The sequence below is a fragment of the Ammospiza nelsoni genome, chromosome 24, assembly GCF_027579445.1.
Source record: "Ammospiza nelsoni isolate bAmmNel1 chromosome 24, bAmmNel1.pri, whole genome shotgun sequence".
Classification (NCBI taxonomy): domain Eukaryota; kingdom Metazoa; phylum Chordata; class Aves; order Passeriformes; family Passerellidae; genus Ammospiza; species Ammospiza nelsoni.
In genome coordinates this window covers 322678-394766 of record NC_080656.1, presented here as the reverse complement: position 1 = coordinate 394766, position 72089 = coordinate 322678, and the positions used below count along the sequence as shown (strand labels likewise).

The following is a 72089-nucleotide window of genomic DNA, read 5'->3' as shown; positions in this document are numbered from 1 at the left end:
ACAGTCCTTTATTCCTCAGTTCGTACTTGGTTCTTCAAATCCAGGGTTGATGTAAACGTTGTCGTGGATGCTGTTACGAACTGGAGAACCAGAAGATGGTGGGTGTGGATCTCGTGTTAGTGCCTTTATTATCCTCTGGTTCCAGGATGTTTTCTTCTGTATCTCTCCCTTTAAGATGCTGTAAACTAACCAAATTGCTAAGAATACAATTAGTAAGATTATCACACTCTCAATGATAGATTTAATCCATGAACTCACATTCCACCCTAATCCTTTAAAGATTTTTCCTAACCAGCTTGTAGCTAAATCCTTTTGCTCTTCTTGTGCTTTATGATCTATTTGTTTCAACTGATTGATGTCATATTCTACATCTGCAGTTACATTTGGGATATGAACGCAGTAATGATCAACTTGTCCCTTTAAAAATCCACATACTCCATGCTCTTTCAGGAGTAACATATCTAGGGCTAATTGATTTTGTAAAGTCATTTTTGTGGTAGCTTGTAATTGTATATTTAATTCTTTAAATCCTTCCCGGGTGACTCTTGCCAGTATACCTACCTGACCTGTAAGTTTGTACAGCATCTCTCTGCTCTTATAGTTTGCTATAGGACCAAGCAATGACTCTAGGGCCCATCCAAATTTCACTCCACTAGAGGGTTCTTGCCAAGTGTCATCTGGATTTTCATTGTCTAGAACTTCTCGTCTTGCTCTTATCTGCAGAAGTTCATGTTTTCCATTAAATGGGGACTTTTTCCAAATTGGACATAAGGTTGGCAGGCCTAAGGTAATCTCCTTCACTTTCCCGTCTACAGGCAGATGTGTTGTCCAGGTACCATCACTTGCTGCCCATACAAATTGTCCTGGACCTCTGATTGTAATCCTGGTACACCCTATAATTACTTTATAATTCACTGCCTTGTTTATGTTTGATCCCTCTGCAAGCACAACCAATTTGTAGGGCTATTGCCAGGGGTGGCATCTGTTTTATCTCTTCATCATCTGAAGTGCAGTCGTAAGTTTTATTACATGCCCACCAACTTACTTTGTCTGCCCTCGTTCTGCTACTAGTGTCAGTGTTCGTTATTGCTGGATCTGTTTCATTCTCGGGGCCTTCCCACTTAATACACCAAGGGGTGTTTGCCATATATTGGAATCTTTGAAGAATACTCACAGACCACGCACTGTCCCAAGGTTCTATCTGATCTTTCTTATCCTTGGCCTATTCCCATACCAGAGTTGTTTCTGTAACTTGCCTCGATTCGGGTACCAGTTTACATGTAATTGTTTTGTTCTTTTGTATTTCAGGTAGTTTTGATGTTATGATTCCCCAATTTACTGGGTCTCCTGCTGCCTTTGGTATTGGCAGACAGGCAGTTATTCGGCTGGTGTTTTGCATTTTGGCAAAATCTTTGACTAATCCAATTATTACATTCTCAGCCCGAACTGCATTAGAAACCTTTATCACCTGTGTTTCCGTTTGTACCTCTCTCTTCATTGTAGAATGAAGAGTGGTTAGTTGATCATTTTGCATTCCACATCCCAAAGATATTAATAACCATAATGTTAGCACAATTACTGATAGCATTCTGAAAGCAATTAAACACATCTTATCTGCAGCCTTTGTTCATTCCAGAGTTTATACAGTCTCTGATCCAGGATGGACTTTCTTCACTCGGGTATAGTGAATCCAGGGGTCCACGCTGGCTACTTTGACTGCTGTAAAGGTGGTCGGTAGTACCTGATGGGGTCCACTCCACTTTTCTTTCAGCGGTTCCTCGTTCCAGTTCTTGATGTACACCTCGTCTCCTGGATGTATGTTATGGACTGAGTTCTCGAGAGTCAGTGGTCTATTCCACATGAGGATACTCCGGAGCCGAGCTAAAGTTTTCCCAAGAGACAGAACATAATTATACACTTCCTGCTTTCCTGTGACATGTACATTAGGGTTAGGCTCAGGAGATTCATATGGTTTCCCATACAATATCTCATAAGGACTGACTGACATCCCACTCCTAGGCTTTATCCGAATCCTCAACAGTGCTATTAGCAAAGCCTGGGGCCACTGCAATTTGGCTTCTTGGCATATTTTACTGATTTGCCTTTTTAGTGTCTGATTCATCCTCTCTACCTGTCACTTGACTGGGGTCTCCACGGTGTGTGGAGGTCCCAATTTATCCCCAGCAATCTACTTACCTCTCTTACTACTGTAGCTATGAAATGGGGTCCCCTATCTGATGGGGACCCTAGGGGTACCCCGAATCTGGGAATAATCTCCTGTAGTAACCACTTAACTGTTTCCTTTGCTTGGTTCATGCGACAGGGAAGGGCTTCTGGCCACCCAGAGAATGTGTCAACCCCCACTAACAGGTATTTGTATCCTTGAGTCCTTGGTAGCTTTACAAAATCTACCTGCCAGTAGTCTCCTGGTTCTATTCCTATCCAAATTCTTCCTAGCTGTGCCTGTCACCTAGCCACTGGGTTGTTTTTCAAGTAGATATCACATTTTGACATTACTGATTTTGCCATTGTTAACATCCGTACTGAAATTAAACTCTGCTTTAGCAATTTTACCAAAGCCTCTGCTCCCCAGTGACATTCGTTATATTTAATTTGTAGAACTTCTCTCATTATCAAGGGGGGTACCACTATTTGTCCTTGTGCAGTTACATACCATCCTTCTGAATTCTTTTGTGCATTTAGCAAAAGTGCCAGTCTCTCATCTTCTACTGAATATTTTGGTTTTGGAGGCAAATTGAATTGGGATGCATTAAGCTTCAAAGGTATCAATGCCATTGTTGTTCGTACCTCTCGAGCAACCTGTCTGGCTGCCCAGTCTGTCTTTCAATTTCCCTCACAGATTTTGGAGTTTCCTGATTGGTGTGCTTTGCAGTGTATGATTGCTACTTGTTCAGGTTTTTGTACTGCCTTTATCAATTGCAGGACTGCATCCTGATGTTTAATGTGCGTACCCCGAGAAGATAACAGTCCTCTTTCTTTCCACAGTGCTCCGTGTACATGCACCACTCCAAAAGCATATTTTGAGTCAGTCCAGATATTTACCTTTTTCCCTTCACTTAATTCTAGTGTCCTGGTTAAAGCAACCAGTTCTGCCTTCTGGGCAGATGTATTTGGTGGTAATGCCTTTGCCTCCACTACTGTATTGACTGTTGTTACCGCATATCCAGCGTATCTGGTTCCGTTTTCCACGAAGCTGCCCCCATTGGTAAACAGATCCCACTCCGGCTGCTCTAGTGGGACGTCTTTCAGGTCTTCTCTTGCTGAATAGGTGTACTCTATTACTTCTACACAGTTGTGTTCTAATGGGCCTTCTTCAGTTGTGGTACCTAGGAACAAAGCTGGATTCAAAAGGTTAGTAGTTGTTTTTAATGTGACATCATCCTGCCCAGTCAGGACTACCTGGAATTTCATCATCCTGCTGGGAGATAGCCAATGGCCCCCCTTTTGTTCTAAGACAGTGGTTACCATGTGTGGTACATAGACATCTATGTGCCTTCCCATAGTAAGTTTCCTGGCTTCTTGTATCAGGATCACAGTAGCTGCGACTGCCCGCAGACATGGGGGCCACCCGGCACTTATGTTGTCAAGTTGTTTGGAAAAGTAGCCCACCGGCCTTTTCCAGCTTCCCAGACGTTGGGTCAGGACTCCTAGTGCTAGGCGCAGCCTTTCATGTACAAACAGCTGAAAATCTTTAGACAGATCAGGTAACCCTAGTGCTGGAGCAGTTGTCAGTGCTTCCTTTAATTTTAGGAAGGCTTCTTTCTGTGGTTTGCCCCAGGTGAATGGTTGCATCTTCTGAGCTTCATACAGGGGTTTCGCAGTCAGTCCATAGTCCATGATCCACAAGCGACACCATCCTGCCATCCCAAGGAAGACTTGCAGCTCATGTAAATTCTCGGACTCTGGAATAGCACAAATAGCTTGGATATGGTTAGTACCTAGTTTTCGTTGCCCTTGTGAAATTTCACATCCCAGGTAAATCACAGTCTGTAGCTATTACTACATCATCAACATACTGCAAGAATAAGTATTGGTCTCTTGGTACTTGCCCATTTTTGGTCCAAATCTCCAGTTCCTTTGCCAGTTAGTTTCCAAATAGGGTCAGCGATTTCTTTTCGTGTCAAGGTGAGCTGGGTCTTTCTTCCATTCCCTGGGTTTTTCCCACTCAAAGGCAAACAGTTTCCTACTTTCTTTGTAAAGGGGGATGCAGAAAAAGGCATCTTTTAAATCAATTACGGTAAACCATTTATATATCTCCTTTACGGATGTTAGCAATGTATAAGGATTTGTTACCACTGGATAAATGTCCTTTGTTATTTTATTTATTGCTCTCAAATCCTGCACTAATCTATATTCACCATTTGGCTTCTTTACTGGAAATATTGGTGTATTAAATTCTGATTCACATTCTTCTAAAATTCGGTATTTCAAGAATTTCTCAATAATCTTTACTATTCCTTGCCGTGCTTCTGGTTTTATGGGATATTGTTTGACTTGTACAGCCCTTGCCCCTTCTTTTAACTCTACATGCACTGGTTGTACCAATTTAGATTTCCCTGGTATATCTGTCTCCCATACAGAGGGAATCACTGCATCTTCTACCTCTCTAGGGATAGAGGGAACAGGTTTTTCTTTGATCATTAATATCTGTCCCGTCTTTGATTCAGGTATTTTCATTATAAGCTCTCCATTTTCAAAGGTTATTACCGCATCAAGTTTTGCTAGCAAATCTCTCCCTAAAAGCGGAATTGGACACTCAGGTACATATAAAAATTCGTGTGCTATAACCTTGTTTCCAAAACACAAATCTAGGGGTTGCAGGAAAGGCCGTTTTTCCTCTTTCCCTGTAGCGCCAACTATTGTCGTTTCCTTGTCCCCAATTTGTCCTTGCAAATAATTCAATACAGAAAAAGTAACTCCCGTATCTATTAGAAATCTGACCTCTTTATGCTCTAACTGTATATTTACAACAGGTTCCTTAACTTGTTCTACCGGTTCTACATCTAGTCAGCTGGTATACTCCCCCAGGACCGTCTCCTTGGTAGCCTGCTGGAACTGATTGCCCTGGTCAAACTGGTTATTCAAGCTTGGACAATTTCGCTTCCAGTGCCCCTCCTGCTTACAATATGCACATTGATTCAGGCTTAACCCTTGGGTAACTGGTCTCCTACCCCAACCATTCCTGTTACGCCCCGTGAAATTTGGGTTCCCTCTCCCCTGTATTACTGCCAAAAGATTCTGCTGCTGCCTTTTACTAGCTTCTTTTTCCCGATTGTTATATACCTTCCAAGCAACCTCGAGTAACTTATCCAAATCCCTTAATTCTTCCCCTTCTAATTTTTGCAATTTTCTACGAATGTCATCCTGTGATTGACCCAAGAATATGAGAGCGAGCTGAACCTTTGCTTGCTCTGTATCCATTTGAAGATCTGTATATTTCCTTGCTACCTCCTTAAGCCTGTCCAAAAACGCAGTGGGAGATTCCTTCTTTTCCTGTCGAACCTCATATAGTTTGGACCAATTTATAGTTTTGGGCACAGCATTCTGAACTCCTATTTGGATCCACTCTTGGTACTTCCGTAATCTCCTCATATCGCACAATAAATTAGGGTCCCAATTTGGATCCTCAATTGGGAAATTCACATCTAAATTCCCTGTTACCAGCCCATTTCTAATATCTTCTCTTGCCCTCTCTTTGGCTGCCTTAAGTACCATTTCTTTTTCAGTAGAATCCATCAGAGTATCTAATATTACTTATATGTCATCCCAGTCAGGATTTTGAGTTTTCATAACCATTTTTACTACACGTGCCACTTTATCAGGATTTTCTCTATAAGTTTCGGCTGACTGTTTCCAAATGACTAAGTCTGCCAGGGAAAAAGGCACTTTTGCAAATACTGGCCCTTGCACTCCGACACCTTGTCGCAAGGGGGCAATCACAGTCCGTTTTTGTTTCCTTATGCCATCTCTATGCACAACTGGAGCAAGCTTTGCCTGACACTGGGTTCTATGGGCTATTGGGGTCAGTGATTCATTACCATTGCTATCTTTTTCACTGGCATACCTCTTTCCCCTTTCTATCACAGTTAGGTTTTGCTCATCTTCCGAGGAAGAGGGATCGGGTGATGATGGGAGAGGAGGATAAAGAGGGAAAGGTGTACTAGATGAGACAGGTTCAGGGGTAGGTGGGTGAGGAGCAGGTAGTGGGATAGGGACAGATGAAACAGGTGGGATAGGGTTAGGTTCTCTTGTTCCTATTGGAGCTACTGGTAAATCAATATCTGTATAATTTTCCCTACTCCAGCTTTCTCTTAACGCCAAGTGTTCTAAACAACGTTCTTCACAAACCCCACACTTTGCAGATGTTTTAACCACTATTAATCTACATTGATCCTGCCATTCTGACTTTCCCCGTAAGTAGAAAAACAGATCAACATATGGGACTTCATCCCATTTTCCTTCTTGTTTACAAAACGACATTAACTGCGAAATAGTGTTATATTGCAGAGTACTGTATTATGGCCATTTTTCACCATTTTCCAAGGCATATTCTGGCCACCATGAATTACAATAATCAATCAACTTAGTTTTTTGTAATCCTTTCCCAAAGTTACCTTGTTTCCAATGTGCTAATAAGCACCCCAAAGGAGAATTTTGCGGGATAGGGGTGTTACTGCCCAAAATCCTTTTAAGTTTCTCCATTTCAAAAATACCACAAATATCGAACCCACAACGCTTTCGCGATTGTCTTACGGAACGGCACCTAGGCTTACACCAGCAGGAATTCCTTTAGCCCAACCAAGCATAGCTTTCCCTGCGTCTTATTGGCAGGCATCCAAACCAAAGTAAAAAGCACCTTACCTTTCTCCCGGGGACGTTTGTGAGTGGCGAAAGCGGTCGCGGCCGATGGGCTCCCCGAGAATCCCTCGGTGCTGGCTGGAGCGTGATCGAGTCGCGAACTCGCTCAGCAGCACTCACAAGGGTCCCATCTGTGGGTCGCCAAAATGTTAGCGTTCAAAAACACATAATCACGGGGGATTATATGCGGTGCTTTTTATTAAGAGCTCTGGGAATCGGGGTATATTCAACCCAAATCTGACTCCGACCATACATCCCAAATGATCATGTTTTATACTCTATCGTTACATAACTTTCATGTTAATTATTAAACTTATATTGTTCTAATGTATACATAAATTTAGCCCCTCTCTGAATTTCCAACATAGTTTCTCACTATTCTTCTTATGGTTATATAATAATTACATTTAATTACTAAACCATCATCACATCTAACAATTATATAATTTATCATACTGCTTACGCAGGTGCAGTTGATCTGGGAAAGCACAAAGCCTAACATTTTAGATTCTATCTTTAACTTTTTCCAGGGTTCCACTATCACAAATACCAATATCTCTTGCTTGCAGAGTTTAATTGGATTTTCTTTTTCCAGTAAACCTTTTCAATCTTCTAAGTCTGATTTAATCTTCTTGCAACCTAGGTCTAATTTTCAAAGTTCTTTTTGATTTAGCCAAGGCATCCTGTTATCAAATCTCTTATGTTAACCAGGTCCAAAGTCCATAGTCTCTCTTGTGTCCCCAACATTCCAACATGACTTTACAATACCTTCCTGGCCAGAATGTGTGCTGAGGGCCAGCCAGGCTGCTGCAGTGGCAGTGACCTCACAGCCATCACCGTTGCAGCCTTGTCCCCTGGGCCTGACTCTCCCCTTTCCTCTGTCTCTGGCTTGTCTCTGCTGGGATGAGCGGTTCTGTGATCAATATCTTGTCCCCAAGTTATGCAGCCAATTGCTTCCCAACCAGGCTCCTTTAGCAGAAGTGGTGTCACAATTAACATGTGAACACTGAGAGAAGAAGAGCAAATGGGAAGTTAGAGCAGGATGTGGTCGGAAAGGGGTTATGGGGACGTAGGGCAGCACTTTCCAGTGGCCGTTGTGGGACACAACAAGTTGAATAACAACAGATCTGCCCTGAGCAGGTTGGGAATAAATCTGATCTGAGCATTTGCTGTATTAGGGACAGAGCCAGTGGGCACAATGTTATTTGGTCTGCTCATGTGGGTGTGGGAGCTCACCATGTACATATTCCTGTCTGTGCTTCTCTCAGACATCTTTTTCAGAGCAAGGCGAGGGATCAGGATTGCTTTGTTGATGTACTGTGGAAAATCAGTTTATGATACGAGAACATCAAGGGCAGTGCGGGTCATTTGGGATGTGTATTTAATGCTGCTTTCCTGTCCTTGCCTTGGGTGCTACCTCTGGGACTCCATTAATAATGGAGTCTGTGGGGGGAAGGGGAGAGGGGTGATTTTCCCCTGCCTTTCACCCCCTTTTCCTCCTTCAGGCCCATTTCAATGGCTTTTGAGAAGTTTTAATTTCCTTTGGGTGTTAAGGAAAGCCTGTTCTTGTTCCTGAGTCTGCCAGCTCTCCCCAGTGTGCTCCACACCAAGTTTAGAGTCATAACAGAGGTTCCTAGGAGGGTCATTCAGATATCTGTCCCGAGAGTAGATAGTCATGAGTGGCATGGAATGTGGGAGAAAATGGCCCAGTATCTGGAGGACTCCTCTCCTTCAATGAAGTTCATTCCTGAACAGCTACAGGACCCTTTTAAAGTGATAAAATATGTGAAGGAAAAATGCTGAAGCAGTTCCAGAGAGGTACAAAGTGATGGAATCTGCAGGGCCCTGGCTACTGTTTCCAGGACACTGCTGGTCACTGGAAGCCTCAGGGGAGGAGGATGAAAGCACAGCAACAGGCATTGTGGGCATTCCTGAACCAGGGGAACAGCCCCTGCTGGGAGCAGTTGCTGCTGTACAGAAGAAATCCAAGACCAAATCAGCACCAATCTCTTAGTGAGGGAGGAAGAGGAAGCAGGGCCCTCACAGCAGGAGGAAAAGTCAGGGCCAGACACAATCACCTGATCCTTGTCCTCAGGTGAGCTGTGAGATGTGTGAAAAGATTTCAGCTGCCATTTGGGAGAGCTCCTGGTGACCCTGCTGCTGTCTGCTGGGATATCGCAGCTCCAGTGTGGAACTGATGGTAGTGGAGCCAAGCAACTGCAATCCCTGTCTCAGGATTTGGGCATTGACCAGGTGTTAAGGACCTGGTAATAAGAAAAATGCCTCAAAAATTGCTTTGTCACTGTGCCTGCTTATTGTAATGTCTTTGAACACCTGAAGACTATGTCTCCCATGTCTCTTTTGTCCCCAGTTCTATGCTTCCCATCCAACATCCTCTAAGTCCCCACTCCATGTCCCCCATCCCCCACAACCCCATGTCTCTCATCCCATTTCCCCATATATCCCCCATGTTTCCTATTCCGTGTCCCCATTCTGTGGCCCCATTCTATGTCCCATCTTCCATGTCCCTCTTGCCCCCCATCCCACATCCCCCCTTCCATGTCCCCCATCCCCCATCCCCCACATCCCTCTTGTCCCCATTCCATGCGTTCCATCTCACATCCCCCACATCCCTCATCTCATGTCCTCAATTCCATGTCCCATCACATTGGTTCCACACCCTCTATGTCCCCCATTCCATGCTCCCCATGCCATATTCCATCCCTCCTCCCTGCCCAAGCCCACCCCTCTCCCCACAGTGTCATCACAATGTCACAGAGGCCCCACCAAAGTCACAGTGCCACCAGCAGTATCACCAAGCATCCTGAGGGACACAGTGTGAGCTAGTCTGGTGGTGGAACATCCCAGACCCCACATCCAGATCCCACATCCTGATCCCAAATCCTGAGGGAGTGCAGAATGAGCTCCCACCCTCCAACTGCCAGGAGGACTAAGGTGGAGCTCTGGGGGAGGACAGAAGTGGCTTCAGCCACCACCTCTGAAGGTACCAGCAGCCCCTGGACCCCTGGGAATGTCAGGATCAGGATCCTGACTCAGTTCTACTCAATTCCCAGAATGGAAGAAAATCTGGGATGCAGTGGCCGACTTCGTCCTGGAACACCTCCTACTGCGGAACAAGGTCACTTCAGTTCCCCTGCCATGTCCCCTCCTGGGGGTCAAGGTCACCTCTGATTCATTCCAAAATCCCAATATTCCTCTTCCAGAGGGTTCAGATCCCAAAATTCTGAAAAACCTCTTGCAGGGGGGTGCAGACCCCAAAATCCCAAACTTCCACTTCAAAATCCAAAAATTCTACTTCTGGGAGGAAGCAGATCCCAAAATTCCCAAAATTCTGGTTGCAGGGGGTGCGGATCCCAACCCTTGGTGCCCTGCATGTAGTGCCCTGGCGGGTGCAGGTTGGTGACATGGAGGTGACAACACGGAGGCCGATCTTTTGCCTGGCCAGGAATTTGGTCCAGGGCCACAATTTGATAGATGACTGGGAATTCCGTCCTGGTAGGACTAAGGGGATTCTGAGGTGGACATGGATGGAGGGGGAGGGTTGAGGGAAGGGGTGGAAAATTGGGAGTTGAAAGATGTGAGAAGAAGCCAAAAAGATATAAGGAGACCATAAAGCCCCATGAGAAGAACCCAAAAATCACAAGGAGCCCCCAAAAAACTGGGATGAGACCCAAAAATAAATTACATGACCCCAAAAAAGCACATGACAAGAACCCAAAAATAAAAAAAAAAAGGAAAACACATAAAACTATGGGAAAACCCCAAAAAAGCACGAGAACACCCCATAAAACCATGAGAAGACCCTAAACGACCATGAGGAGACCCCCAAAACCAAAAGGATATTCCAGAAAACCATGAGGAGACCCAAAAATACTTTACAAGACCTCAAAAAAGCATGTGACAAAACCCCAAAAAACCATGAGACCTGAAAAAACATAGGAAGACCCCAAAATTACAAGGAGATCGCATAAAACAATGAGGTAACCTCCCCAAAAGACAGGGATACCCCATAAAACCATGAGAAGATCTCATAAAACATCTCATGAGAAGACACGTAAAAAACACAGGAAGAACACAAAACCCACAAGAAGACACCAAAAAATCATGAGAAGAACATCTAATACCCATGAGGAGACCCCAAAAATTTTGTGAAGACCCCAAAAACTACTATAAGACCCCAGAAATCACGAGGAGATCTCAAAATCATGAGGAGACATAAATGCATGATAAGACCAAAAAAAAAGAGAAAGCCCCCCCAAACCACGAGGAAATCCTAAGAAAACACATAAAGACCCAAAAATCACAAGTAGACCCCAAAATACCATCAGGTGACTCTTACACCCATGTGGACACCCCAAAAAACACAAGAAGACCCCAAAAATCATGAGGACACCCCCCAAAAAGCACATAAATCAAGGAGAACCCCATAAATCAATGAGGAGATAAAAATACAAAGACACCCCATAAAACCATGAGAAGACTGCAAAACACATGATAAGACCCTAAAAAATGAAGAGAAGACCCCAAAACACTGTAACAAATTTCAAGAAACCATGAGAGGACCCCAATAACCACAAGGAGACCCCATAAAACCTTGAGAAACGCCCCCCCCAAACCCCCTGAGAATACCCTAAATCCCTCTATCTTCCGTGCCCTCCCAGGGAACCTGGATCCCCTCCAGACTTTTGGAGTGGCCGCAGTGCTGGGACTGCCTCGGCGCAAAGTGGAGGGTTCCCTCCAGGCCACCATGTCCCTCCTGTCACAGTGCGTAGGGATGGGTGAGGACGTGGCCCTGGTCCTCAGGGATATTGGAGTCCTTCTGGTGGAGAGGCGCAAGGTCCGGATGAGGTTCTACCACAGCTTCCTGGAGGCAGTGGCTGGGAAGGAGAACCTGGAAAAGGGGATCTTCAAGGTGAGGGGGTTGAGGGGATGGGGGCAGAGGAGTGGGGTGATCCTTTAAAACTACTTCATTCATGGGGAGAAGGTCCCAGCATCTTTGGTCTCCTTCAGTGTTGAGTTCCTCATTCACATTGAGGAGGTTCTACCATCTTTGGGATCTCTGAGTCCCTTGGTCATGTTGAGGAGATCTCACCATCTTTGGGGTCCTCTCTGGGCTCTTACAATGCTGCATTCCTCATCTTTGAGGTCTTCCATCACTGACCTTCTCATCCATGATCAGAAGCTCTGGCCATCTTGGTACTCCTCTAACGCTGAGCTTCTTGTCCATGAGAAGGTCCCACTATCTTTGGAGTCTTCTATTGTTGAGTTCCTCATCCCCATGGAGAAAGTCCCATCCCTGTTCTCTTCCACTGCAGATCCAGGAGCTCCTGGACATGGTGGTGCCTCGGGGAGTCCCTGTGGCTGCTCTGACCTCATTTGGCTCTGTCATCGTCTTCCCTGAGTGCGTCCAGGGGCAATCCAGGGGCTCTGGGATGGGACTGGAACAGGGTACAACCCACTCCAGGATTCCTTGGATTAAGAGGGCCTGGAATTCTGCCTTGGGAGGGTATGGAGAATGGTGGATTTTGGGAAAATGTAGAGTATTGCAAGGAAATGGGGGATTTGGGGAAATATGGTGGATTTGGGGGAAGGTGAGGAGGACTTGGAGAAAACCATGATGGAATTTAGAAAATGGGGTTAATTTGGGAGAAAAGGTGGGATTTGGGGAAAAAAAAGATGGATTGGGGAAAGTCATGATGGGTTTGGGAAAATGTCGTGGATTTGGAGGAAAATGCGGTGGATTGTGGGAAAAAACCCAGGTGAATTAAGGAAAATGTGAATGTGGCAGAATTGGGAAAAACAGGGTGGATTTAGGGAAAACAGAGTGGATTTAGGGAAAACAAAGTATGTTAAAGAAAATGTGTTGGATTTGTAAGAAAAAAAAGGTGGATTTGGGAAAAATATGATGGATTTGGTTATAATGGAGTATTTAAGAAAATACATGGTGGATTTGGGGAAAACCAAAGTGAACTTTGGGAAGATGTAATGGATTTTGGGGAAAATGGTGGATTTGGGAAAATAGTGTGGATTTCGGGAAACCTATGGTGGATTTTTGAGAAATCGGGTGGATTTGGGAAAAAGTGGTCAATTTAGGGAAAACTTCGGTGGATTTGGGAAAAACAAGGCAGATTAAAGAATATGTGGTGAATTGAAGGGGAAATGTCATGGATTTGGGGAAAACGGTGGTGATTCCAGGGTGGTTCTGGGGTGATCATGGAATCTCCCATCCAGGTTTGAGAGAGAAATGGCCCAGGCACCAATTCCGAGGGCACTGCTGCTCCAGAGCCTCTGGCACCTCCCCAAGGAGATCCCATGTCCCAGGGGGGAAATGGAGCCATGGATCAGGAAAGAAGGGAAAGACAGGAAGTCTGGGAAAAACAGAAAAGGTAAACATTTTTTAAAATTGAGAAAAATGCAAAGAAATGGGGAAAAAAGAAAAAAAGGTGGAATGGGAAAAAAATTGAGAAAATGGGAATTAATTGGGAAAATAAAGGAATATGGGGAAAGGAAAGCAATATGGAAAAAATCAAGGAAAGGTGCAAAATAACAAAAAGTGGGGGAAATGGGAATTTTTGGGGATAATAAAGCAAAAAAATTGAGGAAAATCAAGGAAAGGGAGCAAATAGCAAAAAATAGGAAAATGAAAACTAATTGAGATAATAAAGAAAGTAAGTGGAAGGAAAGAAAAGAAACTGGAGAAAAAAACAAAGAAAAGAGGGAAAACAGCGAAAATTAGGGAAATGGGAATTTTTGGGGATAATAAAGCAAATAAATAGGAGAAAGGAAAGAAATTGGGGGAAAATCAAGGAACATGGGGAAAAATGGGGGAAAGGGCAAAGGGGGAATGAGAGTGAAAAGGCAAAGAAATGGGGGAAAAGCAAAGAAATAGATAAAAATTGGGAAAGAAAAGGGGGGAAAGCAAAGGAATGGAGAAAGAAGAGAGAAATGTGGAAGAAAAGGGAAGATATGTGGGGAAAAAAGGGGAAGAAATGTGGGGGAAAAGAGAAGAAATAGGACAAGTGATGTCATCTCTGACTTGACTTCTACTTCTCAGTTCCAGAGGCAGCTTCTGGAATGTCAGGAGCAGAGGAACAACCTGAGGAAGAGATTCCAGAAAACCAGAAAACCCAGGGGAGGAAGGCAAAGGAGAGGAAGTCAAAAACAGAGCTAGAGGAGGAGAAAAAGTCAGGAAAGTCAGAAACCAAACTGGGAAAAAAGAAGTCAGAAACTGAATTTGACAGGAAGAAAAAACTGGAAAAGTCAGAAACTGAACTGTGGAGGAAGGAAAAGTTGGAAATGACTGAAACTGAACTGGGGAAAAAGAAGCCAGAAACTGAATTGGGGAGGAAGGAGAAATCAGGAAGGTCAGAAACAGAAACAGGGAAAAAGGAGAAGTTGGAAAAGTCCGAATCCAAAGGGATGAAGGAAAAGCCGGAAAAGTCAGAAAAGTCAGAAAAGTCGGAAAAGTCAGAAAAGTTGGAAAAGTCAGAAAAGTCAGAAAAGTCAGAAAAGCTGGAAAAGCTGGAGAAGTCAGAAAAGTCGAAAAAGTCAGAAAAGTTGGAAAAGTCAAAAAAGTCAGAAAAGCCAGAAAAGTCAGAAAAGCCAGAAAAGCCAGAAAAGTCAGAAAAGTCAGACAAGTCAAAAAAATCAGAAAAGTCAGAGAAGTCAAAAAAGTCAGAAAAGCCAGAAAAGTCAAAAAAGTCAGAAAAGCCAGAAAAGTCAGAAAAGCCAGAAAAGTCAGAAAAGTCAGAGAAGTCAAAAAAATCAGAAAAGTCAGAGAAGTCAAAAACGTCAGAAAAGTCAGAAAAGTTAGAAAAGTCAGAGAAGTCAAAAAAGTCAGAGAACTCAGAAAACTCAGAAACCGAGGGGAGGAAGAAGAAGTTGGAAAAGTCCTCAAACAGGTGAGGCTGAAGGCTCAGAGACAACATGGTGTCTCCCAGCTCAGGATGACTTTTCTCATTGGATCCTTCCAGGGATCATCCTGAGATTCCAAAGGCCAGACAGCGCCAGGACCACTCTGGGCGTCGGCTCCAGATGCACACAGCCAAAATTTCATGCTCCAGAGGAGGAAGAGGAGATGGAGATGGGGAAGATGTGAAAAATAAGGAGAAATCCAAACAGATCCATCTTCAGGATCCCTGGAGCTTCCAAACGCCAGTGATTGCGGTGCTGTCGGCATCCAGCTCTGGCTCCAGCATTCCTGAGGATCCTGACCCCAAGGAGCCCCTGCCCAGCCCTGTGAGGCCGAAGACAATGAGGACAAGCAACGAGAACTTCTGGCCAGTGCTGGATGCATCTCTGGAGTAGCTGGGAATCTCTGGGAATCTCCAGGAACCTCCGGGAATTTCCAGGAATCATCAATAAATGCCTCTGGTTGGGAGGGTGGAGGCATAACTAGGAGGAGCTTTCTTCCCTCACTCAGATTTTGCCTTTTTTGCCCCAAATCCCATTGGTTTAACCCAAAATTCCAATAGATCCAAGTTCAAATCCCAACGGATCCAAGTTCAAATCCCAATGGATCCAATGCCAAATCTTATCTGTCCCAATCCTGCCTTCGGGTGTAGCTCATGGTGATGGGGTATCCAATGGTCATTTGAGCCACAAATGGTCAGTGTTCACCCTGGACCTCCCGCAGCTTGAGAGATATCACCAGAGGTGGGAGCATGGCCAGGACCCTGCTGGAGTGGAGCCAAGGCTGCCCCTTCCATTCAGGAATGAGGAGTGGCAGTGTGGGTGACAGAGTGAGTGTGGCTGCCCAGGGTATTGCTGCCCAGGGGTTTTTAGCACTGCCACCAAAGTCTCCCTGCTCCCTGATGCCTGGGAGCCTGGAACCAGCTTGTGCAGTGCCACCTGGGGCTGTCCCCACCAGGTCCCTCTCTGTGCCATCACTGCCCAGAAAGGTCCCACCCCAGTACTGGAGTGCCCCCTGCTGGTTGCAAGACAGCACCTGCCCTGCCCACCCTGTCCCGCCGGGGCCACCAGTGCCCCCTGCAGGGTGTGGCCAGAACTGCACTCAAGGGGGAAGGGAACTCCTGGGATTGTTCAGCTGTTGTTTATTCTGTTCTGTTGCCATCATCCTGAGCAGACATCTGTTTTTTAAACCATGATGTTCATCTACCCAGTGACCTCACACAGCACCCCTATGTGAGCACCCCTGTGCACCATTCTGTGATGTCACAATGCACCCTGTGATGTCACACCACCAATCTGTGATGTCACACCTTTCTCTGTGATGTCAAAGTCTGTTCTGTGATGTCACACAGGTGCCTTGTGATGTCACAGCCCCCTCCATGATGCCATGCAGACACCCTATTAGGTCACAGCTCACTCTCTGAGGATACACCTCACTTTATGATGTCATATACCTGTCCAGTGATATCACAGCCCACTCTGTGATGTCACACAGCTCCTTCATATTGTCACAGCCATTCTGTGATTTCACAGCCCTCTCTCTTGCACATTCCCTGGTGTCACCTTTTGAGTGGGAAGGAGGGGTGGCCTCCAGGTGCATTTCAGCGCCCTGTGCCTGCAGTCCCCAGTGCCCAGAGGTGCCCAGCAGCTCCCACAGGCTGCAGAACCTGAGTACCATCCCTTGACAGCCCTGGTGTACCTGGCACCACTTGGAATCCAAGTTGGAGGGTGGCTGTGGAGCAACAGCCGGGCTCATCAGGGCAGGGTCCCCCCAGAATGCCCCCAGTTCTCTGGCACCTGGCTGTCCATCTTGGGGAGGGTGATGAGCCAGTTCTCCAATGGGCTGCCCTCCCGACTCACTGCCTGCTCAGTGCTGATGTCAGCGATATCAGGGATGTTGCGCAAATGTTGGTGCTTTGGTGTGGACACTGCTGGGGTAGCACTGCTGCTACCCACGTCACCACGCCATGGGATCCCCACTGCAGCCCCACCAGCACCTTGGAGCTGCTGCAGCTCCAGGACATCTTGATCTCTCCAGCAGGGATGGCAATGTCCACGCTGGATTGCAGGCAGGGGATGCACGGACACTCCTCCTCACTGCAGAGGTGCTGCAGCCACTTCAGAGCCAGCAGGGACTGGAATTTCAGGTGTGGAGAGCTTTGTTCAAACATGGCTCATAGAAAGAGGCCATGAAAATATACAGCTGATGGAAAAGTAAAAAGGCAGCTGAAAGCAGCAATTCTCAAGCCTGTTTCTGTAAACAACAAAGTTCTCAGGCACATTTCTGTAAACAGCAGAGTTCTCAGGCTGTTTTTTTATAACAGGTGTCGCAGACATTTCTCCACAGAAATCCTTCCTTTTGGATTTCTGTGTCTTCGGGAGGCCAGAGGCCTCTGAAGACAAGGTAAACAATTATTATCAGCTGCTGTGGAATGCAATAGGATTCACCTTGATTGGCTCATTTTCTATGTTTATAATTAAGAGCCAATCATCAGTTCAAGCCAGGGGACTGAGTCCTTGGCCACAACTTTGTTGTGGGTTCTTTTCTATCTCTTCTTAGCTTAGCTAGCTGCTCTGCAAACCTCTCTCTATATTCTTTTTAGTATCACTATAATGTATTATATCTTATATTAATAAATCAAGCCTTCTGATTCAAGAAACAAGATTCCGTCTCTCTATCACCAACTGCGACCCACACAGGTCGCCGTAATATAACAGGTAAACATTCTGTCCTTGGCTGGTATGGGAAAGCAAAAGTTGACAAACATGGAGGCCTTGAGAACGTTCATAACAGGGTGAGAAAATAAATCTTGGTTTCAATAACAAACCACAGGTATTGAAAACAAAAGGAGGGGTTAAGGTGTAATCTGTAGCCTATGATGAGCTCGGGTTTTGCAATATGTATGAACTTAATTAACACTGTTATAAAATGTGCCTGGTGGATCAATAAATTGGAGTTCGATGCTCATCAATTGGATGGTCGTCTCCCTTCACTTCATCATCAGGTGGGGCCTGTGTGTCCAGAAGCTCCTGACCTCCCACAGGAATTTGTTGGAGCAGAGGTGCTGGCAGGCAAGGAAGCTGTGCCACTGGATCTGGCCCTGCAGATGTACCGGTATGCGGGACTTGGAGCTGCTGAGGACAGGAGGTATGGGTGGGTGGAGGTGTGTCCCCAGGAATGTCAGGCTGTCCCCAGGGATACCGGAATGCCCCCATGGCTGTCAGGCTTTCCCAAAGATGACAGGCTTTCCCCATGGATGCCAGGCTGTCCCCATAGGTGTCACAATGCCCCTGTGGCTGTCATGGCCTGATGAGCAGTGGCTGCCAGGCCATCCCAGAAATGTCAGGTTTTCCTTATGGGTCCCACACTCTTCTCATGGGTGCCAGGCTGTCTCCATGGGTGCCAGTCTATCCTAATGCATGTCAGGCTGTCCACAGTGATGCCAGGCTGTCCCTATGGGTTCTAGGCTGACCTAACTGACTCCTGCCCTAAAGGGTGTCCGGTTGCCCCCATGGGTATCAGTCTGTCCCCTTGGGTTTCAAGTTGTCCTAGTGGGTGCCTGTAGAAGTCCACTCTAGCCTGTTCGAAGACACTCTAGAGCTCTGCTGATGAAGATTCCTCAAGACAATCGTGAGTCACGGGGTCGTGTAGAAGTCCATCCGAAAATCCTTCATTTTTTGCCTCACAATTGTCATGAGAAAAAACTACCGAAGGGTTAAAACTGCTGAGCCGGTTGGGAAAGAAAGTCTCCTGCTTATCTAGTGTGTTCACAAGTGATGTTTATAGAACACGCCATGCTGTACTCGAAGGGGGCATGCTGCCCTTTTCTGGACAATTGAACTGGACTTTCTTCCAAACTCCTGACCTGGCTGGACTGAGCTCTGGGGTGGCTCCCCCCCGCTCCATGAGAAGACCCCTCTTGCCTGTCTTCAACCACTGTGCAACAGAGATGCAAATCCCCTCATCAAGGAACCCAGAACCCCTCTGGCACCCTATTGGCACCCCCATGGCACCCCCATGGCACCCCCTGGCAACCTCCTTCCAGAGACTGGGACTGTACCCCCTCCCAACTCAGGGAGTGGGAAAAACCTAACGTACCTGTGAGCATTCGGCCATGAAAACAATGGACTTCTCCCCTCCATGGAAACCTAATTTCAGCCACCCTTCCTCCAACCAAGAACAGTATATATACTGGGGTTCGGTCTGACTGTCCTTTGAGATCTCCCCAAGGCGTGTACCAGCGAGTTTTGGTGGTGGGACCCCGAAGACATCATGTTTTGGTAGCTATACCTCATTCCCTGACCTCCTTTCCTCCCTTTTTCCTTGTCTTACCCTTCTCTTCCCCAGATCCCTTAACCAAACACATATTTAGCTGTGGTTATAATCAATAAAATTGCACCTTGTTGATTTGTTACTGCAAAACCCCTGTGCCTTGTGTTGGTTATTTTTGCACCCAAAAATCATTCGTCACCCGTTCATTTCGGGCGGACCTTCACAGTGCCCGGCTGTCCCTATGGGTTTCATGCTGTCCCCATGGGTGCTAGACCGTCCTGATGGATGCTGTCACACTGTCTCCATGGGTTTCAGGCTGTCCCAGTTGGTGCCAGGCTGTCCCCATGGCTGGTGCCACACTGTCCCCATGGCTGCCAGGCTGTCCCCAGCAATGTCCTATAGATGCCACACTGTCCCCCAAGCCCCCAGCTCACCTAAAGTGGTTGCAGATCAGTCCAGGGCTCTGCCACTCCTCTTTGGTGATGTGTGGCACAGCCAGGCTCAGCCCCTTCTCCTGTGTGAGCAGATTCAACCTCATGGCAACGTGACCCCGAGGAAATCCCTGTGGGACTGGGCAGAACACAAGGGTTTGGGGGTGTCACGATCTGCTAGTACTAGCGGGGTCATGATGATTCGTTAACTGAACTCAGAGTGCAAAAACAACACAGAGGGGATTTCAATATTGCTCAAAACAAATACACGTTTTATTAAATGACCACAGCAAATGTGATTGAGGGATTAGGAAAGAGATAAAAGATAAAGAGAGAGAGAGAGAGAGAGAGAGAGAGAAGGGATATAGCTACCAAACGTAGAGACGAAATCCTTGTGGTCCAGGTCAATGGAAATTCGCCTAGTCATGTCAGGGAGAACCTCAAAGTCCTGGTTAACTCCGGGGTCTATTATAATCCTTTGCCAAGGGTGGGGGAACAGGTAAAAGACAATAAAGAATAAGTGTCTTGAAACTGCCGAGGGGGGAACAGATATTGAAGATGGATACAGACAGTCCATGTCCTCAGCAGTGAGCGAGACCCATTGTTTTCTTGGTCCAGGGAACACACCTGGACAAACATCTCACTTTGATCAGGCTAGTCCCCACCCCGTGTTAGGATTATAGGCATCTCACTCTCAGTCCTTGGGAGGGGGCTTCAATCTCCGTCTGTCACGGTGGTAGTGAAGCAGATGAAGGGTTTTCCATGGGGGACCACCGAAGTTACCCCTGAAAGTTCATTTGGACAAGAGATGGTGAAATTCATGGGCTATCGTCAAGAAGCAGGGTGCAAGCATATAGGGCAAGATGGTCCTTTGCCAGGCCCTGCCACAAGCAGTATACCATAGTGGCACTGTAGACACAGCTGCGAACAATCACTGGTGAGCATCCCACTTCAACCAGGCCAGAACTCCAGTCGGGGTCCTCAGCGTCCTGATCTCTGTCCTTGCGATGGTTGTGAGGCAAATGAGAGAAACTTCAGACTGTCTCTTACAGGGGGGTTCTCCCATCTCCTGCTGTGACAGGACACCTGAGGCACCCCAAGACCCCTGGTGCATGGTTTTATTTTCCTCATGACCCAGTGGCCACATCAGTCACATCCTGTCTGAGGCTCTGTGTTCCTGCTGCTTTCCTGGCTCTATCCCTGGGGTGTATTCCCCCCAGGGGACACAGTGATCCCCATCTGGACAACCTGGGGTGCCCTGCGCCCACTGTGGGATGGCCACAAGCAGCTCCAGGTGAGCCAGGTAAGAAGATCCATATACCCCAGGCACTGGGGGGTGGTGGAGGACCCTGTGCTAATGGCCAAGACCCTGAGCCAACTATGGACATTGAGAGCCCACAGCCAGGACCTACTGTTGAGAATGAGCAAAAAACCCCAATCCCAGAACAGAGACTCACAGGGTACACATGCTGCACAGTGTGCTGTATCAAGTTCCTGTGAGCCCAGAATAATGGAATTAGTGCAGATGTAGATCTGCACAAGAGAGCTTTTCATCCACTTTCTCTGTTTTCCTCCCTCAGGGCATGGAGGGAGCTTGTGACTTCAGCCTGTGACTTGTGTGTGCAAAGAGCAAATCTGGACACAATTGGTTCAGGGAGGGTTTGGGGAATATCAGGATGTGTTCTGGGCACAGAAGGTGTTTTCCATTAGTCTGAGACTGTCCACTTTCTCTGTTTTCCTCCCTCAGGGCATGGAGGGAGCTTGTGACTTCAGCCTGTGACTTGTGTGTGCAAAGAGCAAATCTGGACACAATTGGTTCAGGGAGGGTTTGGGGAATATCAGGATGTGTTCTGGGCACAGAAGGTGTTTTCCATTAGTCTGAGACTGTCTGCTGTGGAAAGTGGATTTAATGTATAGCGAGAGGAATGACTTTTGCATTTTATGGACTGTGCCTTCTCTTGGTTTTGTTTCCCTGACAATAAATGAACATCTCTGTGTGTGTCGGACAGCTGCTTCTCCAAGGAAAGCAGGTGGGAGTTGGAGACAAGTGTTGGAGAATTTTGTTCAGACATGGCTTATAGAAAGGCTATGATTGTCGCAGACATTTTTTCATAGAAATCCTTTCTTTGGGATTTGTTCATCTTCTGGGAAGCTGAGGCCCCAGAAGAAGAATGTAAACAATTGTTATCGGCTGGTGTGGAATGCAACAGGTGCAGCGGTGATTGGTCTTCTGTGAGTGTTTGGATTTGCTGACCATTCACAGAAAGAGTTTGTCCTTGCTTTCTGCTGGACACAGAACTTTGTTATTCATTCTTTTCTATGCTATTCTTAGCTTAGCAGCCTCTGCAACTTCTCTCCTTATTCTTTTTAGTATAGTTATAATGTATTATATATCATATATCAATAAATCCCGCCTTCTGATCATCAACCAAGATTCTTGTCCACTTCTCTCACCTTTGAAGACCTCATCAGGTTGCTGTAATACTATGATCACATACAGCTGGTTAAAAAGTAAAAGGCAGCTGTAAGCAGCAAGTTCTCAGGCTTTTTCCTTTAAACAGTAAACACCATGTCCTTGAGTAAAGTGGTGAGAAAAACATGGTGGAAAACATGGAGGCCTTGAGAATGGTAAATAACAAGTCAACAACAGGATGAGAAAAACAAGTATTAGCCTCAACAAGAAAACCACAGGTATTGGCAACAAAGGAGGGGTGGGTGTGTAATCTGTAACCAATGATGAGGTCGGGTTTTGTAATATGTATAAGCTTAATTAACACTACTATAACAGTGTGTAAGCTGGATCAATAAATTGGAGTTCGATGCTGATCAATCAGGATGTGGTCGTCTCCCTTCACTTCCTCAGACAAGGAGCTGAAAGCTGCAGGTCCAGCCTGGGGTGGAGGGAACTCAGACTTGCACTAGGCTGTTCTGAGTCCCAGGGGCTGGATGGGGAAAATGGTGGGGTGGGGGTAGGGACAAAATCTGATTGATTGTCAGACATAAAGAGTCTTGATTTTCAGACTGCATTAGGAGGTGCTTGGGTTTAATGTCAACTGGAGATTGCTGATACCAATCTATAAAAAGGAAAAGAAAGCTAAACAAGACAAAAAGGTCCCTGCATTTTTTAAAGATACAGTATATTCACTTGGAGTACATTTCTGAAATCTGTCTAATTCACCACAAAAGAGTTGAAGACTTTAAAACAAAATTATTCCCAGGGACTTGTCTTGTTGGAATGATTTGAAATATTAATGACCATTTGTCACTGAATTCCTGAACTGAAGAGTTGAAGACTTGAATAAGCCAGCTGAGAATTAAAATTCATCAAAGAACCTTCAAGTTGCTAAGGATCAATACTCACCAGAGTAGGAATGAATAGATTCCAGGGGTGTGGAAGCCCATGAGCCTACTGGGGAGAGGGCAAGGGTAATGACCTAGAGAAATGTACCTTAGGCTCCAGCCATTCCTCACAGCTCAGGATGAGGAAGGAAGTTTCCCCCATGGTGCTCTACAACACTATGTTAATTTGTCTCAGTTCCCCATTGGCCTGTTGGCCTTCCCCACCCTTTTACCCTTATATGTTCATATTCTAGTAAGTTCTCCCTTTCCAGTTACCCCATTCATTTATGTAACTCCACCTCTCCCCCTAGCATTCCTATTGGTTTCTGTCCTTTTGTACCACCCCTGTGTTCTCATCCCATTGGCCTTGATGCTCTTTTCCACCCCATCTTTCCTCTATTTATGCCCTAGACCCTCCTTTGTCTTTGGCCCCTGGACGCTTTCAGCATCACCTGAAATAAAGTACGTTGGAACTCCATCCCTGCACCCTCCCATTACTTCACTGCCAAACTGCTGTGTGCGTGCGTGTGTGTGTGTGTGCGCGTGCGACCGTGTGCACGGGTGCTCTCATGGCTCCTACCTGTTGGCACAAGACACTCTCGGAGAAGGTTGTGTCTACCACCATTGCGGATTGCAACACTGGGGTTTCTAGGATGTTAAAGAGCTATGCAGGCACAGGGTCTCCATGGTGACATCCCAGGAGTCCCCAGGCTGCCAAAGAACCCAGATGTCACATACACTCCCAGGGGTTCCTGTCATGGGCAGAGTAGGAGCTTCCGGCAAAGTTTATTGGAGAAGCTCCTGTTGGGTCCCAAGGTATAGAAAGGACCCTCAACACCCCAATTATACCCCTAAGCTCCCCCAAACCAGGACCACTAGGTTTTCTAAACTCCTTTTAGAAGAGCCTGGGAGTGCCTAGATCCAATATGAGCCCCAGACTCTGTCAAGGATTTATGTGTAAAGGATTATACAGGTGGAATTGAACCTTTTTACAACTTTGTCCTGTTATGAATGAGGTCCCATATGTGCAATTAAATAAATCACAAACTTAAAATTTAGCAGCAGTTTTAATTGAGGTTTGCGATTTTAATTGAGATTAATTAATACAATCAGGTATAATTCAGTAGTTACAGAAAAGAAATTTTGCAGTAGTTTGACTAAAGCATAAGCAAAAACTGGTTGATTTGGGTATGGAGAGGGCTTCCCACCCTACTTCATGTAGGTAATGTATGTTTAGAAATAATTCATGCTATAAAAAGAATGTGTTTTATAAAGATTGTGAAATCCAAACGAGTCTCTGACCACAAGTAGCGTGGGAGGTGGATGTCTATTCAAACTCCGAAATTCCTGAAGGCAACCAGATAACGATCGGCATTTAGCTTATGAATAGACACACCCAGCACAATGATCACCGTTATCCCGAGCCATCAAAAACCGCCTAAGAGCGATCATTGCTCTGTTGATAACATCAATCAAGATAGCCAGTCACCAGAAATATACATGTGAATAAGCGACTTCCCGGGATTCGATCAATGCTGGCTATCAACCAGGAAACGGTGATTGTCCAGCTCTGCACAGTGAAAGAACCAACCATGAATATGAAGAGTTACAGAAGAAACTTAGACTCCTTTGCCTCGAGCATAATAAACTGTATAAAACATCCCTGCTAGAAGCGGGTCATGTGAATGAGGGGGGATTCGATGCGGTAGAGGTCAGATCCAGGTTCACCCAGCGCTGATCCCAGGCTTGATGCTTTCACTTTGGCTGTGGTGGTTTTGAGGACCATATTTTGGTCGCAGAAAAAGATAAATAAATCTTTTCACAATTTTGATAATTTGGCTTTTGATTGATCATTTATACCAGTTCTGGTGACCCCGACATGATTTGAATTTGGGGTTCGGGGACCCCTCTCTGGTCAGGAGGTGCCCTGCTGATTTCAGCGGCCTGACGGGATTGGGAGTTCATGAAACCAATCAAACACCAAACCGAAGCCAGAACCACAGCCAAAGAGGGATAAAATGGGCCCAGAGTTCTTGGAAACTCGGAACGATCTGAAGAGGGATCTCCGAGGCTGCGGTGCTTTTTTTTTCACTCAGAAAATCAACACGCACGAAGAATCCACATGGGAAAGGAACTGTGAGTACCGTGTGGTTGAGCGTGTGTGTGAGACGTGATTCTATCACGAAGAAAATGTGAACCCCATGATTGCAGTTCCACTCTCCCGTGAGGGAAGTGGTTGGTCAAGGGGGAAGCAAGCACTTTTTTTGTCACACGTGGGACCTGGGACTCATAGGGAGTTCAGGGGATTGATCACAGTTGGGTCAGGAGGGTCTGTGCCAGGGACTCTTGAATTGGCAGAACATTGGTTTCTGCCAGGGAGTCCTGAACTGGCAAAGCATTGGTCTGTGCCAGGGAGTCTGTGGAGAGTTAGGGATCTACGTGCGGAAGAAATCGGGCTGTACAGTCAGTCAGGACATCCCCCCACCCCTGCAGTCAGACCTTTGCTCCGTACCTGGCCACACCCAGCCGGACGTGAGCAGAAGGAAATGACCCTGACTGCCCAAGCTATAAAAACCCTTGTGACCTGTCAATAAATGCCATTTACTGTCCACCACGTTGGTGTCGGGAGCATATGGACCGAGTGACCCTGGGGTTTGGGCCACCATGCCGGACTAAGAACCAGGTCGCCATGCCTTGAAAGGGCAACATCTGGTGCCGAAACCCGGGGCACGATCACCGCCCGGAGTTCGGGGATGGCCTGGACGAGGGACTGGCGGCTGCACAGCTGGCCTAGTGCAGCGGGGGGGACGCCCCCGGACCAGCGAGGAGCATGGATGCTATAGCGATCCACAGATCCACACGCAGTGGGGTATCGAGTGTAAGCTTAAGCTTTTATGTCTCGCAGTACCGAGACTGATTAAGCTTGGGGCTATAGAAAGCCTGGTAGAAATTCTCCATCCGGAGATATGGGATAATTGCACAAAGGCTCTGGCCGAGGAAACCATGTCCTCAGGCTCAGGGAAAGCCCTCAAATCACGGGGCAGAGTTATACAGGCTCTGCAAAAAGCTCGGCAAGAGCAAGAAACCTGGAAAGCCGCGTGAACTTGTTTATTAGCCACGCTGCAGTTGGGGGTAGGGGCAGTGACGCAAACTGCAGAGGACTTTGACCCGGGCGAGCGCGTGGAAGCGCGAACGCCGGAACCCCCTCAGCAAACGGACTCACCATCGGGGGGGGGGGGGAGCGCGCGCGGGCGTTTTGGCAGGAGCTAGCAGAGGAGGGGCGGAATGCTGCTATAGTATCGGACCCCAAAGCGGTTGATAAAAAGGCACCCCCGCCACATGCGTTTGAAAATGGTGCCGGAGCATGTGACCAGGGCTGGAATGATGACGCGGGGGGAGGAAATGCAGAAGGCTAGCTGAACAGCGCAAGCGTTGGCAAGTGGGGAGGAGGGGCGGCCCCCGAGAAGGAACTTAAGATCAATCAAAGTGCTCAATTTAAATTAGGTCCTTTTAGGGCAAGAACCTCCCCCAGCAGGAGGCGGGGGGAGCCCAGGGGGAGGGAACGGCCCGGCCCCCGCAAGAAGGGGCGGTGTTGGAGCCCGAGAAAATGGCTGAGCAGCCCAGAAATGTCCGGCCAGTCAACTTCCAGCTCGGACTCTGACTAGAGCTGGGACAGGCTCGGAAGGTGCTCAGAGGATTCTGACACCGACTTGGACTTTAACAAAAAATGAGCAGCGGCATACAAGATCACTAGCTGCAGCGCTCCTGTGTGGGTTAAGGGGATATCAGAGAAAGATCGAACCCTGCTTACAGACTGGCGGAAAATAAAAATGGCTTGCGCGGAGTGGGCTCCGTCTGCCACACTGGTTTTCCCGGTCCGTGTGGGGGGGGCAGGTGGAAATCAAAGAACCTAGTGCCCGGTAAACCCAAAAGACGTACAGGCAATTGTTAAAGCGGTTGCAGACAGGGGGATTAATTCTGCCATGGTTACCACACTCATTGACAGTGTTTTTGGAGGCGATGATATGCTTCCCTTTGATATCAAACAGACTTGCAGGCGGATTTTCGATGGGGCGGGAATGATGGTATTTAAACAGGAATGGGAGGACAACTGTGTAAAGCAGCTAGCCTTAGTAACAGGGGCAGACCATCCACTGCACGGCTCCAGCATACAGAGGCTAATGGGCACAGACCCCACTATGATCAGCCCCCAGGCACAGGCTGAGGGCCTGCGGGCCCATGAGGTTATGACAACGACCCGTGCTGCCCGAGAAGCCATCTGTGTTGCTTCCAAAGTAATAGCCAGACCATCGGCATGGTCCACTATAAAGCAGAGTGAGAGTGAGAGCTTCACTCAGTTTGTGGACTGCCTGAAGGCAGCATTAGAATCCTCTGCATTACCCTCAGAGGCAAAGGGTCCTGTGCTAGCAGACTGCCTACGCCAGCAATGCAACTCAGCCACCAAGGACATTTTAAGATCACTGCCACCTGGGTCCAATGTTGCTGCCATGATCAGACATGTTGCAAAGGAAGAACACCTAGCTCTCATCCAAGCAACAGTTCGCCCTGCAATAACCAGTGTGATGGCATGCTTTAAATGTGGCCAGGCAGGCCACGTGGCAGTAAACTGCCCCCAGTCAGGACGTCCCCGCAACCCATACGCCCCACTACCAGGAAAGAGAGAAAGACCACCGAGCAACCTGACATCACCTGAGAAGCTCACACCATCAAAATCAAAGCAGCAATGGTATCTCTGTGTGATCTTGTTTCTAGGGTTAGCAGGCAGAGGACAGGCAGACACAAAACATTACCCTCACCAGCCATTCAGGTGGGTTCTACACCATCTCTCAGTTGAGGGGGTCATCAAAGAAATTGTTACAGCCGACACCCCATCTTTTGAGTTCAGGCTAAAAGACATTTTTCCCTTGCATACAGGGCACCCCAAATTTGAGGAGACGACATTATTTCAGACCTACTGGTGTCCTGCTTCCAACCCAAGAAAAAGTTACTGTAATTACCCAGGGTGTGGATATTGTGGATATTGGGGGTGTGAAACTAATGTTACAAGCAATAGATGGAAATCACAACAGCCTGATAAGTTCCTGCAAATTAGGTATACTCCCCATGGCTGTCTCGAACCAAAATTTGGTATGGATTTTGCCCCAAGGCAGGAAACAGCACACCTGCACAGGCTACATAATGACAATCCTGCAGCTGACCCATCATGGCTGGGCCACGGGCAAAGTGTGGACAGCGTTTGTTTATCTCTCTCGCCGCATCTGGGCGAACATACAAATTATCAGATTCCCACCTCCAATATCCCAATCAGTCGGACCCAATCCGATTCTTGCAATGAATAGACCCAGGAAGGGGATCGCAGCTAACGGTAGTTCTAGCCACAAAACACAGATGCTAAAACTAACCTCCTCCCCATCCGATCTCTTAGCCAAACCAACCCTCTCCAATCCATTCTTAAGCATGTTAAATGCTACCTTCTTATCATTAAACCAATCCAACCCGAACCTCACAGAGGCATGCTGGTTATGCTATGATGCACAACCCCCTTTTTACGAAGGTGTTGCCCTCGATCTCCCATTCATCTTCTCAAAGTCAGACAATCCACACCAATGCAGATGGGACACCCCCCGGAGAGGCATTACCCTGAGTCAGGTTACAGGCCAAGGCAAATGCTTTGGCAATGCAACCTTGGCAAAGCAGATGGGCAACGTCTGCCAGGAATTCGTCAAACTTAAGGGAGGGAAGTTCCAGTGGGTGATCCCAGCTGCATTGGGAATGTGGGTCTGTCAACAATCCAGGGTAAGCCCATGCGTACTCCTTGACAAATTTGATCATTCTACTGACTTTTGTGTCCAAGTTTTAATTGTCCCCAGAGTCCTGTATTGCCAGGAAGAAGAGGTGTACCGCTTGTTCGAGGAACCTGACCAGCTCCACGAATGAGAAGTGATAACAGGCATCACCATCGCAATGCTCCTCGGTTTAGGAGCTACCGGCACTGCCACAGGCATCTCGGCCCTTGCAACACAACATCAGGGACTGGCACAACTGCAGATGACTGTCGACGAGGATTTACAGAGGATCGAGAAATCCATTTCTTCCCTAGAAAAATCCCTTTCCTCGCTCTCAGAGGTTGTCCTCCAAAACAGGCGAGGACTGGACCTTTTGTTCATGCAGCAAGGAGGCCTGTGTGCCGCCTTGAAAGAGGAATGCTGCTTTTATGCGGACCACACCGGAGTCATTAGAGACTCCATGGCCGAACTGAGAAACCAACTAAACCTAAGAAAAATGGACAGAGAAGCTCAACAGGGCTGGTTTGAGTCGTGGTTCAACTGGTCCCCATGGCTCACCACCCTGATTTCTACCCTAATAGGCCCACTCACTATAATCTTACTAACCCTAATCTTCTGGCCTTTCATATTAAACAAACTGGTGCTATTCGTTAAAAAGCGTTTAGAAACGGTTAACATTATGTTTGTTGAGCACCAACAATTACTTTAAGGCGTGCCAGTTACTAACACACTTACAATTTTATACTAATTTTGCTAACCCATGAAATTTTGTAACCTCTACATTTTATAATTTTATACAATTTTTACTAATCATGAGGGAGGGGGAAATGTGGAGAGTCAGGGATCTACGTGCGGAAGAAATTGGGCTGTATGGTCTGTCAGGACATCCCCCCACCCCTGCAGTCAGACCTTTGCTCCGTACCTGGCCACACCCAGCCGGACGTGAGCAGAAGGAAATGACACTGACTGTCCAAGCTATAAAAACCCTTGTGACCCCTCAATAAACGCCATTTGCTGTCCACCACGTTGGTGTCAGGAGCATATGGACCACGTGACCCTGGGGTTTGGGCCACCGTGCCGGACTAAGAACCAGGTCGCCATGCCTTGAAAAGGCAACAGGCACAGGACATGATATCCAGCATAAACAGAACACACAGATGGGGATACAAACATCCTAACATCACCTTAGGACGTTAACATGTGGTGACAGGTGCTGACACCCCCAATTTGGGCTCTGCAGCCCCAAATTGGGAACCGCCCCAATCTGGGATACCCCACCAAATTGGATGCTGGCACCTTAAAATTGAGTGTTGAGCCCCTAAATAGGTGATGACCGCCCTAAAATAGAGTGGTGACCCTCCTAAATTGTGAGTTAACCCCTTTAGTTGGGTGCTGACCCTGCCAAAGTGGGGTGCTCACTTTCCAAATTGGGTTCTGACCCTGCAGACTTGACTGTTAGTCCCCCAAAATTGGGTGCTGACCCTCAAACTTATGGTCTGATGGCCAAAAATGGATGTTGACCTCTAAGACCTGGGATCTTAAGGTCCTGATCTCCTATGTTTAGGTTCTGATCCATAAAATTGTGTGCTTAACCCCCCCAAAATTGGTACTGACACTTTAAATTGGGTGTAAAATCTCTAAATTTTTCACCAAACCCCTAAAATTGGTACCTGACCTCTCTAAATTGTCTCCTGCCCAAATCGTATCCTGCCTTTCCAAAATTAGATCCCCGCTCTGTAGACCAGGTCCTGCCCCCCACAAATCAGGGTTCCCCTGTGTCAGTGGTCACATCCTGGTGACACAGCCTTGGTGACACCCAGGGGAGTTGGCAGGGCCGTACACCACTGGGAAGGTGCTGGATGCCATCGGGAGTGGGGATGGAGTCACCGCTGGAGCTGTCGGGATGGTGGCGGCTACTGGAGCCACAAGGTGGGTTGCAGCATTCCCTGGGCCTGTCCCCATGTCCCCAGTGTCCCTGATGTCACTGTGTCCCTGTGTCCCCACAGTGTGCTGTTTTCTGGCTGCCAGCGGTCTCTCTTCATGATGTTGATGGCGCGTCTCTGTCAGAGCCTGAGCCTGCAGCTCTTTTCCCACCTGGTGCACCAAGATCTGGACTTCTTCCAAAGAACACCAGCACATAACGGGGCACGGCCCAGCCCCATCTCACCTGACCCATCCCACCTGTCCCATCCCATCCCATCCCATCCATCCCATCCCATCCCATCCCACTGATCATATCCCATCCCATCCCATTGATCCCATCCCATCCCTTTGATCCCATCCCATCCCTTTGATCCCATCCCATCGATCCTATCCCATCGATCCCATCCCATTGATCCCATCCCATTGATCCCATCCCATCCCATTCCCACCATCCCATCCGTCCCATCCCATCCCATCCCATCCCATCCCATCCCATCCCATCCCATCCCATCCTATGCCATCTTCCTGGCTTCATTCTACTGCAATGTTCCATCCTGTCCCCATCCCACTTTCCCATTCTAGCCGCTGTTCTGTCCCCATTATTCTCAATCCCATGCCTCCACCCTGTTGCATATCCCCAGCTTCCTCCCACCATCCGATCACCCCATCCCACCATTTCCATTCCCACCATCCCATCTCCCCTGTCCCACCCCATTCCACCCTGACCATCTCCACAGCCATTCCCATCATTCCATCCCACTGCTCCCACATCATTCCCATCCTGAATGGGATCATCCAGGATGGGATCATGGTCTCACCCATCACTATCCCAACCTGCAGCTGAGCTCCTGGCTCAGTTTTCCATGGAAGTGCCACGGGTGTGCAGGGCAGCACCGAGTGGAGCCAACCAGCTGCTGCGGAGCCTGGTGATGGCCCTGGTGGTGGGGGGGTTCACAGTGGGGCTGGCACCGGGGCTGGCACTACTGGCACTGCTGGAGGTCTCCTTGCCACTCGCCGCATCCAGAGCACCCGCAAACAGGTCAGCAGTAGGAGGGAAAGAGTGGGAGTGGACTGAAGAAAGGTGGGAATAGTGGAGCTGGGATGGGGGCTAGGGGAATGGGATAGTGGGGAAGGGATGTGATTGGATGGAGAATGGAAAGGAGGACAATGGAGGTGGAAATGGTGGGATGAAATGGGATAAAGACGAGGGGAATGGGTTGGTGGGGATGGGATGGGATGGAGAATGGAAAGGAGGACGATGGACGTGGAAATGGTGGGATAAAAGGGGATAAAGACCAGGGGAGTGGGATGGTGGGAGTGCTGACATGAGGTGAACAAAATGGTGGAGATGGGAATGGTGTGGATAGGAAGAGAAGGATGAGGTAAGGTGGGACGGTGGGGATAAGACAGTGGGGATGGTGATGGTGGGATTAGGACTGGGAGAATGGATGGGAATGGTGAGAGTGAGAGAGAAGGGTGTGGGATGGCGGGAACGCAATAGTGGGGATACAGTGGGTGTGGTGAGATGGGATGTGGATGGTGGGCCAGGAAGGTGACCTGGGAAAGTTGGAGATCCCCTGTTGCTGCCGCAGGCCCTTCAGCAATCCATGCTGGAAGCTTCCGCCTGCACAGCTGTGGGGGTACAGGAATCTGTTGCTGCCATCGAGACCATCCGAACCTTTTCGGCAGAGGAGGAGGAGGAGGAGCAGCACAGATGTAACCTGGCCAAGGAGCTGAGACTGAAGGAGCAGATAGAGCTGGAGCTGGCAATCCTTGTCCTTGTCTACAGGGTCAGAGAGGACTGGGAATGGGAACAGCAGGGAATGGGGATGCCAGGATCAGGGATGAGGACACTGGGAATGGGGGCACTGGGAATGAGGACACTGGGACCAGGAATGGGAAACCAGCGGCTGAGATGGGGGCACTCGGAGCAGAAGGGGGCACCAGGAATGGGTACAACAGGACAGGAACATTGGGTTCAGGAGCAGGCATGGCAGGAATGGGAATGGTGACATTAGAAGCAGGGGACACTGGGATAAAGGTTGGGAACATCAGTGTGGTGGTGTTAGTGGGTCCCCAGGATGAGAAAAGAGACAAAGTTCTTGACTTCATGTTTCAGAAAGCTGATTTATTATTTTATGATATATATTATATTAAAAGAAAATTATATACTAAAGAAAGAGAAAGGAGACATTAGAAAACTAGAAAGGAATGAATAATAAAATCTTGTGACTCACCAGAGAGTCTGACACAGCTGGACCTGTGATTGGTCATCAAGTAAAAACAACCACGTGAGACCAAGCAAAGATGCACCTGCTTCATTTCACAGCAGCAGATCATTATTGTTTGCATTTCGTTTCTGAGGCCTCTCAGCTTCTCAGGAGAAAAATCCTGGTGAAAAGATTTTTTAGAAAATATGTCTGTGACACATCAGGGTCAGAAATAGGGACATCAAGAGTGAGATGGGGACACCAGAACTGGAATGAGGACACCAGGAAGAGAGATGAGGCCACCAGGAACAGAGATTAAGACACAGAGATAAAGGAGGGGGATGGGGACAGGCAGAATGGGGACACCAAGAGTGGGTTGGGGGCAGATGAAATGGGGACACCAGGAGTGGGTTGGGGGCAGCAATATCCCTACAGGTGATCAAACTGGCCATCCGGGTCATGGTGCTCTTCAGAAGCCACCAGCAGCTCCGTGTCGGATCCATCACTCCTGGGGTCCTTGTCACCTTCCTGCTGTAACCAGGACAGAGTTGGTAGCCGTACCCAGGTGATCCCATGGAATGCTTGTGTCTGTCTGTTTGACCGTGCTTCTGTCCATCCCGGTGCCACCCCCTTCCTTCTCCCCAGGTGCTGCTCTACGGCTTCAATGAATTCCTGACCAATGCAGCTGCTGGACAGAGGATCTGGGAATACCTGGATTGGAAACCCACAGGGAATGTCGGGGGGACGCGGGAGCCCCCCCGAGCTTCAGGGCCATGTCACTTTCCAGAAGGTCTCCTTCACATATCCTGGAAATCCAGAGCGCCCTGTGCTGAAGGTGGGTCAGGGGGGAGGTGGGATTTCCTGGGGGTGGGAATTCTGGCATCACCTGCTGTCACAATCCATCCTTACGAACGGGTTTCTTGATAGTTCATGGATTGATCTCAGGGTGCAAAAAAACCGACACGGCACAGGGGGTGTTGCAGTAATAAAACAAATGCAGCTTTATTGAATGACCACAACAAAATGCGATAGAGGGATTAAAGGAGAGAAAAAGATAGAGAAAGAGAGAGAAAAGAGAGAGAGAGGGAGGGGGATATAGCTACCAAACATAGAGACGAAATCCTTTGGTCCAGTACAGTTGAGGATCCATCTGTTACGTGGGGCAGATCTCAGAGCTGCAGTCCATCTGGACCCCAATTATACTCTTTTTTGATGGGAGAAGGGGAATGGATTTTGCAACTGAATCAAAGGTAGTTTATTGTATCTTCGGGGAGGAAAGAATAGTATTTGGAAAAGGGGTACACACAGTCCATGTTCGGCAGTGGGGCAGTGGGTGTGAGCCATTGTTTTCGTGGTCCACTGCTCACATCTGCAACATCCATCTCGCTTTGGTCACCTTGCCTCCCCCACACACCTCCCCCAGGTTAGGGGTCTCAGTCCCAGTCCTTGGAAAGAGTGTGGGGGGGGCCTTTTCACCAAGGGGTTTTGTGTCTCGGTCTTTGATGGAGAGGCTTCTTACATCTCAGTCTGTCTGTCACAGCAGTTGTAGGACGAGTGAGGGGTCTTCTGTGGGGTACCACTGAAAACTCAGGAGAAGTCCAGCCAGGCAAAGAGGGGACAGGTTCCAAGGCTACTGTTGCAAAAAGGCAAGGTGCCCCCTTCTTCTCATTGGGCTCAGTGTAGCATATAGTAAATACATCTGTGGGCAATAGCTTAGCAATGCTCTCAGGTCTTGGGGCCTTGTTGGCATGTGACTTTATCCTTCAGAACCAGAGATTTTAGACAGTGGGGTCTTCTCTTCAGTGGTCCCCCAATGGCGATCGTGAGGCAGATGAGGAATATTTCAGACAGACTCTCACACCTGTCCCCATCCCACAGGATGTGAGCTTCAAGGTACACTCTGGGGAGGTGACAGTGCTGGCGGGGCCCAATGACAGCGGGAAGAGCACAGCCGTGGCGCTGCTGGAGCGGGTGCAGGATCCTGGCAGGGGGACGGTGCTACTGGATGGGATCCCGCTGCCAGAATATGAACACCAGTACCTGACCCGCAAGGTGGGACAGCAGAGACACTGGGAACGCTGGGCATGGAATGGGGAAAATAGGGACAGGGGTCAGGGGACAATTGTGACGGTGTTCACAGGGGTTTTTGGATGAGGGAAGAGACAAGGATTTGACTCCATGTTTCAGAAGGCTTGATTTATTATTTTATTATATATATTACATTAAAACTATATTAAAAGAACAGAAGAAAGGATTTCATCAGAAGGCTAGCTAAGAATAGGATAGGAAAGAATGATAACAAAGGCTTGTGGCTCGGCTCTCTGTCTGAGCCAGCTGGGTTGCTATTTGCCATTAATTACAAACACCCAACATGGGCCAATCAAAGATCCACCTGTTGCATTCCACAGCAGCAGATAATCAATGTTTACATTTTGTTCCTGAGGCGTCTCAGCTTCTCAGGAGGAAAAATCCTGAGGAAAGGATTTTCCATAAAAGATGTCTGCGACAGAAAACAAAATAGAACTGTGACCACAGGAGCATGGGAGCAGAAATGGGGACACTGGGAAGAGGGATGGGGACATCAGGAATAGGATGGGGACAACAAGAAATGGGATAGGAACATTGGGAAGTGGGATGGGGATGACAGGAATGGGAATGGGAAATGTGAGAAGTCAGGGGTGGGGACACTGGGGACACAGATGTGGAGAATGGGATCAGGGATGGACACTATGGGGACCCCACGGATGTGATGGGGTCATGGAACAGGACTGGGGACACCAAGAGCCAAGACAGCATCACAGGGGTTGGTGCTGGGGCAGGTGGTGCTGGTGGAGCAGGATCCCGTCCTGTTTTCTGGAACGATCCGTGAGAACATCCTTCTGGGGCTGGAGCGCTCTGAAGAGTCAGAGCTGTGGGAGGCTGCCACTGCTGCTGGAGCCATGGACCTCATCCAGGGGCTGGAGCAGGGCTGGGACACTGGTGATAGCCAGGGGGATGGGGCACCCCTAGGGCACATCCCCCTGATCCCAGGATCCTCTGTCAGCGATGGGAGAGTGGGGTGGGTGGCAGATGCTGGAATGTGTGGGGGATCCCTGAGGTCAGATCCCACTGATCCCATGGGATTGCTCACACAGTGGTGAAGGAGTGTGGGGGCTAGGGGAAAGTGGAGTAACCTCTCGTGCTGGGATCCTGCTGATCCCAGGATTCCCCCCCCCAGAGGTGGGGGAGCACAGAGGGTGGGAGAAGAGGGGAGAACTCCAGGGCTGGACCCCACTGATCCCATGCGGTTGCTCCAACAGAGGTGGGGGAGCACGGGGGGCGGCTGGCGGTGGGGAAGCGGCGCCGTGTGGTCCTGGCCCGGGCTCTGGTCTGGCGTCCGGCCGTGCTCATCCTCGATGAGGTGCTGGATGCTGGAGATGATGGAGCGGTGAGTGGGGTGGGATGGAGAGGGTTGGTCTGGATAGGGGTGCAGTTGGTGAAAATGGGGTGTGGTGGTATGGCTGGGATGACTGGAATGGAATGGTGGGATGAGGTGGTGGCAATAAGGGATAATGATTGGCATGGAGTGGGAATGATATGATGAAGACAGGGATTGGATGGGGTGGTGTGGGTCAACAAGGTGAAGAAATAGGACAGGATAGTAGAATGGGATAGAGACTAGGGGTGTAGGATGGCAGGAAAGTAGAATCAAAGGATGAAGACAAGTAGATATGAAGGGGTGGGATGGGGTGGGAATGAAAGGGATAGGAATGCTGGGATGAGGACAGAGACGGAATGCAATGGGAAGGGTTGGAGTGGTAGGAGTAGGATGGGATGGGACAGTGGGAATGGGGATGGTGTGGGCAGGATGGCATAGTGGGCATGGGGATGGGATGGAGAACAGGGAGGTGGGATGGTAAGAACAGGATGATGAGATTAGGGTGAGACTGAGAGTGGGGTGGGATTGGTTGGTCGGGACTGGGTGGGATCAGGTGGGACAGGGTAGGACTGAGTTGGATGGGTTGGGATGAGCGTTCTCTGAGTTGGATGGGTTGGCATGAGGGTTCTCTGAGCTGGATGGGTTGGGATGAGTGTTCTCTGAGTTGGATGGGTTGGGATGAATGTTCTCTGAGTTGGTTGGGTTGGGATGAATGTTCTCTGAGTTGGATGGGTTGGGATGAGCGTTCTCTGAGTTGGATGGGTTGGGATGAATGTTCTCTGAGTTGGTTGGGTTGCGATGAACACGCTCTGAACTGGATGGGTTGGGATGAGCGTTCTCTGAGTTGGATGGGTTGGCATGAGGGTTCTCTGAGCTGGATGGGTTGGGATGAGCGTTCTCTGAGCTGGATGGGTTGGGATGAGCATTCTCTGACCCCAGGCACAGCGCTGGGTGCGCACTGGGCTGGCCCAGACCGTCCTGGTCGTGTCCCACCGGCCGCGGGTGCTGGACGGGGCCGATCGCCTGGTGGTGCTGGAGCGCGGGGCCATGATGGAGACGGGAACACCAGCGGAGCTGCAGGAACGCAGCCGAGCCTACAGCCACCTGCTCCTTGGAGGAGGCAGCACTGGGCAGCCTGAGGCTCCCGGGATGGGCAGCGAGAAGGGGGCTGCATCTGGCAGGGAATAAAGGGGAATTAGCCCCAGTGTCCCCATTCCCGGTGTTTGTGTCACCAGCCAGCTCCTGGTGTCCCCAGTCACGGTGTCCTGTGAATCCTTCATCCCCACATCCTCAGGATCCCAACTCCCTGTGTCCCCCATGTCCCCACTGTGTCCCCCAGGCCTGCCCATTCCCTGGATGTGTCTGTGTCCCCTGTATCCACCAAGTGCCCATGATCCCTGGTCCCCATGTCTGCTCCTGGACATGGGACACCGGGTGGGAAATCAATCCCAAGGAATGGATCTGGGCATGGGTGTCACGTCCTCATCTCACTCCTGCTGTGCTCACTCCAAGCTCCTGGTGTCCCGAGTCCTTTCCCAGTGTCCCCATCCCCAGTGTCTTTATCCCAGTTCCCAATGTCCCCTTTTCTATTCCTCATTCCCTGAGAGGAAGTGCTGGGCACTGGAGGATGGGACTGAGATTTATTGCCCAAACCAGGGTATTTATACATGAGAAATAAACATTTTGAACAACTGTAATTCTTGTGTTTAAAACATGGGAAAACAGGAACTCAGTCTGTTGGGAAGGGCTGCTGTGTGATGAGTGGGAACAGAGGATGAGCTCTGCCAGCAATTTGTGGCTTTCTGCAGGGAGAGGGAAGGGGTTGGACCTGCACCATGGATCATTCAGCTGGTGATTCCTGCCAGGATGAGAGTAAGAGTTGCTGTCACCCTGTCTCTGTCCCCATCCCATGGGTTGGATCTGGCTAAAGAGCCCACAGAGAGCAAGGATCCCACCAGATCCTGCTGCATCCGTTGTACCCCAGTCCTGCTCCACCAACACCACCTGATCTGTTTTGCAATCCCCTCAATCCTGTTCTGGAATCTGACTCCAATCCTGCTCCATCCATCCCACATGATCCTGCTCTGGAATCCAGCCCAGATACACTTTAGAATTCTACCTGATCCCGATCTGGAATCATGCCCGGGTCTGGAATCCTGCCCTATATCCCTTCTGGAATCCCGCATAGATTCCCCTCTGTACCTGTGGTCAAGCAATTTGGTTTCTCTGCCTGTTTCTGCAGAATGAGAGGATCGATGAGATTCCATCATGGATCACACAACAGGATTCACCTGCATGGAGGTGATCCAGAGCTGGATCTGCCTCTGTGTTAGGTCACATGTGGAGGGTGAGGGGCACAGGAGACAAAGACCACTCACCCTGATGTTCGTGTGGCAAGAGAGGGTTTTGTTTTCCACTCCCTCCTTTATATAGAGCACTTGAGAGGCCTGGTCTGGATGCTGTCATTGCTTTGAACTCCACAGCTCTTTGGGTCCTGGGCCACTGAGATGCCTGCAGGCTTATGAGAGATCAAATTAGCCAAAGCCCTTGTCACTGAGCCCAGGGGCTGGCAAGGTGACACCAACATCTCACCCTTTCTTTTCTATAAATTTTGATTTGCATTATAGCTGCAGCATTTATGTCCAGGAACTGCTAGGGGAGAGCTCAGGTAAATACGCCCCAGGCATTAGGCTTATAGGTTACAGATTGCAACTTATTTGTAAAAACAGCAAACCATTTAAGCCTTGAAGAAAATAAAACAGTCTATAAGAACAAGAATAATTCAACCCTTATTAAAGGAAAAAAAAAAAAACAAATGCAAAAACTAGGAAACAATGTGTAGACAAGGAAAACAGTTTTTAAACAGGGGGATAATTTGTAAACAGATGAATCTTTATGTGAACTGCAGTCCCAGATTTCTGTGAGGTTGTCATCAATCACTGATCACACGGCTCTGTGTCTGCTGAGGGTTTATCAGGAGGGTGCTGTCAGGATGCAGAGCAGGCTGGATGCATCTGGCAGGTACATAATATGTCCCACTGTCTGTTGGAACACATGAATGTCCCCAAGCCCAGGTAATGAGATCTCAGGGACCCGCCCCTTGTATTGGTAAGGAGGTCTCGTGCCATTACCTTGGATTTGGGCAGCTGAACATCACAGGATTGCATTGATAAGGAGTGATTTAGCATAACTGGGTTCTGGGACTTTCCTAAAACTGTTAAGTGATTTAATGTGTATAGAGCTTTAGCTATTCTACTCTGTGGGGTCTCACCACATACCTCCTTTTTGTTTATTAACTATAGCTTTTCAGGCACCATGTGCTCTTTCTACTATTGCTTGTCCAGCTGGTAAATGAGGGATGCTGGTTTGGAGTGATACACCCCAGAGCTGTAGAAGTTGCCTGGTTTTCTGTGAAGTGTAGCAGGCCCTTTATCAGTTTTGATGGTTTGAGGAATGCCCAAGGCTGCAAAAGCTGATTGCCAGTGTGCCATGGCATCCAGTCCCCTTTGCCCTGTGTGTACTGTAGCCCATATTGCTGAGGAAAAGGTGCCAATTGAGACATGGGTGTATTTTAAACGGCCAAATTCAGGGATGTGTGTGACATCAATTTGACAGATTTGCAAAGCACACAGTCCATGAGGGTTCACTCTCATCTGCAATGGTGCAGCGTGACCTTGACAGCACAGATGTTAACAATATTACAAACCTCTGTGTTTGACAGCTGAAATTGCTGTTGTAAAGCTCAAGCATCTTGGTGGAAAAAACTGTGCAATGTCTTTGTTTGTGGAAGCACATCTGGCTGTGGTGCTGAAAAGGTACCAGAAAAAGGTACCCAGACCGTCTGTAACTCTTTGTTTTTATTGTCTCATATTGTCCTAAATCCTAATTGCCCAAATTTTTATTACTCTAGTAATATTGCTATTTTATAACAATTTTATTACTATTAAACTTTTAAAATTAAAAAAAACAAGTGATTGGTGTTTTTCACGCAGTGCCTGACACAACAGACAGGGGGGTCACAGGATGTGAAAAACGCCAATCCTGTCACTGCTGTGTCCCGGCGCTGCACTGAGGACATCCCCCTGCGTGATGGCCGTGTCATCCCCAAGGGTATGGCATGGCCAGGGTGTACCCAGTATCACCACCCACCCTCACTGCTGTGGCCTAAAGTGGCATTCCCATCCCACCAGGGGTCATCTGCCTGATGAGCATCTACAGGACCCACCACAGCCCAGATCTCTGGCCCAAGCCTGAGGTAGGGCCACCCTATGAGGTGTCCCTGTCACCACAGTGGTGACAGCTGTGTTCCCTTGGTGTGACTGTGTCGGTGTCACCCCAGGTGTTCAGTCCTCTGAGGTTCAGTCCAGAGAACAGCAAGGGACGGTCCCCGTCATCCTTCATCCCCTTTTCTGCTGGCCCCAGGTATGTGGTGGAGTGGGGACAGGAGTGTCCTCAAGTGCCACCCCTGTCCCTGGCTGGGTTCACAGTGGGGTGACAGTGACAGTGGGGATGTGGTGGCAGGAACTGCATCAGGCAGAGCTTTGCCATGGCTGAGATGAAGGTGGTAGCGGCATTGACACTGTCTCAGTCAGTGCTGCGGAGGGACAATGCGAGGCCACCCCTGCGCCGCAAGCCCGAGCTGATCCTGCATGCCAAAGACAGGCTCTGGCTGCTGCTGGAGCCACTGGTGGGAGTGGCCTGATGGACATGGGTCACCAGGACATGAGGACATCCCACAATGCGGGTGTCACAGCCAGGGGAGGAACAGGGAATAAATGGTAGCATGAAAGGGACGGTATCATGGTGGTGGTGGGGATGTGTTGTCCTTGGCCATGGGACACTCCATCGCATGGCCATGTCAACCCATGGACTTGTCCCCTAGGCCACTTTTGTCACCATCCATGGCCATGTCCCCCATGTCCTCATACATGGCCATACATCCCCATGTCACCATCTCTATCTGTGACACACCCGCTCCATGCCCTATATCGCCATCCACAGTCATGTCTGCACCCATGTCCTTGTCCCCATCCCCACCATGTCCCCACCCATGTCCCACAATGTCACCATCCGTGTGTTAGTTAAATGTCTTTATATTTACCCTAATGTTGGGTGAAGGACAAAGAAAAATGAAAGAAAATAAAGGCCAAAATAAAAGCATTTACATGTCCATGCTGGCTGAGTATCCATGTGCTTGGGTGGGTAGAAATGACCTTTTTTAAGAGGGATTTCCACTCCATTGTCTCCAAAATCCTGTTTTTTTTGCCCCAGTCCATCACCATTTGGCCGTGGAAGATGCTGGTGAGCCAAAGAGAATTAGAATCATGGAATGATTCAGGTTGGAAAAGACCTCCAACACCATTTGGAATTCCTGGATGCCACCCAAAAGCAATGATTGGATGCCAAAAGTCAGATTTTTTTGGTGTCAAAAATAAAAAAAATGTGCTATCCCCTATGAAATTCTGACATCAGTTTGCACCCCAATGGATTTTTCTCTGGCTGTGTCCAAGTGCCCAAGGGAAGCCAGGAAGATGTGGAGACCATCAGCCAGGTGTCTTCCCAACATGGATCACCAGGACCATGGATGACCAAGTCTCTGCCCAATGATGGTCACTGTGGACCATCCAGTGGGGGTCCTCTAATGGGGGATGGAGTTGAAGCAGTGCTCAACGCTCTTCCTGTCACTGTAGGACACAAAACAACACGAGCGCACACACTGCTGCTCTCAAGGGGAAGAAAAGGAAAGTTTATTTTCTGACTCCAACACCTATAATTTTCTAAAAGTGACAGTGGATTGGAGGGTGAAAGTGCCACCTCTCCAATGACACTGGACAAACCAACAGTCCATCAAATTTTTCTTCTTCTATGAATGCAAAACAATAAGTTATTTACAGAAAGTGTGTGAGAAAGTTTGCTACAAGAATGTAAACATCAGAAGGCTTAGAAAATCTTAAAAAATCAAGGCGACACTCTTCCTGCACACAGGGCACTTGTAGGGCATCCCTTACTGCTGCCTCCCTTGGTGTTGGGTCACGGCAGAGTTCTGGGAGAAGCTCTTCCCACACTTGGGACACTGTCAGGGCCTCTCCCCAGTGTGGATACGCTGGTGGGTGACAAAGGTGGAGTTTTTCTTAAAACCCTTCCTGCAGTCAGGGCAGCAGAAGGGCCTCTATTCTGTCTGAATCTGCTGATGCTTGAGGAGACGGTATTGGCTCTGTAATCTCTCCCCAGACTCAGAACACTCATAGGGCCTCTCCCCAGTGTGGATCTTCTGGTGAGCATTCAGGCTGGAGCTCTGGCCGAAGCTCTTCCCACATTCTCCACACTTGTAAGGCCTCTCCCAAGTGTGGATCCTCTGGTGCATAATCAGGCTGGAGTTCTCAATGAAGCTCTTCCCACACTCTGAGCACATGTAGGGGCACTCCCCAGTGTGCATTGTCTGGTGAATGATCAGGTGAGAGCTGTCACGGAAGCCCTTCCCACATTCCCCACACACATAGGGCTGTATCGCAGTGTGGATCATCTGGCGGAGTTTCAGGCTGGAGCTTCTCCTGAAGCCTTTCCCACATTCTCCACATCGATAGGGCCGTTCATTGGTGTGGATCCTCTGGCGGGCGACCAGGTTGGAGCTGATCCTGAAGCTCTTCCCACATTCCCCACACTCATGGGGCTGCTCCCCAGGGCGCATCCTCTGGTGGATGATCAGGTGGTAGCTCATGGGGAAATTCTTCCCACATTCCAAGCATTGGTGGGGCTTCTTGCCGTCATCAAGCTGCTCACAGACCACCACCTCAGAGCTCTGGCCAGAGCTCCGGCTGCCTTCCTGGCACAGGCTGGGTCTTTCATCCTCAGAGCATCCTGGACTGGGTTTGCAGCCCCTCCTCCTGCGGGATCTCCAGAGCTTTTCCTCCCCTTTGCACTCCTGTGCCCTGGAGCCACTCGAAGTGGCCTCTGCCATGAGGTTCTCCTTCTGGGGATTTTTCCTCCCTGGTCTCCATCCTCAGCTCCTGCTCTGGGGGAGGAAGGACAAGGAGAAGATGGGATTTGCCTCTGTGCCAGAGGGAAGGAGAAGGAGATCCCCCCAGTGCATCCCTGGCTGGACAGCAACAGCAGTGGAGATGTCCTGCAGCCGGGGGCCGTGCTGGGCTGGGAGATGGAGCAGGACAGAGGGGGAACGGGGCAGCGACTTCCTCCTCACCTGCCTGGGTGTCCTGGGGCATCTTCGGCTTCCTTGCAGCCTTCTCCTCTATCTAGATAAGCTTTGGGAATGGGAAATCCTGGTCTGGGGAAAAAACAAGATGTGAGTGCATTGCCTTCGAAGGTCCCACTGACCAAGTCCATCTCTAGAAGTCACTGGGTGTCTGGTGGCCAGAAATATCTCCAAAATCAAGGAGTCCAAAAACCTCTCCCAGGAGTTCCTTGTTTCTAGTGTCCTCACTTTGAGGTTATGGGGGTCCCTCTTCTCAGAGCTGCTGGGGGGCGCATAGGTCCTGGGAATTCCCCCTCTCCTGGGTCCTGTGGGGTTTTGATTATGACCCATGGAGCAAATTATCAACCTTGTATGAAGGTCAGCAAGCCACAACAGTTTAAGTAGAGTATTAGTGAAGTTATCATGGGTTGGAAAAGTAGATTTTAGGGTTTTTGGTATGGGGGTTCAGGAGGCAAAATGGAGGGGACTGGGTGCGTTCAGCCTCTCTCCTTCTTCTTGGCCTCCATCTTCTGCTGTGATGGTGGCACTTACAGATTGGTTTAGAGTAGAAGCTCACTGTCTAACATAGGTGATAGGTATTGGAAAGTAATTGCAAACATTGTATACGTAGTTTGTAGTATAAAGACATAACACTGCCCTGGGGGAGGCAGAGTGCCTGGAACTGTCCTGCTGGAAGGACCTTGGCAGGGCAGGAGAAAATTTTTTATAGATAAGATAAAATAAACAACCTTGAGACTGAGAAATGAAGAGCCCTGACTCCTTCTTCAAGTGTTGGGCTGGGAAAAGAGCCTTTGGAACTTTTCTCAGGGTCACTCTGAGCAGCTAGAGATCCCAACAAAGATTAATCAAGGATTAACACAGAAATAGATGTTCTAATCTATCCTTGCACTTCTGCTGGTCCCTAGGAAGGCTGGTGGGTGATTTCTGTCTGTGTTCAAATATTTAAAGCAACAACAAATAATCCCACACTTTATATTTCAGATAAATAATTTAATGGCATCTTAACATTGTTTTCATGATCTCATAATGTGCATATTTTACTCCTTGTGAAGCTGAAATCTTTTTAAACACAAGTAATTCTACTGAAATTTTAGAAGTTTCAAAACCATTTTAACATACTGAAAACAAAACAGTCTAAAAAGACAGGTCTAACAGCCATTAAGATGCAGGAAAAAGCAAGAGGACTTCAGGTAAAAGTACATACACTTACAGCTACATTTCTTCCACTAAGTATTTATGTGTTAAGAAAAACACAGGAAATTTAATATAACAGTAGTTCTTTAAAAGCAGAATTTCTAACGCCAGAAACAGCTTTGAAACAACTTTCCATGTAGTTCTATTTATTTCAAAATTTAAAATTGGCTCATTTTTGTCCCAAGATTTTGAAGCACAAGGGAGGAAAGGTGGAAAATGCTCTGCAGGGGTTGCAGTTATAGATCTATACAGTTCATATGTGTAAAGGAATGAACACAGTATTAAACACACTGAGTATGACAGAAAAATGCAAAGTCCTAGCTCTGAGAGAAAAACAACCCTGCAGGCAATGCCAGGGCACTGGGTATTTCTGCATTTTAAGCAAAGAACTTTACAGCATCTTTAATTTTCCTTTTCCTGTTCATTTTGGAGAGCGCAGTCCAGCCCGCCTCGCGCATTCTCCTCATGGTTTTGAGTTCCAGAGCAGAGCCTGGAGATTTCACACTGGATGGAGCTGGGGTCTAGGAAGGAAAATAAAGCCATCCTTTAGTTTCTGTAAACAATCTGATTAACTATTTGGCTTAATCTTAGGAAAGACTAACATAGCTTTTTTGGTGCTGTGGAATGTAATTGTGTAGCTTGTGGATAATCTTTGTACAAATTTTTAAACATGTTTTCTTCTGAGACAATGCTCTAATAAATTAAAAGTTACAAGTTAAATTAAAAGTTACTTAGTCACACTATATTAAAAATACTTTTTCTTTCCCCCTAAGAACATTAAACTATGGAAAAAAAAAGTTAAGATGTCATTATGAAGCATAATAGTTCAATAAAAAGAATGTTAATTATGTACATACAACTCTAGTTCCAGAAAGAACCAATAAATAAAAAAAAAATAAACATAAATATTGGTTTGGATGTGGAAGCCCAAACTCTTTATTTTCATTCTCAGCCCCAGCAGTGAGCACAAAGAGCTCCTCAGCCCATGATTTGTTCTCTGACTCTTATCAGGAGCTCAGTGTGCTCAGAGCTGTCTGAGTGTCCAGCTGCACAAGCACTTTCTGCTTTTTCCTGCTGCTCTGCTCTGCAGGCAGGTTTGTGCTTTTTCCACTTTGCACTTTATCTATTGGAGGAGTCTTTATAACATATGTCTGAGAAAGAAAATGTTTCTATTTTTAGATTCTATTTTATGGGGTAAGTATGGAATCTAAAGCCAAACTCAGGACCCAGTTTACAGTCTGAGTGTCCAAGAATTCACCTGAGAGAAATGGTGGAACTCTGATCTTTCCATCCAAACATGAAGCAAAGACCCAAACAAACTGGGGTGGAAATATAATTTTTTATATTATTTTTGTTGCCAAAGGAGGAGAATGAACGGGAAGTTATGGAAGAGCTGAGTTTCATGGCACATTGTATTTAAGTTCTCCATGTTTATCTGCAGAAATTCAGGTTATTCTGAACTGTAACCACTACATGTGGACTATATCAAACATCTAAGAAAATGGGAACAAACAAAACTGCAGGAAAAGGCTTTCAGAGAAAGATTGATAGCTATATCAAGATTGGTGTTACTTAAAATAGTCTTTTCACTAGAAGTTAAACTGAGAAACATTGAATAGTCCAGTGCAGTCCTTTAATAGACAGATAACATCAAAACGGTGCTGGATTCCATTGTTCCAATATGAAAACCACAAGTGAACTCCTGACAGGGAAGAAGGGTAAGTTCTGCAGTCAGGACTACTTTGATACTTTGACCATTTTTACAGCTAGATCAGCTTTTTTCTCTTCCGTAGAGAAAAAGTGCCTTTACAAATGGACACTTTTAAGACTAAGTAAAACAATTCTAGAGACATAAAAAAATCACCAGCTGAACAAGAAAAATTACACACTGGGAGCCCTTCCAGAAACTGCTGTCTAATACCTCCATGGAATGGTGTGACCCTTTAAAATCCCTTCTTACCCCAGGGGGAAAAAAAAGCATCTACAGAGAAGTAAGAAATACAGGCAGAAAAATGCAACAAGAAAAATTCACTGTCAGGAGTTATAAAATATCAATGTTGGACTGCCTAAGGGGCTTCCTGTTCTGAAGGAGATTTTTTTTTTTTTTTTTTTATTTTAGGAATATTATTTGGAGACTTTCTATTTTTTACATTAATAGATTCACTGTGTAGATCTAAAAAAGGTTTAGGAGTCAGGAACAGAAGTTTGCATTTTCTATAATTTAAAATTTTAAGTCAAAAGCATTCTAATATCTTTTGTTGAATGCAAATAAATTATCATGACACTTCAATTGATTCTACACATATAAACACTACCAAATTCTAAAAGCAATTTAAAAGTTAAAGTTACCTTGTGTTTCTTTTCCATTTCAGGAATCATACTGCAAGAGTTCTCTTTTACAAGATTCTCCTAAAAAAGTTATGTGACAGGAAGGAAATATTTATTTGAATTCAGTTTTTAAAAATCTTCTTGGTGTAATTACAAAGCACAGTCTATAATCACAGACTGCTACAAAGTTCACACAGAAATATGACCACATTTAATACAACCTCAGCATTCAAATGTCACTCAAAAACCCAACAGTTTAGGGAAATGTTTTGCTTTAGCTAGTTAAAATTAACTAAAATAAAGGAGAGTTTTGTTTGTTGTTTGTTAATTTATATATAATCTATAATCACAGACTGTTACAAAGTTCACACAAGTCTATGACCAGATTTAGCACAACCTAGCATTCAAAAGTCATTGTTTTTCCGTTCAGTTTCATTTTTTATCCAATTTCTCCCACAGCACAAGCCCAGGCCACACCTCTCACCCCCAGTGCTCAGGGAATAAAAAACTCCACCTTTTCTTCAATTTCTGCTTTCAGTTGTTCCTTAAGGGAGGACAGTTCACTTTTCAAACATGACAGCTCATTTTCCTACAAACCATTAAATAAAGGACAGGGTTAACTATGCACAGCCCAGAAAAAGGAAAACAGTCACAAGTGAGACAGTAATTAACAAGGACACTCATTAGATACACAAGATAATTCTATTTGCTTTTCAGCCCTATACTTGAAGCTTTGCTTTATCTTGTTTAACAAAGACTGAAGCACTGTAAGAAACAGGTACTTGATCAGAAGTGTTCAAGGTAATACCTTAAAACATTTGGGAGAACAGGGGTGAGAGGGGACAATCTAAATATTTAAAACAAAAGTTTCCTATTCAAAGTGTGAAGTCAGAACATGGCACACTATCTGGAAGAGCAGACACAAACACACTGCTACTCCAACTTATTTTTAGAAACATTTGGAGTTTTTAGTGCCCAGAATAAGATCTGTTGCAGCAGTTTGGGTGGGACTGCTACTTGTAAAAATTCAAACCACAGTGGAAGAGTTCCCAGAGAACTGTCTCTGGTAGGAAAGACCCCAGAGCACATCAAGAAAAAGAAACTCTCTAAGCCAACTGAAAAAAGATTTTTAGAAGTCACAAACGGACTGAAGATCACATCTTTTGTCTCTCTGTGCTGTCGGTGGGCAAGAGGGAGGGATTGGGAAAAAAAGTGTTTTAAAGGTTTATTTTAATTCTCATTACCCATTTTTAATTCTATTAATAATAATTTTTATACTATTTAAGTTTGAACCTGCTTTACCCTCAAAGTGTTTTTCTCCTAATCCTTATCTCAACTCATGAGTCCTTGAATTTTTCTTTCCCCTCCTCTGCTCAACTATAGCAGAGAAAAATGAGTGAATGTTTTTTTTGTGTGTGCCTGGCACTTAGCCAGTGTAAAACCACTACACAAGGACATGAGCCCCTTCACTGAATTATTGACCATTGCAAAGTGCTCCTTACCAGTGCTCTTTTTGATGAGAACTGCTTTTGCTGTTTCACTTTATATACTTTTAACTCTGCCTCTTTTTCTTCAACCATTTTATCATATTCATTCTGTGTTTAAAAAAACCAAATCAGCAACAAACTCAAAACATGTGACTAAATGTTACAATTATAGAGTTATCCGGTCTTAAAACATCATTTTTTCAAACCAGGCTCTTAAGATTCAGAAAGAAAAGATTCATTGATGCTTCTGCAGAAACTGTAAAACAGGAAATGCTCAATAATAAAATAATTCTTGAAATAATTCTTGAAATAATACTTGAAAATAATTCAAGTATTATTTTGTGGACTGGCAGAGTTTTATTTCTGTGCAGCATTATGTGCTCAGCACTAAGAGCCAGCTGTGCCATCTTTATTAATGTATCCGCTAAAGATATTGCAAAATGAGGAATAGAAAGGTAAACTAAAATGTGTCAGGCTAAACTGCTGACAGTCACTAAGTAACCTCAGAGAAAGAGCCAAACTGATACTGAATAATATTGCATTCACATGGTATCAAAGGAAGCCTGAATTGAAAAAAAAAATCTAAAAATCCCAGAAGTTTAGATGAATGGAATTTATCTGCCCATAGGAATCTTTTCAAAATCTTCAAATGAATTTGATTTTGGATGATGCAAAGCGCAGCATGTTTTCAGCTTCCTTTTCCCAGATTCAGGCCCGTTTCTGCTTTTGAAAGGTCATTAACGTGGTGTCACAAGTTATAAACATGGTATTGACATGGTATCACACATTGCAAACCACAGCAAGCAGGAAAATCTCTGACCTTGTGCTTTTCCATCAGTGCCATCATCTCAGTTATCTTGTGCTGACATCTGGCATCAGTTTCTCTCTGTATCATTGCAGTTTCATCACAAAGCAACCTCATCTTTTCTACCTGTCAGTAATAAATTGCATTTCATTCATCAACATAACAATATATTTCTTTTAAATCCTAATTTCTTCTTCCCCCTGTGGGTACAAAGTTTGCAGTCTCACTTGGGCTTTATTTGCTTTTAAGATCCCTTTCCAATCCCTCATCTTTTCTGCAGATTGTTAAAATGGGCAAGATCAAAGGTACAGCCATGGCAGGCAAGTTCACTGCAAACCAAAAGGCCATTTCAAGCACTCTGCCCTAACATTTCTTAGCATTACCATAAAAAAAAAGTGTGGGCAGAAAAATACTAATATGGGAGAAGTTATAATCTAATTTAATTATGCTGACTTTATAACCTATATCTTGAAAGAAAGAAGTCTTAATGGAGTTCTCATTTTGAAAGACACATTCAAATACTTCAACCTCAGCACCTAACAGTACTAAAGTTTTGTTCACAGGGATTCACAACAAGTTCCATTTATGTCTGCAATGTAAGAGCAAGAACTCTGGCCAATAAAGCTTCATAAAAACATTTTAAATTAAAAAAAATAAATTGCAGTAAAAATTAACACCTCTCACCTCTTCACAAAGTTTATTTTCATTTACTTTTCTTGTTTCTATGTCTTTTTTATAGATGTCAACTTCTTCCTTATGTTGCTTGTTCATATTTTCCATCTCTAACTGCAATTTATTCACCTTTGGAGAATGCAGAATAGCTGCTGTTATTTGTTTAGGAATTACTATGTTAATGATTTTTTCTTACCTCTTATTTTTGAGCACAAACACTGTTACTTTTCAGGTATATGATTAAAGTGTTTCCTATTTAAAAGTTCAGGTTTTTTTAATAAAGAGTTGAACTTTGGCCTGAGGTGAGTTAGAAAATACTCCAACAAAGAATGGCAACAGCACAGTGGGGAAGACTGCCCTAAGCAGTCACCCTAAACGCTCTGAATGCCTCAGAAAATAACAAATACAGATGGAGATTTTATTCCCTCTCTTGTAAATCTATATAAGATTTTCACAGGTTTTATGGTACATTTTTCTCCCAGCTGTGCATTTTGATTACAGTTTTTCCTTTTAAGTTTATCATATGAATATCCTCAAAAGTCCACTTTTCTCCAAGTGCAGTACCCAAAGCTGGACACAATATTCCCATCAGAGGGATTGCCACTGCAGAACACATTTAAAGAACAGCCTAAAAAGATAAATATATATATATATAAATATATATATATGTCTTTTAAATGCTTTTCTGTTACAATGAGGTTGCTGAACCCTGTTCAGTCCACTATCAACAAAAGAAAAAAAAAAAGAAAGGAAGAGATTGGAAACACCATTAATTGCAATGTGAATCCATCTCTTAAATGTCCAATAGTCAGTGCCCAATGATTAAAAATGGAAGCATCTTCTAAAAACTATGAGCTCATTCCTGCAAAATCTGTATCCCAGACCCAAAAACCAGCTCAGAATGCATTTAATAAGTATTATCATTATTTACAGTGGGACTTAAAAACACTCACCTCATCTTCTACATGATGCTATTTAAACATACCCTCCCTTCGTAGGTATTGCTTTTCTTGCTTTCCGCAGTATTTTTCTTTTTCAGCACCTTATTCTGTTGAAATAAAACAAAACAAGCACTGTACCTTAATAAGTTAATTATGTCATGGTTTAACTGCATCAAAAAATTCCAGCTTTCATCAGGCAAATACTTCTCTGTTGTGCAGCTCAGGTTCCAGAACAATTCTTCAAACAAATGAATGTTCTGTTCTAATCTAATCTAATCTAATCTAATCTAATCTAATCTAATCTAATCTTCTGACTAATTATTGTGATAAAACTGTTTCTTCATGACCTTAAGAAAGGCTCCTCCTGAGCAACAACAGGAAATAACAAATGAGGTGCAGAATGGGAATTAAAACTAAGATGCTGCTGACAAGAAGGTGTGAAGATGTCATGACAAAATACAAGTTATTTATTTTTACAGTGAAGTTACTACAGTTTGTGCTAGTGCAGAATTCTTTTCTACTAACACTAACTTATTACAAGTAAGATACTTATTACAAGTGCATAAATAATACTATTCACTAAATGAAAAAGAGTAGAAGTTTATTAAAGACATTATTTTTGTAATTGCTTTTTTCAAATTAAGGCTCATTTAACAAATCAGGTGATTCCTAAGATGACTCCCTAATTTGCTCAGGGTTAGGATAAGAAAGGAAAATTTTTAAATTACATAGGTGTATCTAAAGACATCACAGCAGACACAAACCTGCTGAAAAGGCAACCCAAAATATAATGTGTTTATGTATTTGTGAAATTAAAATCTTTACACACCTCCTGCTGCAACTCTTAAATGCATTTGGTTTTATTTTCCACCTGCTTCTTTAAATTATTCATCTGAAAGAGATAATTCAGGCATTAATTATTAAGTTCTACAAATGACTCCCTATGTTAGCAATTCCTGTAAATGTTCTCAAACCTGCACTTGCACCAGTTTGGTTTGTTCCAATGGGACTGAAACACCAGCTGACATGTTAGAATAATCAGTTTTAGCCATGAAGTACTACAAGATGTTAATTAATAGCAGTGAATCAGTTCCTTAGTGGTTATGGAGTTAAGAAAGAAGAAGAAAAAAAAACCAGTATCTTCACAATTTAAAAATGCACTTGTATGAAGTTCCTTACATCCATTAAAAAATGAATTTCCCAATAATTTTCTAGAATCTTCAATGGCTTTTCCTTTCTTGAAATTTCATTTTCAGTACTCTTAACCTGAAATTACAATTGTAAATCTTTGACTTTTACAATGAAATTTTGGGATCCATTCTAATTCTAAAAACCCCTTTCTATTGTTTTGAACCAATAGAAAGAAAGTAAAAATGTTTGAATCTATTTAAGCTAAAACTCACACTACATATAAAAAGCTAATCCAGAGCCCCTCCATCACTGAGTGGGTATATGAAAAAACAGAAAAGCAGGTTTTCTGTTTGTCTGAAAACAAAGAAATCTTTAATAATTAACTTCCAGCACAGAGTGAACATCCCAGTGACTGTGCTTGTCTTTTGAAATACCAGGGCTCACATGTGGACACACAAGGGCACAGCTGGCAGCAGCTGGGAAAGAAGAAACCTCTGGCAGAGATCACATCCCCCAGGCAGAGCTTTGCAGAAAAAATTCCAACAAAGATTTTACACTGAATGCTGTCCTCTAGGTTCTGTAAGATATTTTCATGACACATGACATACATTTTCTTCTCTTTCATCCAGTGTACTTTTCATCTCTTCACCCGTCTTTCCATTTTCTCCTTCAAAGACTCCAGTTCATTTCTAAGTGCCAAATTAACAAGCATTAGTAAATATTTTCTTATTGCCTTTAACTTATTTTCAGTAGTTCTCATAAATCCATATTTTATTTTCTAAAAAGAGCTGCTAATGTTGATGGGAACTTCATAACCTGCTCAATGAAAATGTTCTTAAAATGCAGCAACATGCCCAGTAAGTCATTATGTGAACTGTCCATACTTTTTTAAGTAGGAAAAGATGTTCCAGCTAACCCAAGGAAAATACATCCTGACCTGGATCATTGTAATGCAGCTGTGAAACATGGGAGCTGCCTGTCTACTGAACTGGGGATACAGGGAGTAACTCTGATCCAATTTTGCCTTGTCACATTTAATCCAGAACCTTCAACTATCATTTGAATTTCCTTCACACCTGAGATGTCTAATGCAAAACAAGACAGCTCCTACTATGGAATACAAAATGATGGCAAACATTGTTCCTGTAGCAATTGGTATTTCTAATCTGAGAAAAATTTCTACTTGGCCAACAGCAATTCTGAATAGTTTCTGTTTAGCTACATAATCTAGAAAAACATTCACCGAAAAAATCCCAGAAAACAGTATTTGAACATAACCAACTATTTGAGTCTACTTCCTTTAACAATATCAGTTATTAATATTTGTTTTTACATGCCTTAGCTGGCTATTTGCCTCTTCTAGATTTTCAACTAACTGCTTTGTATTTTTCCTTTTTTCTAACTATCCTAAATAAAGACCCATGTCAGCAAAGAAATAAAATTCAAAGTGACTTCTTAAAAAATTCAAAGACATCCAAAGCATGCCTTATTCACAAGTGTAAATACACTTCCTTTCCAATTCAAAAACAAAAAATGGCTCAGATACTCTACAGACCCAAGTCATGTTGCAGCTCATCATCTAATTTGTAAAACTGAGTCATTTGTCAAATTGAGTATTGTTCTTTCAAAAAACCTGGAAGTTTACAACTTGCCTCTTGTTGTTCTTGCAGCCTCTTGAGTTCTGCAGCCCCAGCATTTTTCTCTTGTGCTGTTTGTTCTTTCTCTAGTGAAAGCTTACTGAGATACACTGTTAGCTGTTCATTCTTTAACCTAATTTAAAACAAATGGCCAAGAGGAATAAGAAGATGCATTTTGAAATCTCCTTTTAAATAAACATACCCATTATCAAGTGTTATTCCATCCTGAAAAATCCCTTTATCTACAAATATAAGATTTGCAGCAGAGTCAGAGAGATATAAAAAGGTGACAGAAGAAGGAAAGAAAATCAGAGTCAACTTTTATATAAATATAATGGTTAGTGAAGATGATGTACTTCAAAGCAAGATTAACAATGAATTCAGAAACTTTCTCTTCTTGTTAAATAAGTCAGAGAGATACGGAACACTACATGTGCCATAGAATACATACAAATAGAGAAAGTGGAATTTAGAAATGTAAGTATATCATTAATGGCATATATGTGGTTCAAAACTTTCATTAGAAAACAATCATAGTTCATTTCACTGTGGATTAAAGCAACTTTTATATTACACCAAAACTAATTAAATATTACATTTTCAAAATGGTCATACGCCTCTTGTTCAAGATCTGTTTTCAGAGTCACAAGCTGCTTTAAATAATCTTGTTCCTTCTCAGCTGTACTTGTCAGCTGTGCTTTCAAATCCTGCAATTCTTTCTGCAAAATGGAAAGGAAGAGTTTTGAGTATCCATGTGCAAACTCCAACTGCTGGAGGTTATCAGACATGAACTAAGAGCACAAGGCTTTCAGAAGAACCCAACAACATCCATGCCATGGATTATCCAGATTGGATCTTTGCAGTCTCTGCTGGGATCTGGAAGTGGTGTGAGACAGTGAACTGTGACACCAGTGCTGTTCATGTCTGTCCCCTGCTGTGAGTTTCATTACCTGGGCTGCAAAATTCGGGTGGGACCCTGCTCTGGGTGCTGTTTCTATGTATAAACTTGTATCCAAGTCATGATGTGTAACTTCACTGTTTCTAAAAACATGTTACTGTTGCCCTGCTTCAGACCTCCCTCATTTGGAGAGCATTTTCATCTCTCTCCCCAATTTTTTTTTTTTTCTCTTCATATTTTCTACAGTAGCCTCAAGATTCTTCTTCGGTAAAAGTCCTCCAATGTGCCCATTTTAGAAAATGAGTGAAACTCAGTTCAGAACACTCAATGCACAGATTATAACAACAAGCAGACACAGTAAAATGCACACCTGATTTCACACTATCTTAACTTTCGTTGATACGGATTCTTGTTAGACTTGTAAATATAGAATCATAATGAAAATAAACCTCTGTTAAGAGTGGATTTCATATAGCTTAGACTGCTGTGACAGAAAATGGGGCTGTGTCACAGCACAGCAGGGTTCACAGAGGCCAGAGCTAATTACCTTCCTGGAAGGAAGAAAAAATGGGAAAACTTTATATCCAGAGGGAGTGGCATTTGAATGGGCATGAACAAAGAAGGAAATAACCAAAAACCTTGAGAAGGAAAACCAAAAACATGGGAGACAAGAATAACCAAAAACACAGGAGAAAAGAAAAACAGAGGCAATAAAGTTCTTCAAAGAAAACACTGAAATTGTGTGTGAGAAAGTTTAGTAGAAATGTTCAGGTAGACTGGATGGAGTTTATTTATGGCATTTAAGATACTTACAAAGCAAGAGGAATTTCATATGAAGAGCAAATGCCATGAGATTAATAAAATGAACATTTACCAGAGTTTCTGACAGCTCTTCAAGTTGCACTTCTTTATCACATTTTACTTTAGTCATCTCTTCTACAGCACATGAAATGTAAAATTAATGGAACAGAAATGATTTTTCATATTTAGCGGCAGTATAAAACATTTACCCTTTTGCAATACCCAGTTCTCAAAACTTGTTGGATTAAGTTAAGAAACTGAAAAGCTAATTTATGACTTAATCTAAATGTAGACTTGAAAAAATTGTTCAGACATTAGCAAATCTATATCTGAAGAGAAACTAAATATTTATCTTAAAAATAATTAAGGCCTATTATTTTCCACAATTATAGCTTCAAATAAACTATGGACTGTAAGACTAGAGTATTCTCCAAGTATTGATGCCTCTGCATTGTTCCAGAAAAAAAAAATCTGAACTGCTGAAGGTATCACATGGATATGCTGAAAAGGAAACCAGTTGTTACTAACTTCCAAATGGTTTCTATGTGCACAGTCACAATTCTGGTATTTTTTGCAAGTACTCAACAGCAAGGCAGAGCTCTGACTCTGGGGACTAAGGAGCACATCCCTAGAAACCACAGGATATCAAATTGATGATATTTAAAGACAACCCCTGCCAGCACCATTCCACTTCCAGCATGGGCAGGGTCACAGAAACGTCAGTGGGAAGGTTTTATCTCTGCTGCAGAAGTCACTCCTGGCACCTGCAGTGCTGCTGCTCTGAGCTGCAGACCAAAATGACCTGCAGAGGAATTCATGCACGAATGATCTGACTATTGGAGCTGTGCACAGCACTGCCCTTTGGCTGCTGCCAGCACCAATGAGCCCCAAAGAAAAGGGATCAGCTGAGTAAAAATAAATTCAGGCATTCCTGACAGGTACAGGTACTGTAAAATCATTTCTCCAACTGCTAGAGACAGTCCATTTCCAGACAACAGCAGAAAACATTTTTATTACTGCCTAGCTCATTTTCTGCCTTTCTACAAGCCTTACCCAGTTCAGTAGATTTCTTTTGGAGCTCCAAGGTAAGCAGCTTTGAATCATCTTCATATTTCTTTAATCTAAGAAAATGGTAAATTAAAAATCCCAAATGTAGGGTACAAAGCACTGCATTTGAAACTTACAGGACAATAAGACAAAGTCTTACCACAAGCACTTTAAGAAGATTTACCTTTCAACAGGCAGATGATAGATCTGCCTGCAACACACATCAAATTTCACTTTCACAACCTCACAACAGTAGACATAAAAGTAAACAAATATATACTTACAGAAATATGTATTTCTTAAAGCCAGAATTATGAAGGTTGGAGGGGGGAAAATTTACTTTTTATACAGTATCAACTATCACAAACAGAAAAAAATTACATTAAAATTTCTGCATTTAGACCACTGTATGAAAAAAAACCTCCAAATTTCAGCTTCATTTCCAATCGTTCTTGATTTTGTCATAGACTGCAACCTGTAAGATCACTCTTGGAATTTAAACTCATTAATTGACCTATTTTGCTCTTCTTGCAGCAAGCTTTTCAAATTGCCAACAGAAGTCTCAAACTCCTCTGTCAGGGCTGCAAGCAAAGCCTTCATTTTTTTACATTCTTCCTTTTCTCCAGTAACCTGAATTAATGTTTTCATTCTAGTCTGGAATTCAGTTTCCAAGTTCTTTTGAGTAACCTTCAAAACATGATATCATTTCTAAACATGTTTTGCAACAAACAAGTACAGCTGTTTCATGTCCAAAGTATCCATAATTATTTATGCAAATGCTCATCTAGTCTATTTATACTGTAAAGCTATAAGCAAGGGGTACCTCTGCCTTTTGCAATGGAATTTTAGCCTCTTCCAGCTCTACCCTCAAATGTTCTTTACTGACCTGGAATTCCTTTAACATTTCTTCCTTATGTACTAAACAAAAAAAAGATATTCAAATTTTAAAATAGGATATTTACTAAAAAATCCTGACAGAAATGGAAAATTACATACATTTAAAGAATTTAACAAAGACCAATGGTACTGACATCATATACTATAAAAAATATATATAAAATTTGAATATAGATCACTTAAAAATACTGAAAATCAAGTTCTGAAAAGTAAGTTTCCTCAGTGACATCTGCCTGACTAAATTTGGAAAACTGAAGCAACACATTTTCCCCTTGCAATTTTCAAAAGCTCTCACTGCTTGACTCACCCTAAAAACTGCCCTGCCAGTCCTGCTCCCACGTGAGCATCTCCAAACAAAAATAAGGCCTTCAAGGCCCCAAAATTCTCCTGCCAACCAGCAACAGAATAAGACTATCATGACCCTGTTTCTATGCTTCTATAAACAATCACATATAATAAATAAACAATCATAAACAATTACATTTAAATTCTTTAAACAATTACATTTAAACACAGCAGGCAGAGCCCTTACATTTTGCTTCCATTAAGTCAGCAATCTTATTTTGTGATGTCTGCAGCTGAGCCTTGTTGTCTTTTATGACATCATCTTCTTCATCTCTCTGTATGGTAAGAGCTGAAATCTAGAAAAATGCAAGAATTATCAAAATGAAGTCTGGAAAAGGGACAGATATTAATTTTCATTTGTACTCCAGGTATGGTAAGCAGACATTTTGCTGTCATTCAAGTTAGCTTAGATAGATAGATAGATAGATAGATAGATAGATAGATAGATAGACAGATAATATTTGTCTAGATATAATCTTAGCCAAATATTGATCGTCACATTACTCTAAACAAAAAAGTTCTCCAATTCAAAATCAAACCATAAATTCCAGTAGACCAAAGGCACCGAAAATCATTAAATTTAGCAGAATTTGACTTAAATGCAGCTTCAGATGTAATTTTGTCTTTTTTACTAATGCTCAGAAACACATCTTGGCTCTTGCATTGCCCCTTTAGGCACAAACAAAGCTCTACATATTAGATGGCAAAATGAGCAAACTTGCTTTTCCTTTTGACTGACTTCCAGTCTGCATTCTTTTTCAAACTTGTCCACTTTTTCTGCTTCTTCTTTTACTTTTGAGATACAGTAACATCCATAGTTAACATTCTAGCTGAAATATACTCCAAGTTCAATACAACTTCCAGTTAAGGATTGCTTAGAATTTTACAGCTGTACCTTTGTTTCCCAAGAGTAATTGCTGAAGCAATGTTTGATTTTATAATCAAAATACAAACAGAAAAGAGCATGTGAAAATGAAACAGGAACATACTAGGCTATACATACAGAGAGAGAGCATTTAGCTAAAGTTTCTGTAGCTGTACACTAGTGCATTATCATTTAAATAAACAAACTATGTGAAATAAATATTGATCTCTAGACTGTACTTCACAGACAAAACTTCAATTTTGAGTGACTGTTTGAAAAATAAAGTTCCAAATTTGGCCCAGTGGAACAGAAATAGAAGGGGCCAGGCAATGACCAAAGGCAGCAGGAATAAAAAAAGGGTCCCAGTGTCTCAGTGTGAGCTGCTCACCATTCCAGCCCTTCACATCTGCCTGCCCTGACACTGCATGTGTAACACAAGCTATGAAGTACAAAATTGAGCCAGCTGTATAAACTCAAAAAACAGAATTCTCACATTTGAAACTCATTTCCAATCTGTCGATCTCTGCTTGCACATGAAGCTCTTCAAATGCCACTGTCATTCTCTAAAAACAAAATTTAATATCTGAAGTTCAATATTGGAAACCCTGGAACTTCTCCAGGGGCTGCTGCCCACCTCAGTCATTCTGAGGAACCAGCAGGGAGGTGAAACAGAGCCCAAAAAGAAGCCAGAAGCTGTGGCAGTGACCCAGCACTAAGTGCTCACAGGGATCTACATCCCACACACTGCTGCACTTTCTCCATTGAATGTGTTTTAAATAACACAAAAATAATTCTTGAAAAGGGATTGAAAACCCAACTTCCTGCATCACACATGACATGACACCCACACATGATGGATACAAACAGTATCCCAACATAAACATGGCACTCAGCTCAGCTCACAGAACTCACATTCCTTTCATCCAGCTTGGTCACTTCTATGTTGCTACGAAGTTCCTCATACAATTGTATTGTTTCTTCCTTTTCCTGTTCATCTATCAAAGCAAGAACATAGGAGAAAGTTTTTCTTTTGAACAGGAATGCCAGCTGCCCAAGTCATTATACTTAATCAGCATAATGAATTAAAAAAGGAATTATCAGTTTCATTCTTATTTATTAAGTCATTATGAAACATAGTGTCAAAATTTACAGAATCTAGGGAAAATGTGTATTTCAATGAAACATTAAGCAAGCTCAGCTTTTAAATTACCTTCCTAAGATTTTTTTTTCTGTGAAAAGTGTAATTCTGGATCAGTTTATGTGACCATATTAATTATTATAGTATTAATGCTGTTGAATAATAATGTATCAAAACTGTTAGTATTTATAAACTATAATCTAGGGTTTAGCACTGAATTTCTTCCTATCAGCAGATACCTATAACCACAGAGCTGTCATTATAAAATTGCAACACTCCGTGTCCATATTTTCCTTCTTTCCTTTCACTTTTGTAATTGATAGTATTATTTCCTAAGAAAACAATTAAAAAGAGAACAGTAAAAGAAACAGCTGTCAAAAAAGAACAGTACATCTACATACAAGTGTTTCTAGAATTAATGCTAAAAAGAAACAGACATTTCTTAAGTATCCAGGATCAAGTTAGTAAAATTCTAATGATTTTCATAACAATTCTAAATTGCATATAAAGTAGAATTTCCAAGCAAAAACATATTTTAAAACCTCAATAATTTAAACTTCATTAAGTTAACCAACTGTCTTGGCTTGTTCAGTTTCATGAGAAGAATTCCAGTTACTCATTACACCTTGGGGTTCAGACCTTTTTTCCTCACAAATGTGTGATGGCTGAAAACAGGAAATGTCAGCTCTGGAAATTTGTTACACAGTGCTGGGAATTCAGAGTAGATTCTACTGCCTAAAAACAGGCATGAAGTGTCACTTCTCATGTCTGAATATATTCCCAGAGTGTGGCTGGGACTGCAAAGCTTCAATGGGCTGAGCAGCCTTGGGGAGCCCTGCCCTGCCCTGCAGTGGCTCCAGTGCCAGTCGGGGCTGTGGGCACTGCCTCAAACCTGGAGCACTGTTTGGGCACCCAAAGAGCTCCCAGGCTGGCAACCTTGCAGCAAGCAATCTCACTGCCTTCTAAAGCCCTCTGCATTTAGCATTACAAACCACAAGTCTGTTAGACCTGGGGCTTCACTTCCAATTTTGTGAGCCACTTAAAATTCACTTCTCATTCTGAGAGCCACATCCAGTCGATCTCAACTGGAGAACTTTTCTGAACAGCACGAGAAATTTCTTCTTCTTTCTTCTGTTTGTGAATTTAGAGCAAGCTAGAAGTACATTTACTCTGATAAATAAAAACTAAAAAAGCATTTACATTTGCTGGTCTTCTCTGTGAAGCGAGTGCAGGTTTCCTTGAGCAGATTACACAGATGCCTCAAAGCAGCAGCTCTAAAGGAGGGAAAAATATCATGTTTGCACAGGAGTGCACAGTGCTTTGTGCACCTAAGGAGTAACAATGGAAATGACCTTCAAAATTTAACAGCTACATAAAACTGCCCATGTGAAAACTGATTATTTTGACCACAAAAATATATACCTGGTTCTATTACTAACTCTTTCAAGAGATCTTATTTTCACACATCTCATCTTCCAGTTTCAAATGGAGTTTTCCATTCTCAAACTAATTTCATAGGGAACAAATTCAAAAAGACACTGTCATTGAAAAATATATTAGAAATGCACTTTGACTTCTCAAATCCCTCATGAAAAAGTAATTTTGGGCATCAGTAGACAGAAGTCTGTTTTATCTGGTATTACATGCTGAGTCATCTTTTGCATGAAAGATGTTATAATTAATGAACAATAATTTACCAGCAAATGAGACACCTACAGGTATATTCTTCATACACACCCTCACACAGGACAGGTGCCTGCAACTTCTCAAAATAATCATTTTCTCAAGGCACAAACCAAACTGCAACAGTCTTTAAGATTTAATTGTATCAAGAATACTGTCATACTGAATCAGGAAGCACTGAACTTCATCTATTCAATGTACACTATACAATACTGGCCTGCAGTTCTTGAATGGCTTTATTCTGTGCTTCAATAATCTTTCTATTCTCTTGAAGTTTTCTTTCTTTCTGGTTTAGTTCAGTTTCCACAGTCAGTTTCCACTGCTTGATCTTCTCAGCCTCTTTGTAGAGTTTTGAGAACAATTAATTCATTGTTTCTGTATTCTATTAAAACAGGTTCCACAATTTAATCTCAAATACTATCCAATTAATAGTACATAATATCTAATTAATACTGTTGTAGATAACATATTTCTGTCTTAGAAACATCACAAGAATAATATTTTTCCACAGATGGTGATATAAGCTTAGATATGATCAGGACCCCAAGTTTAAATCTTTGTGCATCCTCTGTGTATGTATCAAAAGACATTACAGAGCACATAGGAGAAACAAATGCAATGAAATATCCCAAACCCCCTTCAGACATCACCAAATAGATGGGCTTGAAGACATGGATAACTGCAGTCCACCAAAATCAATAAAAGTTTTGCCAGAATTATCAGTGAAGCCAAAATTCCTTCTGGCAGGTTTTTCACACCATTTCTGTCCTCTCTTTCTGACAGACACTGCTGAAGTAAAAGCTGCTTAAGTAAAAGCAGCTTCAGAGACTTTGCCCAGGAGTACCTGTGATATTGCCATGAACACACACAGAATCACAGAATCACAGAATCACAGAATCACAGAATAATGAGGTTGGAAGAGACCTCTCAGATCATCGAGTCCAACCTATGCCCTGACACCTCAACTACAGCACCAAGTGCCACGTCCAGGCTTTTTTTAAACACATCCAGAGATGGTGATTCTACCACCTCCCTGGGAAGAACATTCTAGTGCTTTATTATTCTTTTGGTGTAAATTTTTTTCCTAATATCCAACCTATCCCTTCCCTGATGTAGCTTGAGACTGTGTCCTCTGGTTCTGTCAGTGCTGCCTGGTGGAAGAGACCGACCCCACCTGGCTCCAACCTCCCTGCAGGAAGCTGTAGAGAGCAATAAGGTCACCCCTAAGCCTCCTCTTCTCCAGGCTAAACAGCCCCAGCTCCTTCAAACGTTCCTCACAGGGCTTGTGTTCCAAGCCCCTCACCAGCCTTGTTGCCCTCCTCTGGGTGTGCTCCAGCATCTCAACGTCCTTCCTAAGCTGAGGGCCCAGAACCGGACACAGCACTCAAGGTGCAGCCTCTGCAGTGCCCAGTACAGGGGCAGAATGACCTCATTGCTCCTGCTGGCCACACCATTCCTGATGCAGGCCAGGATGCCATTGGCCTTCTTGGCCACCAGGGCACACTGCTGGCTCATGTTCAACCGGCTGTCACCAGCACCCCCAGGGCCCTTTCTGCCTGAGCACTGTCCAGCCACACTTTCCCCAGCTTGGAACTTTTTGTGGCCAAAATGTGGAACTCAGCACTTAGACTTAATAAACTTCATGCTGCTGAACTCTGCCCATCCATCCAACCGATCTGTCTCTCTGCAGAGCTCCCCTTCCTTCCAATAGATCAACAGAAGCTCCCAGCTTAGTGTCCTCTGCAAATTTACTGATGAAGGACTTGATGCCCTCATCCATGTCGTCTATAAAAATATTAAACAGAACTGGTCCCAGTACAGAGCCCTGAGGGACAGCACTGCTGCCTGGCTGCCAGCTGGATGCAGGACCATTCACCATCACTCTCTGGCCGGCCATGCAGCCAGTTCTGAGCCCAGCACAGAGTGCTCCTGTCCCAGCCGTGGCTGCAGCTTCTCCAGGAGTGTGCTGTGGGAGACAGTGCCAAAGGCCTTGCTGGAGCCCAGATACACAACACCCACAGCCTTTTCTGCATCCACCAGGTGGTCACCTGTTCACAGAAAACCAGGCTGGTCAGACAAGACCTACCCTTTGTAAACCCATGCTGGCTGGGTCTGATAGCCTGGCCATCCTGAAATAGCACTCAGTGTGAACTGCTCCATTATCTCACCTGCTACTGAGGCCGGACTGACTGGCCTGGAATTACCAGGATCCTCCTTCCTACGTTTTTTGTACATGGGTGTCACACTGGCCAGTGTCCAATCATCTGGAACCTCACCAGTGAGCCATGACTCCTGATAAATAATGGAGAGTGGCTTGGCAAGCTCATCTGCCAGCTCCCTCATCACCCTGGCATGGACCCCATCTGGACCCAGGGATTTATAAATATCCAAGTGTCACAGCAGTTCTCTGCTCACACACAGAGCAGGAAGGAAAACCACCACCCTTGTGCCCTTAGAACACCTTGAAAGTGCCCTACAAGCAGTGCTGGGCCAGTGGTTGAGGCAGGGAGAGCAACACACGAGCCAAGGGCCCTTTGGTTCACTTACAACAGCCCCAAACAACATCCTTGTACTGGCTGCACCACAGTTTTGTTACCGTCCTGATGGTACTTTAATAGCTTAGGATTAAAAGAGTCTAAAAAGTCAGGGATATGAAAATCAGCAGAGAGAGCACTAGAAATGTGTTTTATTTTGTGGTAGCAAACAGTGTTTTGTAGCTGCAAAGTACAGAAGCTATTGCAAAAAAAATGAGCTGTACTGAGTTGTGCTAAAGCAGAGATGTGCTGGTAAAGACACTGTGAAAAGAATCCAGTGCTTGAGGAAACCACTGAATTCATTGTTTTACAGATAAAATAAAGCCAGACAAGGCAATTGGGATAATTTACTTCAGTTTTCCAAAGAACACTCTGACTTCAACCCTTCTGCCCCTCAACAGAATATTCAGAACCAGTTTCACAAGGATACTTAAGCATTTAAATCTTACTCTAATTAAAGCTCATAGACTTCGCAGGCACTTCAAACAAAGAAAAAACAACAACAATATTGCAATCACCTTAATTTTTAAAGATTTTTTTCCAGGCATGTTCACTAAATCACAAAAATCTCTAAGTGGTTCAGCTTTAAACAGGAGACAGAAAACATTATTCCCTTTTGACTACTTCCTTTAGTCCTGAAATATCTACTGAATAATGCTTTAGGCACTGTTTGGGAACAAATTCAGAAGACCCCAAGGAATTAGATGTGCAGAGCTGATACTTAGCTGACCTCTTCATCTACTTCAGAGCAAAGTTTCACTTGCTGTGAAATTGTATCTGAAACATGAAGAGATTTTGATCAATGTATTTCTAAAAAAAGTAACAGTGAAACTGTATTTAACAGTTACAGATGTGAAACTCTGAGACTACTCATGAAAATTAAAACTTGACAATATATAAAAATCTAAAGAAGGTGCACGGCAAATATTCCAATCATACCTGAATCAGTGATTAGCCACGGTTCGACACATCGAATGGCAGCTTAAAGTCATCATTTGAGCATCTGTTAAAACCCTGCACAAATTTAAAAGTTGTTTCTTATGGGTAGATTTGTAAAGAAAGAATTATAAAATCCATAAAAAATCCCTACAGATTATGTGAAAATAGAATTTGTCATTAATAAAACAGCTGCCTACAATTTTCAAAGCCCAAGGTATTGGTAATGGCTTTGGAGCTCACTTCTTACTTCCCAGTGGTTGATCAAACTGTTGGTGTCCTGCAGTTTGATTTACAGACTGTGGCCAAAGGGGAGCTTTCAATGCAGGGAACTCAGCAGCTCCTGCCTGTCTGGGCACTGGTGCATGGCAAAGGACTCAAGGAGACAAATTACTTTTTTGAAGACCAGTAGTTGATGTTTCTTTTTTGCTTTACTTCCAAGGGCACTTCTAAACCATATCTGATTATGTTTCAGCATGAAAATACCCTTTTACAAGGTTTTTAAGTCACAGAAGTTCATCCTGTAAACAGCTAACTCATCTGATGTCAGAATATCCCGTTTGAATCTCAACATATTTCATAAGGAGCTTCCACATGAAAAAATAACTTGTTGAATTCCCATAACTCAGTGTGGGGACAGAACATTTTCACTGCACACCTGATCTGGTGAGACCAAGACACCGATGCCAGTGTGAGCATCTGAGTGGGGCCCGTGGGAATCCATAAAATCAAAAGGTTTTGGGAAAGCTGCAAAAGACAGGCCTCAGAGACAGCAGAACTGTGATTAGAGCCAAGCAGTAGCCACGACATAGGTCAGCAGAAAAATTATGTCAAAAATAGAAAAGTAAGGACAAATAGAACAACGGTCTGAGCTTGGCTAGAATAACTCCCTAAAGTACAGAAAAGATTATCTACAGAGATATTAGGAAGTTCTAAGCTTAATAATGGAGCTTTGTGCATTGTGTTTTAAGGCTTACAAGCAGGTATTGTATTCAAAATAAGCAAGCATTGTTTTAACCAAAGGTATGTGTACTTATAGTGGTTGGATAGAACTACTGTCAATGTGCTTTTGCTTTGTGTGATTGGTCAAAAAACTTCTAAAGTAAGTTGTAACATTAAGTTCTCAGTCTGCTGCCTGGGATGCGAGCTGCTGGCATCTTCCCATTGTCATAACCATGTAATGAGACTGATGCTGGAAAATAAAACAGCTCAAGGCAGTTCCTCAGCAGTCCTGTCCCGTTGGTGATTTGTACACAGACCCCGGCCGGCAATAGAGCCCTGCTCGCTCTCTGGGCTGAATTATCCACATCAAACGCGGACTTAAAACACAGAGCGGATGCTCAAGAAGATGATTCCCTTCAGTTTTGATAGAAAACAACAACAAAAGTCTTTGAAATTCAAACTGAAGATGTCTGTGCATATGCCACTCTAGGCATACGCACAGAAATGAGTCCAGCGCAGGAGCCGTCCCGACCCATGCAGGGTCAGATGTGTGTGTGCTCCAGCCCGGGGCAAGGGGCAGGTGTGCGTGTGCTCCAGCCCGGGGCAAGGGGCAGGTGTGCGTGTGCTCCAGCTCGGGGCTGTGCCGGGGCAAGGGGCAGGTGTGTGTGTGCTCCAGCCCGGAGCAAGGGGCAGGTGTGTGTGTGCTCCAGCCCGGGGCTCTGCCGGGGCACTCCCCGGGCCCAGCACTGTCCCCGTGTCCCCGGGGAAGGGCCCCTGCGCTTTCCCCCCGTCCCCTCCTCAGACGCGGCCTCCAGAGCAGCATAGCCCGAGGGGGCGGGGTGGTATGGCCCGCCCTCAGCGGCCCCGCGGCCGAGCGCTGACCTGGGATGTGCCTGCAGACACCTGCCCTGCATTAGGCGCGGCAGAATGAACAATTGAAAGCGGTTTTTCTTCTCCATGGCTCCGATAAAAGGGCGGGCGGGGCGGCCCCAGCTCCCGGCGGACGCTGAGGGCGGGCGCGAAGGGCGGGAAACGGCAGCGGCCCCTCCGCGCGGGAGCGGGGACGCCGCCTAGCGGAGCTCGCGAGGCCCGCCCCGGACACGGCCCGGCCGGACAGAGCGGCGGCGGCGGGGCCATCGGGGGGGGTCAGCGGGACCATCGTGGGGGGGGCATCGGCGCCATCGGCGGGGCTGGCTCGTCGCCCGTGGACGCCAGAGAGGTCTCGGGGCAGCCCGGGGGTCGGGCGGGTTGGGGATGTCGCCGTGGTCGCCGGCCGGGGGAGCACAGCGGGACTTTCGCCGTCGCGGGGAAGGCGGGAGAGGTCTGAGGGGAAGGGGGCGTCCCGCCTGTACAGGGAATAACTGGGAGAGCCCAGTCCTCCTGTGTGAAAAATACGTATTTTATGATTGGCTTTTCACAAATATTAAAATGAATATTATATGTGTTACGTCAGAAAGTAATGCTGTATTTATTTTCTTAAGTAGTGTGTTAAATCTAGTTAAGGGTATAACATAATGTTAAAATAGAAACTATGCTATGTGAGATACTTTTTTAAAGAAAGGACTTGCAGTGAGATAGCAGCCACAGGATACCTAAATCTTTCAGAGTAAGAGAATTTATTGCTCTCTTATCAGAAGAAACGAACTTCTTCCTGCCTGCTCAGCCATGAAGATGCTGTCAGGATGCAGAGGAAGAAGTTGACACTGACCAGACAGAATCCTGTGTTTGAATGGAATTTATGCATCATGTATAAGGTGTATGAATATGCAATAGGTCATTGTTTTTAAGGGTTAATCCTCTCTTAAAGTGTGTCCTTTTTCAGGCTTATTTTGCCCAGAAAAAGGTACCTGGATGTCCGTAAGTCTTTGTTTCTATTAACTCATATTATCCTAATCCAAATTATCCAAATTATTATTACTCTAATTATATTGCCATTTTTATAATCATTTTATTACTATTAAACTTTTAACATTTTAAAAAACAAGTGATTGGCGTTTTTCACATCCTGTGACCCCCTGGTGTTGTAAATGGCTCCCCCAGAAACATCAGTACATGGGATGTTGTGTGTTGGGCACTGTGTGAAAAATGCCAATCATTTGTTTTTAAAATTTTAAAAGTTTAATAGTAATTAAATTGTTATAAAAAGAGAAATATAATTAGAGTAATAAAAATTTGGACAATTAGGATTTAGGACAATATGAGAGAATAAGAACAAAGAGTTATGGATGTTATGTTTTTCTGGGCAGAACCATTGTGGTGGTTGGTGGCCATGGAAAGCTGCCCTGGTCCCTTGCTCAGGGCTGGTGTCAGTGCCCAGAGCCAGAGGGGATCCCTTGCCCCTCTGTGCCATGGCCACCTACCCTGTGCCACACTGGCCGCTCTGGCACCAGGAACCAGCAGCCACCGGCACTGCCAGGGCCAAAGGCCAGGTCAGCCAGACAGAAAGGGGCGGGGCTGGGCACTGTTTCCATGGCAACCGGCACTGGGGGGACACCTGGGTCACCTGGCCTGGCAGTTGCCATGGAAACCCCCGGCAGGGACTGAGGGCACAGCCCCTGGCACTGAGACACTGCTGGGCCGGGTGCTGAGCACAGCGCTGAGCACGCAGAGATGGTTTTGTTCTTGCTGAGCTGCAGCACAGCCAAGGCCTGTCCTGCCCCTCGTCAGCCACGCTGGGGAGGGGCTGGGGCTGCGGGGGAGCTGGGCAGGGGACACAGCCAGGACAGGGGCCCCCAGCTGGCCCCAGCCGTACCCCACACCAGAGGACATGCTCAGTGTGTGAAGGGGGGGAATTTTGGAGGGAGGGCTTTTGCCTTCCCAGGTAACACTTAGGCAAGAGGGGGCCCTGTTTCTCCAGTGGGCAGGGTCACTACCAAAGACACAGACACCAACTGAAGGAATTGTGTCATTTATATCATGCACAGCTGCAAAGAATTACAAAAGGATAAGCTCAGCAAAGCACATCATCATTATCAAAGAATTACAAAAGAAGCTCAGCAATCCATCCAGTCATGACTACCAAAGACTGCCTGCAGTCATTAGATACACCAGCAGTTCCCCTGAGATTTTACCATCACCCAGATCCACACATCAGCTGGGGAAGCCAAGGACTGCAGAGCCACTCCCAGACACTGGGAACTCCTGCAGGTGCCTCCACCTTTGCAGGCAAGGAGGCTCCAAGCCCACTGGGGGAGGACACAGCTTTTCCACTGTTAAACAAGCTGACGTCACTGCTACTGTGGCAACATCTGGTTTGATTCTTCTCATTGGTTTCTCCCAAAGCCTGGCCAGGGCTCAAGGAGGAACCAAGGGAGTTGACTTTGATCCTTCAGCCCCAAACAAGGCTAGATGGGGCCTGCTCTGGTTTCTAAATACAGAAAGATAAATCCATGTTTTATCAAGGAACACATGCACTGATTGTGTTGTTAATCATGCTTCCTTAAGGAGTAGACACAAATATAACATTTGGTTGGAAGGTTCATCTAGAGGTGAACTTTGCCTCAGGGCCTGTTCAGGCCTTGATCACAGCCTGTTCAGGCCTTGGTACTTTGATCAGTCCTCAGACCCACACTGAACTACAACCTTCATACAATTCTTTCAATAACACAGTTTAGATTGAGATATTAGGCAAAAAGGCATCTCCTCTTGTGCTTCAATTAAGTGCTGTTTAATTTCATTACTCTGTTCCTTTTAAATCATGCCTAAATAGTTGCTGCTATTCTCTGTTATTTATCAAATGCTTCTTTTCTTGAGACTGTCTCTTTTAAGACAAATCCCAATACTCCACTTGCCAGCACAAAGCATCACAACAACTCTAACGTGGAATGTCAGAGTGCACACCAAGTGCACACACTGCAATGATGACAGGCACTGCCACAAATGTCTGTCACAGCAGCCTCCAATTTGGCAGCCATGAAACCAATCCCAGCCAGAAGAATTTTCTTCTTTCTGCCACTCTTCTCCTGCTCTTTGTGTAAAGGTGATTCCTGACTGTTGGCCTTCAAACCCATCCCTGAGAGCAGTGCAACATTCCTGTCCCATGAGAGCCCAGGCTCCTCCTTGGCCAGCAAGCATGTAATCCAAGGCCATGCAGTTCTGTGGAGTCCCCAGTGGTGTTTGTTGGAGCTCACAGGATGTGCTATTGGACATTTTAACAGGATCATTTGCTACTTCTTCTAATAATCCATTTAGCTTATTCCTGTAAACTCCACAGGACAGGGCAGCACACAGGGGGCACAGGATGAACCAGAATCTTTTGCTTGCTGAAAGCCAAAGCACTCCTTGGGGGGAAAATGTTCTCTGGGCCCCAGCTCTTCCTTGTGGTTGTTGCTGAAGGACCCAAAATGGTGGCCCTGCAGCCAAGAGTGGTGTGACAGTGACACTGAGCAGCTCCAGCACCCCAAGTTCTACTGACATTAGCAGTGATGGAAAAGCACAGAAATCCTCCACACTGAGGCCTCTGGAACCAGAACAGGGTTTGATTTCTCCTGAAGGGAAATCTTAGGGAATCCTGTCCAAGTGATCATTGCATTCCTGTGTCTTCTTTAACTGTCCCTTTGCTGACAGTTACGAGTCAAGAGCCCATGGACAGAGTTCTGGCCACCCCACAGCGTGGGCCCTCCAAGGGAACCCCACTCCTCCCAACTCCAGCTGAGAACAACCCCGGCAATTGGTGACATGCAGTATTTTGGCTATCCTGATCTTTACAGTTTCATAACTAATCATTACGTTTTGAGGAGTAACCCCTTGGTGAAACACTAGAGGTGTTTGTGGCAGACAAAGATTCTATCAAGGTACACCTTACAGACATCAGTAGTACTTTAGTGACGCCGTTCTTCATTCTTTTTTTTCAATCACATTAAAGTTAGGAACAAGAATTCTGTTGTCCATGGAGCCGGCACCTTTTTAATTCCAGAATAATGCCCCCAGGCCCTTTGCTGTTCAGCTTTACCATGTTGTCGGTGGCTAACAAGGCCTGGGGGGGCCCTTTCCCCTCTGGCTGGAAGGGGCCGGGTCCCAGTCCCTGAAGGGCACCCAGGCTCCTGGATGGAATTCCTGTGCAAGTCCCTCACTGTCACAGCTGCCTTCACATGGAGCCCCGTGGATCAGAGCATTTTCCAAAGGGGCCCTTTGGGTCTGGCAGAATGTGTAAAACAATCTCCTGTCAGATCTACTTGTTTTCACACAGAATCCTTGGCTGCAGGGACACATTCCCATTGTTCCTGCCCAGGTTTCAGGACTCAGAGTTGTCTTTCCTAGGAGCTGCTCCTTCAGCTGCTTCGGGAGGGCCTTTTGGCCTCCAGACCCACACTCTGGCTCCATTATTAGGGCTGCTGGATCCAAACCCTTTATCTCCACAAACGGTGGGGATTGGAGGTGGAACTCCTTTTTTCACAATCATTCTTGAAATTTCAAAATCAATAACTGTGCTACCCTGTCATAGGGTTGAATAATCCAATCTTGTTCACTATTGTTTAACAGAATTACTGTAATTTCTCCTTGATATTCTGCATCAATTCCTCCTGCCATGACATGAACACTTTGTAAGGCCAAGCTCCAAGGGAGCAGTTACCAAAGCAAAGTGTCCTGGAGGAATCTGAATTCCTGTTTCAGTATTGATAGCTCTCATTTGCTTTGAATTTATCCTAATGAATTCCAATGAATGAAGGCCCAGCCCTGCAGCCTCTGGGCTGGCCCTGCCAGGGGCCATCACAGCCAGAACAATTTCCCAGGCAGCCCAAGTTTCACTGCCCATGGTTGGATTTGCAAACTGGGGGCAGTCATGCACAGCCAGGGGGTTCCATTTCCCCAGTGGGCCATTGTGAAGGGCGTGGAGCACATCTGGGAGATGGGTTCTCCATGGGCAAAGGTTCCCATCTCCTCATTTTTCCAACTGCTCTTTTAAGAACCCCTTCACCTGCACAACCAATCCTGCAGCTTGTGCATAGTCTGGTACATGAAAAACCCTGCAGGCTTAATCCCTGTATTTCTCACTGAACAGACAAAGCACTCTGCATCACAGTATCAGCACACCCTGTAAAAATAGCCAATTTCCTCCCTTCCTCCCTTTTTCATTGTATACAATCTCACAAAGTTGACCACTGACATTAGGGTCCTGGCCAATCATGTTCTGTAGGGTATTCAGTGTTACATCCCTGAGCAGCCAAAGCTACCAAATAAGTATTGTCGGCACCATTTCCCATTATTATTATTTTATATGTGGATAGTGATATAGAAATATAGATATAGATGGATATAGACATATATATATATATATATATATATATATATATATAATATATATAAATGAAGGTCTTATTATCCTATAAATATGTATATAGTTATTTATTATATTTTTATTTATATTTATTATATTATATTATATT

General features: G+C 45.1%; 2 protein-coding genes across 2 annotated transcripts; one reads left to right on the top strand and one right to left on the bottom strand.

Annotated features, from left to right (window-relative positions):
• Positions 1-26837: 26837 nt before the first annotated feature.
• LOC132083490 (antigen peptide transporter 2-like) lies at positions 26838-37400 on the top strand. The gene is given in 13 exon segments (XM_059488185.1): positions 26838-27609; positions 30482-30590; positions 30668-30790; positions 31417-31630; positions 32177-32374; positions 33230-33328; positions 33330-33359; positions 33440-33547; positions 33549-33629; positions 34673-34846; positions 35614-35773; positions 36094-36230; positions 37152-37400. Coding segments are annotated over 13 exon segments (2454 nt in total).
• A 4981-nt stretch (positions 37401-42381) lies between these two features.
• On the bottom strand, positions 42382-63071 carry LOC132083489 (zinc finger protein 391-like). The gene is made up of 3 exons (XM_059488184.1): positions 62964-63071; positions 62595-62648; positions 42382-42855 (listed from the first exon to the last, which is right to left on the bottom strand). Exons 1-3 carry the CDS (start codon positions 63069-63071, stop codon positions 42382-42384), a joined length of 636 nt encoding a protein of 211 aa, XP_059344167.1.
• Between the last annotated feature and the right edge of the window lie 9018 nt (positions 63072-72089).

Bases quoted from the DNA above. Each gene is read 5' to 3' on its own strand.
- LOC132083489 (XM_059488184.1), bottom strand. From the start codon at position 63,071: ATGGATGAGGGCATCAAGTCCTTCATCAGTAAATTTGCAGAGGACACT. The intron at 62,649-62,963 runs GTTGGATGGATG...CTGGGCCCTCAG, and splicing joins CTCTGCAGAGAGACAGATCG to CTTAGGAAGGACGTTGAGAT. The intron at 42,856-62,594 runs GTGAGGGGCTTG...GAATGTGGGAAG, and splicing joins AGAGGAGGGCAACAAGGCTG to AGCTTCAGGATCAGCTCCAA.